The sequence below is a fragment of the Scyliorhinus canicula genome, chromosome 13 (assembly GCF_902713615.1).
Source record: "Scyliorhinus canicula chromosome 13, sScyCan1.1, whole genome shotgun sequence".
Classification (NCBI taxonomy): Eukaryota; Metazoa; Chordata; class Chondrichthyes; order Carcharhiniformes; family Scyliorhinidae; genus Scyliorhinus; species Scyliorhinus canicula.
The window spans coordinates 6789081-6860853 of record NC_052158.1 but is presented as its reverse complement, the minus strand read 5'-3'; the positions used below and the strand labels follow the sequence as shown (position 1 = coordinate 6860853).

The following is a 71773-nucleotide window of genomic DNA, read 5'->3' as shown; positions in this document are numbered from 1 at the left end:
ATTCTCCGTCCGTACCTGCCAGTAAAGCCGGGCGTGGCACGGCAGCTAGCTCCCCACCGGGCGGAGCATTGCTGGGGGAGGCAGCGCCGACGTTTTGGACATGGCCGCAAAATCGGAGAAGTGTTGACACCGGGACTGAAGCAGCGGGCTTCTCTGACAGCAAAATTGGTGCTGGTCTTGGAGCAATTCCGGAATTGTTAATGGGCTAGCACTGGTACCACATGGAACACGAGTGATTCCAACAGGAAACGGTCTGATTCGTCGGGATTGGTACCCGAGCTGCAGCCGCTTATTGTCACTCCACTCCCCACCCACACTCATCCCAGCAAACAAGCTGGCACTGTTTGCCCTGGAATGTGCTTATCCACTTGATAGGACAGCTGGGGCCAGAGGGTACCTTGGGGGGATGGGGGTGGCCTGGGAGGGCACCCGTATGACCTGTAGCCCTCAGTTCACAGTGGGCAGTCCGCAGCGTGTGAAGCTGCATGGCTGCCTTGCAGTCTGCAACAACGGTGTTCCACACCCGTCCACTCCAACCCCATGCCCCATCTCCTGGCTGCCCCCCCCGCTACACTCACCGCGTTCCCCCCCCCCCCCCCCCACACCGCACAACTGCCGGCACACTAAGTTGGCAATGTTGGGCCCTTTTCCCCTCTCACTCCCTCAGCAGCTCTGCCGCTTGTTTCCCGATTTTGGAAGCCACAAGTGCAACCCGCCGTTGGTAATTCCTCCCGTTGGAAGCTGCAATCACGGAGGCCCCGGAGAATACCGGGTTTGACCCGCTAATGATATGCTAATGGGCGTTTACTGTATGCGCGGAATAGATCGTACTGAGGCCGCTGTCGAGGCTCCGGAGCTTGCCATTCTGTTGGGCGCCCAGCACTGGCCACGGTGTCACCTCACGGGTCATTCTCCGTCCAATTCCGTTTCCCTATTCCGGCGTCCAATTCCGTTTCCCTATTCCGATGGGGAATCCAGCCCCTTATTTTTAAAATGTCCCCTCGAGATCACTTCCCCCCCATGAGAGAAACTATCCTCTCAGCTTATACATCTTATATCTTAGATATTTCAAGTATGTATATTGCATATTTAGAGCTTTAGAACAGTACAGCACAGAACAGGCCCTTCGGCCCTCAATGTTGTGCCGAGCCATGATCACCCTACTCAAACCCACGCATCCACCCTATACCCGTAACCCAACAACCCCCCCCTTAACCTTACTTTTATTAGGCCACTACGGGCAATTTATCATGGCCAATCCACCTAACCCGCACATCTTTGGACTGTGGGAGGAAACCGGAGCACCCGGAGGAAACCCACGCACACACGGGGAGGACGTGCAGACTCCACACAGACAGTGACCCAGCCGGGAATCGAACCTGGGACCCTGGAGCTGTGAAGCATTTATGCTAACCAGCATGCTACCCTGCTGCCCCATATCTGTACATCTTATATATTTTATATAGTTCTGATATATCTTATATATTTCTTATACAACATATATATATATTATAAATTTCAATATATTTTAAAGATCTTGGTTGGCATTCTCCGCCCTGTCAGCTGGCGTGCCGAGCCCCCCCCCGCCGGCAGTGAAATCCTCCCTTCCAGCAGCCGGCCATTGGGGTTTCCCATTGTGGCTATCCCACGCCATCGGCAAACCCATGGGGGTGGGTGCGCTGCCGGCGAATCGGAGGATCCCATCGCTGGAGGGTCCCACCAACAGAGAATTCCGCAGCTAATGGGGGCGATTCTCTGAGCCCCGCGCCGGGCCGGAGAATCGCCGCCACGACGCCGCGACGCCGGCGCGCGATTCACCGAGGTGCGGAGAATCGGCGCCAACTGCGAGCCGCTGGAGTCGGTGGGGCCGCCGATTCTCCAGCCCGGATGGGCCGAGCGGCTGCGCGGATGCGACAGAGTCCCGCCGGCACTGTTCACCCCTGAATGCCATGCTCCGGTGCCTCATCGCTGCCGGCGGAACTCTGCGCGAACGGTCGGGATGTGGCCTGTGTGTGTGGGGGGGGGGGGGGGGGGGGGGGGGGGGGGGAGGGGGGGGGGGGGGGCTCCTTCACTGGGGTGGCCCTCCGATGGGGTCTGGCCCGCAATCGGGGCCCACCGATCGGCGGGCCGGCTCTCCCTCCCCCGGGCCTACTTTCCGGCGCGCCCGTCCCCTGAACACCGACGCCATGTTGAGTCGGGGCCGGCGCGCAGAAGTCCCCCGTGCATACGCAGGTTGGCGCGGCGCCCATTTGCCACCGGGAAGGGAGGCGTGAACCGTTCCAGCGCCGTGCTGGCCCCCTGTGGGGGACAGAATCGGTCGTAACCGGGCCCGGTTCGCTGTGTCGTGAAACGCGACGGAATTTACGACGCGCGAACGCTTGGGCTCCATTTTGGAGAATCGCCCCTCCCCCTCCTATATTTCAAGTCCGCTAACCTTTTTTGAAAAATATTCTTCCTTTCTCAGAGTTACAAAGCCAATGTTCAGTGTGAACGGGGTAATCCCTTAATCCATCTCATTGCTGGTTCCAAAAAAAACGATTCAAAATCAAATTGAATCTAATTCCCCACAAGGAGGACGTAACAGATCGGAGCTGACAAGAGGTGTTACACCTGATCTTCGCCTTAATCCTCTGCTTGATCTCAGCCAATTACGCCAACCACTGAATTAAACCTGGATAATCTATCTCTCCACATTGAAACTCTCTAATGTTGCTCAATTTAATTCAAGCCTTAATTAAAGTCACTCTTCAATGTCTGCTCCTGTATATATAAATCTCAATTAGGATGGAGAACCCAAGACATTCCTGGCTGTCTGCCATTCTGGCCGGGATTCTCCATTGCAAGCCCCTCCCCCGCTCCCGCTGCTAGCGAGGACGGAGGATTTTGGCCGCGCCGTTACCTGGCGGCGGGATTCTCTACGGCCACCCCTTGTCAATGGGGTTTCCCATTGAAGACCCCCCGCCAAGCCGTCGGGAAACCCATGGGAGGGGGGGCACTGCCGACAGGCCCAGAGAATCACGCTGTCAGCGAACGGCCAGAGAAACCCGGCCCCTATAACTAAATCATCTGAACCCCTCCAGTCTGTATCTCTGTCCCAGATATCTATAATCCTAGATATTGAATAAATAATCCGACCTCTCATTTGGGAACCCAGATGTAACCCATATCCAGGTATCTGCAATTCTCTATCAAACCCATTGGAATTTTGGGAATTTCCAGATGGAACTCACTCCAAGGTGGTATTTATTAAATGGGCCAGGATTTGCCGATCTCCCCCCGTTGCAGTCCCTCTGCTACAGATACCTGGAAATGTCGTGCTGGCCAAAACCCCATTTACAATCAGTGTCGCTCCACATTAAGCGAGGCTGACCAGGAGTGTCTCCCGCTCTTACCGCCAGCCAATGGCTTGTTTGGAAGGATTTACAGGTTGACACACAGCCTGTAAATCCATCGACACGATTCACTGCAGGAACTCACTGAGGTTCCTCAGGCAGCACCTTCCAAACCCACGGCCACCACCATCTAGAAGGACAAGAGAAGCAGATACCTGGGATCACCCCCCCACCTGGAGGTTCCCCTCCAAGTCACTCCCCATCCTGACTGGAAAATATATCAGCCGTTCCTTCAGTGTCCAAATCCTGGAGCTCCCTCTCTAACAGCACGGTGGGTGTACCTACACCTCAAGGATTGTAGCGATTCTGAAGGGCAACGAAGGATGGGCAGTAAATGCTGGCCTAACCAGCGACGCCCACGCCCCATAAAGAAATTTTAAAAGAACAACATTAAGGCAACATTATGAACGCACCTTCCTTGTCCGTCAAGTCCTGGGGTGGGACTCGAACCTGCAGCTTCTGGTTCAGGGGCATAGAAGCTACCCTGAGCCACGAGAGACCAGCTTACTCCAGTTGGATTGCAGTCTGTTAATTGCTCCTGGGTATCCATTATTCAAAACATTATATTTAACATTCCAACTGATGAACCCCATTTTCATTATTCCGAATTCTAACCAAACCAACAATTCCAAATCGCTCCGTATCTGTGGACTGACTGGACCCATTCGCTCTCATTGTATAAACCATTGAACTGTCATGGTGCAGAAAGAGGCCATTCTGTCCACCATAGAACATAGAACATAGAACATTACAGCGCAGTACAGGCCCTTCGGCCCTCGATGTTGTGCCGACCTGTGAAACCCCTCTAAAGCCCATCTACACTATTCCCTTATCGTCCATATGCCTATCCAATGACCATTTGAATGCGTTTAGTGTTGGCGAGTCCACTACTGTTGCAGGCAGGGCATTCCACGCCCGTACTACTCTCTGAGTAAAGAACCTACCTCTGACATCTGTCCTATATCTATCTCCCCTCAATTTAAAGCTATGTCCCCTCGTGCTGGACATCACCATCCGAGGAAAAAGGCTCTCACTGTCCACCCTATCTAATCCTCTGTGCCAACACACGTCTGTGCCAACAAAAAAAAAGAGAAGAAATAAACTGTTTAATTTCATCTTGCTTGCCAATACCCGCAGGTTACAGCATTTCAGGTGCAGATCTTTTAAATGAGTTCAGTGTTGCAACCTCAACCAGCAACTCCGGCAGTGAGTTCCAGACTCCCATCACCCTCAGGGTGAGAAAACTTTCCCTCACGTCCCGGACCTCTAACCCTTCTACCGTTCACTTTAAATCAATGCTCCCGGAAGATGACCCACTCAGCGGGGCGAGAACACGTCTTTCCTGTCTACCCTGGCTCGGCCCCTCATAAACCCCCCCCCCCCACAGGGTGAACTCACTCCCACTCCACAGGATCCACTTCAACAGCTCACGTCTGCACACGTTTGCTCCTGCGCGTTCATTCCGTGGAAATTTGGAGCCTGGCCGGGACTGTCACATCTTCTTTCGTTTGCAAACACACAAACCCGCCCACCGTGGAGGGCACCTTTATTGGGAGGGCCACTCCAGCGGTCGCCGGGCAAGAAGCTCACGCCGGCTGACGGCGAAGTGAGGATGTCACCAACGTCTGGAGGAACGGTGAAGCCCACCTCCCACTCTGAAGGAGACAGGGGCAGGACACAGCACTGCACCCCCTGCCCTGCCCCCTATCACCCCCCCACCCCCCATCCCTGCCCCCTATCACCCCCCCCCACCCCCCATCCCCCATCCCTGCCCCCTATCACCCCCCCCCCCCCATCCCTGCCACCAAGCTCACTCCCAGTCAAGGCGTGAGGGAAAATACGGAGCAGTCACTTTGATCTTCCGACAGCACCTCGTGGTCAATGCGCCGTTTCCTAACCTGCCGGTCAGATTTGCATGGCTGTTGAATAGCACAAAGCCCTCCAGTCGTGCCTCACTCACATTCTCCGAGTTATTTACATTTTACACTGGAAGGTTGATGAAGGATTCATAATGCCTGTGTTTCCATGGTGATTCAGTAAATTATAAACAGCTCCAACCCCCACAGGAAACTCTTTGTGACAATAATTACATTTTACTGCTGGTTACCTCACTCAGTGTCATCCCCATTGGGTCACTCAACCCAAGGGTCTGTTAATATTTCCTCATCGAGCCGTTTAATTCATTAAAGCTTACCTAGATTTCCATGCGCAGCATTGCATATTCCACTGGACGTCAAATGGGGTGATTGTTACCGACACTGTTACAGGGGTTCGGTTTTTCAAAGTCAGGGTCGCGACCTGCGGTGGGTCACGGGCCAGTGTTGGGACGGGCCGCGGAGCTATTGGACGCGCCGTTTCTGCGGTGGTCCCGATCGTGAGAGGCGTGCCCCCCCCCGTATTTTACTTTGAGAGTGGCGGGCATGTTTGAAAAGTGTCTGCCGCTCATACGTAGAGGGCGAGAGAGCAATGGGGGCTGGTCAGCAGGGTGGAAAGAGAAACTTAAGCCTCCGTGACTCGGTTCGTGTGGAGACATCCGTGTGCCCGAGAGGTTATGTGTCGAGCGCTCGGGGTGAGTGAGACCCGGCGATTGAGGGGGAGGTGAGGAGGGGAAGGTGAGGCAGCTCCATCCCCACGACCTGGAGAAAGAGCCTCCCCCCCCCCCCCCTCCACGCCCCCACCATGAGTATTTTAATCCAATTCCAGGTGGATCTACGCCCGAGGCTTAGTGTGCAGCAACCCCTGTCCCAGCGCGCCGTCTCTCAGTGATTTATCCAGGAAAATTAGGCTTGTGTAGGCCCGAGAGTTCATCTGCTGAGACAGTTCCTGGTGATTGAGCCCCCCCCCCCGTCCAGCCCTTGGTTTGTGGTTTGGTGTTGGGGGGAGGGAGGGGGAGAGGCTGCTGGGCATCAGGTTTTAGTTGGGGGGGGGGGGGGGGGGCGGAGGTTATGAGGGGCTGGGAGTGTTTGACTCGTAAATGACAGTCAACGTGGTTCTTCTCGGGAGTTGGGTCCACGGCTTTTTTACATTTTATTTCAGCATCTGAGGTTGCATTTTGAACATACGTCCCTGTCTCTACTGAGAAGGACTCCCCTCTCTTGTGACATGAACTGAACTTTGGTGTAAAAGGACACGAACCCTGAAAGGTGTACAGCTTATTTTGATATTCGTGCAGGAGAGCGTAATGTTTGGAGAATGCAGACAATAAATGCTGTACCTCCTTGAGAATGAAACTTCTGTGTCATGAGTTCAAAATTGCTATCTTGAAGAAATTTCTGCATTTTGGCGTGAATTATAATGAAATTGCATTCTGGGAAAATAATGGGTTTTTAAAGCTACATTGCGACGCCAGGGTTAAAGAATGCTCTTTATTATTAGTTATGTTGGGATCTCTGGTGCCTACCTGTCCAAAATAAATTACCTATTGCAATCGAAAATAAAAGAGAATGGCGGCGGCTGCCTTTCAAATTAAAATAAATTAGGCTGTGTGAAGTTTTCCGTAAAGAGAGGCAGCGGAGAGCAGATCATGCACCCTGCATACACACTTGACTTTAAGCACCCTCCAGATATGTGCCTTTGGCGCCAAATCGCGGATGAGTGTTGCTTCCATTTTCCAGCTGTTGGCAATCAGGGCAAGCGGACTGTGACGATGAATAGTTCTCTTCAAGATTGAAGAGAGCAGAGTGTGGTGAACTCAGCCCAACGCATCACACAAGCTTGCCACCCTTCCACTGATTCTGTCCACACCTCCCGCTGCCTCAGGAAGGCAGACAGCATTATCAGAGACCCCTCCCACCCAGGCTTTGCCCTCTTGCAGACCCTTCCATCAGGCAGAAGGTCTGAAGACCCGCACATCCAGACATAGGAACAGCTTCTTCCCCACAGCTACAAGACTCCTCAATGACTCCCCCTCGGACGATCTGTTCCCTGTCAGGAACACTTATTCACGACGCCCTAAGCTGCTCTTGCTCATGTATTTGCTTTATTTGGCCCTTGTTCCGCACTGTAACCAATCACTGTTTGTCAATGTACTTGGTCGATTATTCTTTTTGTCTACTGTGTACATACTGTGTACATTCCCTCGGCCGCAGAAAAATACTTTTCACTGTACTTCGCTACATGTGACAATAAATCAAATCAAAACTGAGAGATGGCCAGAGACTCAAATACGCAGTTTACCTATTGGACAGGATCTCACAATTGAATCTGCTGGAGAGAGCTGCTCAGGAGAGTCCATGGCAGGAAAGAGCGATGCTGGTGTTCACTCTGCACACAGTGCCAGGGCCTCCTGAAAGCAGAAACTTAATTTGGGGGGGGGGGGGGGGGGGGAGAGCAATAAACCACCAGGCCATCTGGTGTTTAAACTCCACTCGAGCTACCTCTCATTTTTTCTCATATAAATCTGTCTTCAGAATCATCCATTCCTTTCTTCCTCACTTTGTCCTGGTTTACCCCAAACAATATCTCTGCCAGGCTTGTCCAACTCCTAGCCCGCAAGACGCAATGCGGCTGGATTCTACCAGCTACACGTGATGGACGGAGGGGGGTGGGACACGGGGTAGCCAGGGAGGGGTACGCGGGAGCAGGAGCAGGATGAGAGGGAGTGGGGGTGGGACGCGGGGGAGCCAGGGCGGGGCGCGAGGGAGCTAGGGTGGAGTGCGAGGGAGCGGCGGGTGGGACAAGAGTTGATTCTAAACCATTTCGTTCACCAAGTCCCCATGTTTGCTGTTGAGAGACGTACCCTGGCAGTGTCAACCACTGAGTAAATCAATATATTTTTGAAAATTCCGTATCTGTCAATCCGTACTGGTTTATAGAACATAGAACACAGTGCAGAAGGAGGCCACTCGGCCCATCGAGTCTACACCAACCTACCCAAGCCCTCACCCACCCTATCCCCGCAACCCAATAACCCACCCCCCCCAACCCCCTTGGTCACTAAGGGAAATTTATCATGGCCAATCCACCTAACCTGCACATCTTTGGACTGTGGGAGGAAACCGGAGCACCCGGAGGAACCCAAGCAGACACGGGGAGAACGTGCAGACTCCACACAGGCAATGACCCAGCGGGGAATCGAACCTGAGACCCTGGCGCTGTGAAGCCACAGTGCTATCCCCTTGTGCTACCGTGCTGCCCAATGTCTGGAAGAAGTCACCTCCTTCGGAGTTATATCCTGTATCTCTTGATCTTTAAGCAGTTGGTCCTTGATTTATGAGAGGTTGGGTTTGCCATTGCTCTACTCTCTTTGTTTAGAACCTTATCTGTTATAACCCTGCAGATGACGCAAAAAACAGGCCGTGGTTGAGAGCGTGGAGGACGCGGTTGCGGGCTCCGGAATGATATCCATGGTTTGGGCCGAGCGTGTGGGAAAAGCGGAAAATGGGATTCAATTCGGGGAAGTGGGAGATAATTAATGAATTGTGGGGGAAGGCAAACAATGTGGGATTGGAGTGGGCGGACAGTTTTTTAAAATCATTTTCCACCAGCAGAGACAGGATGGGCTGAATGGCCACTTTCCATGCTGTCACGCCTCTGTAGTTCCCGGCTTGTACCTGTTCACATACTGCAGCTCTGTCAGAGCCGTGTCTCGGTCGGCGATCTTGCCTCACTTCATTGTTCCTATTGATAGAGGAGCCCTTTCTACCATGGTTTCAGTAAGAAGTCTGACACCAGGTTAAAGGCCAACAGGTTTGTTTCAAACACGAGCTTTTTGAGCACTGCTCCTTCCTCAGGTGAATGTTTACTGTGGTTTACCGCAGCAAAAAATGTTTCTGTGCTTTCCGCGGATGACTGCACGAATATTTATATGGCTGAACCGGCTCAGCAGAGATTATCTGTCACGATATCGAGTCCGCCACTTGCGTAACATTTCCTCGTGACTCGGTGGGTCAGACCTTCACTCTCGCAGTTGGAAGATCAAGAGGTGAGGCCCCCCCCCCCCCCACCCCCCACCCCATTTGGTTGTTGAGGGAGTGTTGCGGGTTGATGCTAGTGATTCCAGAGCTGCTGTTTTGAAGAGAAGCGGGCCAGTTCCCCTCTCAATCGTATTTTCATGTTAAACAAGTAGATGTGAAAAGCCTTTTCTGAAGGCCTGAGATTGTGAAGGGTGGTGTACAGGCTGAACGGGACTGGTCCCTTTGCACACTTGCACCCCACCTATAATCACATTTCACACGAGCCAGTGAAGTACAACATGGACAGAATGAAAAACAGTCATTCTGTACAGTCCTCACCGAGTGGGGTGGGTTAATGTCAAGTATTCTGTACCTGGGTGAACTACCGTACAGCCAGAATCCTAATACCAGGAACAGATTACTCTGGGTTTCTACTTCCGATATATATTTTTTAATTAATTCATGGGATATGCCCTTCCCTAATTGCCCTTGAACTGGGTGGATGGTTTCAGCAATTTCAGGGGACAGTAAGAGTCAACCACATTGCTGTGGGTCTGGAATCACATGTAGGCCAGACCAGGTAAGGACGGCAGATTTCCTTCCGTAAAGGTCATTAGCGAACCAGATGGGTTTTTACAACAATCTACAATGGTTTCTTGGTCATCATTAGACTTTTAATTCCAGAACTTGATTGAATTAAAATTTCACCATCGGCCCTGGGTCTTCAGGGAATTTCCTCGAGTCTCTGGATCACTAATCCAGTGATAATACCACGACGTCACTGCCTCGCACGTCTCCCGTGTTGAGGAGCACTCGGGAGGCAGGAGGATGACAGCTCTCTCCACGCATGCGTGCACGGAGAGAGTACCTTTGAGATAACGTTTGTTCAAATGGAACAATTCTGGGCAAGGAAAGAGCAGTGGGGAGGAGGCGACTCCATGGACATCCCTATCCTCAATAATGGGGAAGCCCAGCACATCAGTGTGACACACAAGGGGCTGGATTCTCCGCCGGCGGGATGCTCCATCTTGCCGGCAGCCCGGGGGTTTCCCGATGGCCTGGGTCTGCCCCACAATGGGAAACCCCATTGACCAGCCGGCGAAATGGAGCATCTCGCCGACAGGCTGAACCAAAGATCTGGCGCCTGGACGAAGAATCCCATCCAAGGCTGAAGCATGTTCAACCATGGATAACCCATCTCAGCCTCCGCCGGAGGTCCCCAGCCTCACAGGTCAGGGGGATTGAGTATAAAAATTGCTGCAGCTGAGCAGAACCTTAGTTAGGCCTCATTTGGAATATTGCGCGCAATTCTGGTCGCCACACTACCAGAAGGATATGGATGTTTTGGAGAGGGTGCAGAAGAGGTTTTCCAGGTTGTTGCCTGGTCTGCCTGAGAAGAGGTTGGATAAACGCGGTCTATTCTCACTGGAACAACAGAGGTTGAGGTGGGGGGGGGGGGGGGGGGGCCGACCTGATAGAGGTCTACAAAATTATGAGTGGCATGGACAGATTGGATAGTCAGATGCTTTTTCCCAGGCTGGAAAAGTTAATTACTAGGGGACATAGGTTTAAGGTACCAGGAGATTTGCAAGGCAAGTTTTTTACACAGAGGGTAGTGGGTGCCTGGAACTCGCTGCCGGAGGAGGTGGTGGAAGCAGGGACGATAGTGGCGTTTAAGGGGCATCTTGACAAATACATGAATAGGACGGGAATAGAGGGATACGGACCCCCGGAAATTCAGAAGGTTTTAGTTTAGACAGGCCGCAGGCTTGGAGGGTCGAAGGGCCTGCTCCAGCAATGAGGAAAATTACCCAGGAGTGCCGTGTAAAAAAGAAACAGGAGTAATCCAACCCAGCCAATGATCGCCCGATCAGTCTACGCCCCAACATCAGCCAAGCGATGGAAGGAGTAATCAACAGCGACATCAAGTGACACTAACTCAGCAAAAAGGGCGACACGATGGCACACTGGTTAGCACTGCTGCTTCACAGCGCTGAGGACCCGGGTTCGATCCCGGCCCCGGGTCACTGTCCGTGTGGAATTTGCACATTCTGGGACTGGAAACTAAACTGGGCCAGCCACATAAATAGTGTGGCCACAAGACCAGGTCAGAGGCTGGGAACGGCCTGACTCCCCACCCACCATCAGACACTGTCGCTCGATCACATTCTTGTAACTCTCTTCCCAGCAGTTGACCTGTGCCAGATGGACTTCAGCGGTTCAAGATGGAGGCTCACCGCTACTCAAGGGCAATTCGGATGGTGGGGGGGGGGGGGTGGGGTGGGGGGGGGGGGGGGTAACAAACGATAGCTTTGCCAACGATGCCCACACCCCGGCGAACAAATACAAAAAATACAGGCGCAAATTTTAAAGAGGCTTTGAAATGTTTCGAACGGGTGGAGAGGTCAGTCAGGTCATCTGAGACAATCAGTTCCGAGGAGGGGAAACCCATTCTACTGAAGAAAGAACAGCCCCCAGAGGAGAAACTGGAATTTTCAGATGGTGATGTGATCACACAATGGTACTCACTTCCTTAACTCGCCACATGAACCAGAACAAGGTTTGAATCTTCTCAGATCTACAATTAACATCGGCTGACACCCTACTGATGACCATGTTCGCCCCCCCCTGTGACAATAAGGAGATCCGGCTCGGAATTCTCCAGCGTTGCGATTTTCTTTTTCCACTGGTAGCGGATACCGGCTTGTCGGTTTCCCGGCAAAATAGGGCGGCTTCAAAGGCAAATCCCGGTTGGTTCAGCCACGGCTAGTGTCCCTGAGGCGAAACTATAAGAATCTTTATTGTCACCAGTAGGCTTACATTAACACTTCAATGAAGTTACTGGGAAAAGCTCCTAGTCGCCACATTCCGGCGCCTGTTCGGGTACACCGAGGAAGAATTAAGAATGTCCAATTCACCGAACAAGTACGTCTTTCAGGACTTATGGGAGGAAACCGGAGCACCCGGAGGAAACCCACGCAGACACGGGGAGAACGTGCAGACTCCGCACAGTGACCCAAGCCGGGAATCGAACCTGGGACCCTGGAGCTGTGAAGCAACAGTGCTAACCACTGTGTTACCGCGCCCCCCAGGTGCTACCATGCCACCCATAGTGATAGGACATGTCAACCATCGCTCATCCCATGCGTCTACGCGTGTGTATGAAACGCCCCAGATGACCAAAAGCAGCTTTGCGCGATCCAAGCGAGTCAGCTGCTGAGAAGAAGTGAGCTGTCATTTTACCTCAGCGAACGCTGCCTCCTGTGACTCTCCCCGTGCCCATATCTGGTTCTTGGGGAGGAAAATGTGCAGGGGGAGGGGGGGGCGGGCAACATAGTTGCAAGGCCCAGATCGAATTACAGTAATTGACAAGCCCCAGGAACGAACGGAGTTCCGTCACTCCTTACGGCACGGGGGCTCCACACTTGTCTTCAGCCAGATGGAGGTCCTCCCAATCCACGCGGTAGCCCAGATAGTTCCCCTCGTGGGCGGTCCTCCCAATCCACACGGTAGCCCAGATAGTTCCCCTCATGGGCGGTCCTCCCAATCCACGCGGTAGCCCAGATAGTTTCCCTCGTGGGCATGAATAACACATTTCTCTCTACGAAGGCGAATGCCAGACTTCCCAAAGTGATGGAGTTCCTCATCCAGGTCATGCAGTTGGTCCTGTTCAGACCTTCTCTTGATCAACACGTCATCCAGATAAACCGCTACGCACGGTAAGCCCTGCAAAATGTCCTCCATCACGCGGTGGAAAATAGTGCAGGCCAATGACACACCGAAAGGTAATCTGGTGTACTCATATAACTCGAGCGTGTTCACTGCGACGTATTTACAAGACTCCGGGTCCAATACCAACTGGAGGTACGCGTGAGTCATGTCAAGTTTGGAGAACGACTGACACCCGGCCAACTTGGCGTAAAGTTCCTCGATCCATGGCATCGGATGCTGATTCAGCTTGGCGGCCCTATTCATCATCATTTTATAGTCGCCGCAGAGGTGGACAGTGTCATCGGGTTTCATTACGGGGACAACTGGTGCTGCCCAATCTGCAAACTTCTGATCCTCAAGCCTTCGAGCCGACTGAGCACCGCTTCCACCTTAGGCCATAGTGCGTAATGAATTTGATGAGCACCAGAAGATCTCGGTTGTGCCATTTGGGCTATGTGGATCTTTGCCATGGTGCTGCCGATCGTCCCCAGCCCCGTCTTAAAAACTTTCGGGTACTTTGCCAATACCAAGTTGAGGCCGCCCAAGTTCATTCAGAAAACCTGTTGCCAGTCAATGCGAGGTGTTGTAGCCAGTGACGGCCGTGCAAGCTGGGGCCTTCAGCTCTCAGTAAGACCAGGCAAGTGAACTGTTGCCTGTCGACCATGGTGGTCCCAGCTATGGCCAGTGGCTCTCGGGTGTACATGGTCAAACTAGCCTCAGTGTCCCGCAAGGACAGAGGTTGCACTCCCGACCGGAGTTTCTCAAGAGTGCGCCGACCGACAACCGAGACGGCAGCACCCATGCCCAACTCCATTAGTAATGAGTGACCATTGACTCGAACCATGACCTTAATGGGGCTGAGCTTGGGTGGAGAAACGGGACTGGAGTAGGCGGCCAGCCCTCTGGACCACACTGACCACATATCCCACAATGCCCGGGAGTTTCCTAATCTGGATCGGGGGAGGGGTGCTGCCTGGTTGCCAGGGTCCCAGACCACAGGCCCGTCCGGGTGGAGACAGAGTTTACCTGGCCAAAGTGGCACCGTGCCCCGGGGAGAGATACGGCTTGAGCTGAGGATTTCCATCCCCAGTAATTCTTGCACACCCTGTTCTGCGCTTTCTCACGACAGGGCAATTTCCGTGGCCCTCTTGAGGTCCAGCTGAGGTTCAGCGAGCAAATTCCACTGGGTCGCCACGGTGTGGAAGCCGCAGACCAACCTGTCTCGCAACATTTCACAGAGGATGGCGCCAAATTCACGGAATTCTGCAAAGTTCCAGAGATGCACCACAAATTCTGTTATGGATTCACCAGGAGTCTACGCGGCGGCATTGAAACAATAGCGTTGGACTATGACCAATTGTTTGGGGTTGAGGCAATCTGTGTCAAACGCCACCAGGTCTGCGAATGGCTTTAAGTCCGGGCGGTGGGATACGTTAAGTTCTTTATCACACACAAGGTGGGTGCTCCATAAGCCATCAAGAGAATCACGGGCTAGCGCTCATTTCCGATAATAGCATTGAACAAATAAAATACCACATCTGGCTCGGCATATTGTGACCAATCTTCAATCACTGCATCAGATGTTTTCTGCTTCCCGAGATGTGGCATCGCTACGCCAGGTGAGACGGCTTTGGAGGAGCGGCTGGGTACAGCGAAAATGGCACCGTCTGCAGCTCCACTTGTTCCTCGTCGCCAGTGTGGAGTGCGCAGAAGCAGCCGCACAGGAAGCACGAGGAACAAAAGATTTATTTGCAGAAGAACAAAGACTCAGTGCACACTGCTCCCAAAAGGGCTGCCCGCACCCAGGCCACATCCGGGCCAGCGTTTGTCTACTCCGGTTTACTCTCCTGCTGGTGAGAGGGCAGAGCACCCCCCCCCCCCCCCCCCCCTCAGTGGGAAAATCTTATTCCATGAGACTCACTGGGAGCCTAATCGGCCCGGCCCCGTGGGACTCGTGTGGTTACAGCAGTCACAATCTCATTGAATAGCGGAGCAGATTCGATGGGCCGAATGGCCTACTTCTGCTCCTACGTCTTATCTCAGAGAGCAGTTAAGAGTCAGGGTCTGGAGTCACATGTGAGCAAGGCTGGGTAAGGGCGGCAGATTTCCTTCACTAAAGGACAGCAGTGAACCTACAGGGTTTGTACAGCAATCGATGATAGTTTAGTCATCACCAGATATTAATCAATTACTAATTGAATTTAAATTCCATTGGGTGTCTTAGTTGTGCCTCTGGATTACCAGTCCATGGTCACATCGCACCCATGCCACTATCCCTCCTCAATTGTGACGTGTCAGTGTTATATTTCTCTCTTTCAGACCCCGCGTATGCTCTGCGCCCTTACTGCTGAGTCCGCCCCCCCCCCACCTTGGCCACAGTTTCAGGTTGTAGTGGTCTGTACCCTATCCCGGAATGTGCAGCCTAACTCTGAGCTGGGTTTCTGACACCGTATTCTCGCCCAGACCCCAAGAAACATCTTCCACTTCCATAAGACCATAAGACATAGGAGCAGAATTAGGCCCATCGAGTCTGCTCCGCCATTCAATCATGGCTGATATTTTTCTCATCCCTACTCTCCTGCCTTCTCCCCATAACCCCTGATCCCCTCATTAATCCAGAACCTATCTATCTCTGTCTTAAAGACACTCAGTGATTTGGCCTCCACAGCCTTCTGCGGCAAAGTGTTCCACAGATTCACCAGCCTCTGGCTGAAGAAATTCCTCCTCATCTCTGTTTTACAGGATCGTCCCTTTAGTCTGAGATTGTGTCCTGTGGTTCTAGTTTCTCCGACAAGTGGAAACATCCTCTCCACGCCCTCTGCTGTTGAAGCTCTCATTCTGCCGCTGTCGGCTTGACTATTCCGGTGCCAGCCATCTTCCGTACCTAACTTGACGTCATCCAAAGGCTCTGCTGCCCCCATCGTACCAGGTGTCAATTCCCATTCTCCCATCATCCCAGGTCATGGCTGACCTTTGCTCTCCGCCCTCCGAGACTTCATATTTGAAAATCCCCACCTTCGTGTTTAAAAGGGGTTGGCACCCTGATGGGAATTTCACATGTTTCCCGATGTTGGGTGAGGAGAGGATCGGTCTCCTTGACGCTGGTTAATCGAGCAATGCTGTGCTCGACCGCACACAGGAAAATGTTAATAATAATCGCTTATTGTCACAAGTAGGCTTCAATGAAGTTACTGTGAAAAGTCCTCATCGCCACATTCCGGCTCCAGTTCGGGGAGGCCGGTACGGGAATTGAACCCGCGCTGCTGGCCTGGTTCTGCATTACAGGCCAGCTGTTTAGCCCACTGTGCTAAACCAGCCCCTCCTTGGCTCCTTTGTAACTGTTCAAGCGAGAGTGATTGGAATGAAATTGGATATTGGCCAAGGGCTTGGGGACAAATTAGCCAGTTGGGCTAATTCTCGGCCTGTGAGACGAATCTGCCTGTCACTGGATGACAAATGGGATGGAGAGTAGAATGAGTGTGTCAGGCAGACAAGTTGTTCATACAAGTGAGAACCAGGATGAATACAGTTTGCCCAGAGGGAAGCTAAAAACAAAATAAATAACACCCATTTATCCCAGAGTAATGCCGAGCTCATTGTAAGGAGGAGATAGTGTTGTGGTAATCTCACAATAGTCCAGAGACCCAGGTTAACACTCTGGGATAAATCCCACACGGCAGCTCTCAACTATTTAAATCTAACCTCAGTAATGACGGTGACCATCAAACTATCATTGATTGTTGCAAAAACCCATCAGCTTGACGAACGCTCTGCAGTAAAAGAATTCTGCTGCCCGAACCTGGTCTGGTCTCCGTGTTACTCGAGGCTGCAAATGATGGTCGGGTAAGACACTCAGTTCAAGGTGATTAGGGACGGGCAGCATAGAATTCCTCCAGTGCGGTAGGAGGACATTCGGCCCATCTAGTCTGCACCGACCCTCTGAAAGTGCGCCCTACCCAGGCACACTTCCTCGCCCTATCTCAATAACTCCGAAACCCCACCTCCCCTGCGCAGGAAGGGGCATCTTATCCATGGCCGAGCCCCCTAATCCGCACATCTTTGGACTATGGGAGGACCCAGAGGAAACCCTCGCAGACGCGGGGAGGAATTGCAAACTCTACACAGTCACCCGAGGCTGGAATCGTACCCTGGCCCAGGGCGCGGTGAGGCAGCAGTGCGAACCACTGTGCCAAGGTTCCCACATTCCCCCCTTCTCTCCCGCCCCGGCCTTTTGAGCATCGAAGAGTTTTACAAAAGCAGCTGAGACCCTTGAGTTTAAAATTGATAAGGACGAGATATTCAATCGGTTGGCTACACTTAAAACAGAAATGGCAGCTCACTGGGTGGGATGCTGTGGTGGCTCGAGGCACACACTGGAGGTTTCTCGTTGTTAACAAGGGGCTTTATTGATGAAGGCCAAAGGCAGTTCAGTAACAGGCACAGAACACTTAACACTTCTGCTCCCTGGCTCACACTGCTCTGGGTCCTTCTCCCAGGACCCCATTGCAAATGCTCTATTGGGGTTCATATTCTCCCGCACGATTGGCCCAAAGCCAGTCAGGTGACATGTGGAGCCCGCCCCCCCCTCTTAAAGGGGCCACGCTACCATAGATGCTTCCAAGGAGCCTGAGAGAAATAGGGTTGGGAATAGTGGTGGCAATACCCATAACCTTCCAATCTTCTTCAGATACACTGGTGACTGGATTGGACTTCATTTATTGTCACGTGTACCGAATGTACAGTGAAAAGTATTTTTCTGTGAGCCGCTCAAACAGATCATTAAGTACATGAAAATTGATGCTAGATCAATGACTCCAGAAGCGAGATTGAATGACAATTGAAGGCTTTATTGGACTCGATGTTTCCCCCAGCAGCACAGGTACAGAATGCAGCTGCTGGGGAGACACAGACTCTTATACTCTGCCTTACTGGGCGGAACCAGCAGGCAGGCTTCACCAATGATATTGCTGTCTCAGGTACCTCCCATACCAATGGTCTTACAGCATTGTCCAGGGTACCGTAATACCCCTAATACTGACTACCACAAAAATAAAAGAAAATAAAAGAAAATACATAATAGGGCAACACAAGGTACACAATGTAACTGCATAAACACCGGCATCGGATGAAGCATACAGGGGTGTAGTGTTAATGAGGTCAGTCCATAAGAGGGTCATTTAGGAGTTTGGTAACAGCGGGGAAGAAGTTGCTTTTGAAGCTGTTCGTGAATGTTCTCAGACTTCTGTATCTCCTGCCCGATGGAAGAAGTTGGAAAAGTGAGTAAGCCGGGTTGAAGGGTCTTTGATTATGCCGCCCGTTTTCCCCTGGCAGCGGGAGGTGTAGATGGAGTCAATGGATGAGAGGCAGGTTCGCGTGATGGACTGGGCTGTGTTCACGACTCTCTGAAGTTTCCTGCGGTCTTGGGACGAGTATTTGCAGAACTGGAGAATTGCGCAAAATTCAACCCTTGTTAAAAATGGAAAATGCGTTTATGGCTAAACCGAGCAACTAAAAGTCAGTTAGTTTAACCTCAGTGGGGGGCAACACGGTGGTGCAGTGGTTAGCATTGGGACGACGGCGCTGAGGACCCGGGTTCGAATCCCGGCCCTGGATCAAGGTCTGTGTGGAGTTTGCACATTCTCCCCGTGTCTGCGTGGGTTTAACCCCCACAACCCAATGATGTGCAGGGTAGGTGGATTGGCCATGCTAAATTGCCCCTTAATTGGAAAAATAAAATAATTGGGTAATCTAACTTTTAAAAATATGTTTAGTCTCAGTGATGTGCAAGGCGGGGGGGGGAGATAAAAATGCTAAATCATGGAACAAATTTAACAGTGACTTGGACAAATGTGGGTTAATGAAGGAAAGCCAGCACAGACTTGTTAAAGGGAAATCAGGTTTAACTGCCTTGCTGGAGATTCTTGAAGAAGTGACAGGGTTAATGAGGGTGAATTTTTAAAAATTCCCTCACAGGATGTGGCCATCGCTGACTCGGCGAGCATTTATTGCCCATCCTGCCGATGTGGTGTACCTGGACGTCCAGAAGGAATTTGATCCAGTCTGACTCGTGAGCGAGATGATAGTTCATGAAATCTAAGAGACAGCAGCTGGCTGGATGCCAGGAAGCAGATTGGACGCTTGTTGATCGGGACGGGGAGAGGTGTACTGTGGGGTTCCCCAGGGACTCTTTTTAGGCGTCCTGCTCTTGTTATTGTCGCTGCGTGACGTAGACTTGGATGTGCAGGTTGCAATTTCAAAATGCATGAATGGCACTGCACACTCGGACGAGAGGATTAGTACAAGAGCAGGGGTGTCTTGTTGCAATTATACCGGGCCTTGTTGAAGGGCGCGATTTAACGGCCTCCTCACATCCTATTTGATGTCGGGACGAAGCCATTCAATCTCTCGAGATTCCCATAATAAATTAGAATGGACCAAGACGGGGGGCGGGGGGCCGGGGGGGGGGGGGGGGGGGAATTCCAGAGATTTGAGACCTCACCCCCACCCCCTATCAGGAACAGGCCCTGGAAATCGCGGGGTCTGCCGAGGAAAGAGCAGTCACCATCTGATGAGGCCGGGTCATCCGGAGCTGTAACCCCCTCTCCGCCACCCAAGAGAAGAGCTCGGAGGAGAGCTCCGAGGAGAGCATTGGCGAGGCATCACAGCTATCACCCGCACCTTCCCCCAGCGCAGAGACACACACCTCCGTGGGCGACATTAGTGGACAGGCTTTGGGAAGAGAGGATAGTTATTCATGCACACCGGGAAGAGGCAGGAACATCCAAGGCAGACAGCAGTCAGAGGTCTGCTGGATCCCGGGATACAGCTGGATCCCGGCCAGGTGCCGATCCTCTGAACCAGCTTCTCCCAGAGTTGATGCAGATGGTAGGACGCAGTCGTGGGATTCAGAACGGGGTGTCGGCAACATTCCAGAGACTGGAAGGCCGATTGGAGGAGTCCCCAAGGCTTCAGGTGCAGGAGATGATGCTGACAATGTGTGGCACTGAGGCCAACACTGGTAGGGTGGTGACTGCACTGGAAATCCTAGAACACAATGTCTGCAGATTGCGTAGTGATGTCCAAGGCAGGGCCCAGCCTGTGACGACCATGGCTGAGGGCCTTGACATCATGTCCCAGTCGCTGAGGGTCATGTCCAGATGCAGGTGGGCATTGCCGAGGCACTTCAGAGCACGGCCCAGTCACTGAGGAGTATCACTGAGGGGGTTGACATCACGGTGTAGACAACGAGAGGTCTCCAGAACTAGCACAGCCAAATGACTCAGAGGCCTCTGGTGCTCACTCCAGCTGCCTCTCTGTCCCATGGAGTCACCCAGGGCCCTACGGGCACCGTCACGGAGGAGTAAATGGTGGAGGCCAACCCTGGGCCTACTACCAAGGAGACAACAGGAGCGGGTTTCTCCTGCAGCTGGCTGGATGGCCCGACGCCAGTGCCAAGAGCGGTGCGAACCACTCCGGCGTCAGGCCGACCAGAGGGTGCCGAATCCCCGGCACTTCCCGGGGGCTAGATCAGCGGCAGCGGGGTTGGCACTGCGCCAACCGGCGCCGAAGGGCTGTCGCGAGTTGGTGCGTGCGCAGGACTGCCGGCATATTTCCTGCGCATGCGCGGGGTGGGGCGGGGGGCTCTTCTCCACGCCGGCCATGGGGCAGCCAGCGTGGAAGGAAAGAGTGCCCTCGCGGCACGAGCCCGCCCGCAGATCGGTGGGCCCCGATCGTGGGCCCCCTTCCCCCCCAACCCCCCCCCCCCCCGGGGCCGGATCTGCCCGCGCCCCCTGAGGATTCACCGAGCCGGCCTCCATGCCAGGTCCCGCCGTGATGGGCCAAGTCCATTTCACACCGGCGGGACTGGCCAGGAAACGATGGGCGCTGTGCCGAGCGGGGCCCGGAGAATTGCTGGGGGGGGGGGGGGGGGGGGAGGGGGCCGCTGCCAACGGCCCCCGACCGGCGCGGTGTAAACCCCGCCCACACCCGAAAACCAGCGCCGGCGAATACGGCAGCCGGCGTCAGAGCGGCAGGGCGGGATTCATGCCACCTCCCGGTGGGGGGGGGGGGTCGGAGAATCCCGCTCCAGCCCCCTCCTGACACCAAGCAGGGCAGAACAGAGTGGCATGGTGAAGCCAGTGACATCGATCAGTCGGTTATGGTGCCGCCCGCTAAAGCTCGGACAGAGAGCCGTGCCAAGTACACCGGGACCAATGACCTCCTTCATTTTCCTGGTGAATTAATAATTCCATGATTAATAACTTGGTTCTCTATTTCTAGAAACATTGGCTTGGAGGAAGGAAGTTTCAGCGAGGCGGATAGGGCGAGAGTTAAGGAGAAGTGTCTTTGAAAACCCCTGGGAAATACTGTACAAGTTGAAAATAGATAAACTCCCTCAGACACTGGTCCATCAAGCTCAATTTAGTCAGCTGGAACAGAGCTTAGATGCAAAGTAAGATTGCCAGGTGCCTTAAAGGGACACATGAACGAAGGGAGGCTATTCAACACCTCTAGCCTCGTACATAGAACATACAGTGCAGAAGGAGGTCATTCGGCCCATTAAGTCTGCACCGACCCACTTCAGCCCTCACTTCCACCCTATCCCCGCAATCCAATCACCCTTCCTAACCTTTTTGGTAACTAAGAGCAATTTATCATGGCCAATGTACCTAACCTGCACAACTTTGGACTGTGGGAGGAAACCGGAGCACCCGGAGGAAACCCACGCAGACACGGGGAGAACATGCAGACTCCGCACAGACAGTGACCCAGCGGGGAATCGAACCTGGGACCCTGGCGCTGTGAAGACACAGTGCTATCCATTTGTGCTACCGTGCTGTCCCAAGATCGTAGATCACGGCTGACCTGTGTCCTGTCTCCATGTCCCTTGGTACCCCAACCTAATAAAAAAATCTACCGCCTTCAGTCTTGAGAGCTGCAACTGGACCCCCTGGATGTCGCCCCACCACCTCCCCAGCACCCCCGCACCTCTCAACGCCCCTCCCACCCCTGTTTCCTCATCGCCACTTGACGCCTTTTGGGGGGGAGAGAGTCGAATATTGAGTCATAGAGTCTTGCAGCACAAAACGAGGCCCTTTGGCCCATCGTGTCTAAATCCGTCACCGAGCGCCTATCTCTTCTGAAGCTATTTTCCAGCACGAGGCCCTCAGCCTTGTTTGCTGTGGGGTTTCAAGTGCTCTCAATGTTTCAGAAATGTGCTGAGCGTTTCCCCGGCAGCGGCAGAGGGCACGAACAACAGGAAGCTCCAATGTCAGCGGCGGAACCGGGAGACCCCGCTGCCCATCAATGGAGGGGGGGGGGGGCCTCCGCTGCCAGAATAACAGCCGCGGGAGGTGGGGGGGGGGGCTGGAGTGAATCCCACCCCCTACGTCTGGCAATCAGCAATGCAATAAAATGAAGGCCAGGCGAAAAGATGAAGCTGTTTATTATGAGGGACATAGACAGAATGGATCGTCAGAGGCTTTCCCCCAGGGTAAAGTTGTCAATTACTCGGGGGCACAGGTTTAAGGTGCGAGGGGCAAGGTTTCGAGGAGATGTACAAGGCAAGTTTTTTACACAGAGGGTAGTGGGTGCCTGGAACTCGCTGCCGGAGGAGGTGGTGGAAGCAGGGACGATAGTGACGTTTAAGGGGCATCTTGACAAATACATGAATAGGATGGGAATAGAGGGATAAGGACCCAGGAAGTGTAGAAGATTTTAGTTTAGACGGGCAGCATGGTCGGCACAGGCTTGGAGGGCCGAAGGGCCTGTTCCTGTGCTGTACTTTTCTTTGTTCTTTATTTGTTCTTTGAAAAAAAGGGGAGTTTGTCACCTTACTTGGAAAAGCTTGAAGTATTAAATAGTGGACACCCATCAAAAGTAGGAGCAAGGAAAGATCATGGATTATCTCAACACTTGCTGATTTTGGCTTGGATTGGATTGGATTTGTTTATTGTCACGTGTTCCGAGGTACAGTGAGAAGTACTTTTCTGCGAACAGCTCAACAGATCGTTAAGTACATGGTATGAAAAGGGAATAAAAGAAAATACATAATAGGGCAACACAAGGTATCCAATGTAACTACATAAGCACCAGCATCAGATGAAGCATACAGGGTGTAGTGTTAATGAGGTCAGTCCATAAGAGGGTCATTTAGGAGACTGGTAACAGCAGGGAAGAAGCTGTTTTTGAGTCTGTTCGTGCGTGTTCTCAGACTTCTGTATCTCCTGCCCGAAGGAAGAAGTTGGAAGAGTGAGTAAGCCGGGTTGGAGGGGGCTTTGATTATGCTGCCCAAGTTGTGGAGATACCTGCTCCACCATTCAATGTGATAATGGCTAATCCTCTATCTCAACACCATACGCTCTCCCCATAACCTGTAAGGGAATTTGTACTGGATATTGTATGAGTTAGATACGAAGTTTAGAATCATAGGTTTTAGTGAAATGATAAAGTAGATTTAGGTGAGTATTGAGATGAGTGTGTAACCCAGGGTAACTTTGTGTGACCTAATGTAATCAAGTATAGCTAATGTAATCAAGTATAGCTAATGTAATCAAGTATAGTTAATATGATTAAAGCAGAAGACCCAGAAAAAGAGTATAGCTTTACTTAACATTTAAAATACAACAGTCACTTGGGAAAACAATGAACACGGCTCAGGGCTTAACTAAAATGGTTGGCCATAAATAAGGGCCATAAAAAGACAGGAATGAAGGAAGCCTGTTTTTGTATACATTCGGCCTTGGTCAGCAAAAACCACGACACAAGCAGGAAAGTTTACAGAGACGAGATAAGGACTGACTTATGGCTACCATGGTTGACGAAGCAGAGAGAGAAACGACCAGTCTTGACTGAGACAGATAGAGGCTCACTATAAACAGTGGTGGCCAAAGTAAGGAAAGCAAGATAAGAGGGCTGTAAATTAAGATAAGAGTTTGAATCATGGAGTTAAAATGTATATAAAAGGCGGTAAGCCCTGAAGCTTTTTAGATTGCTCCGGACAATCTCAGCTCTGTTTTTCTCATGCTAAGAAAAATAAAGTTCACTGCTTGGAAGATCGCTCCTCAGACTCTCTGTGTTTTAATATTTGAATAGGTACAAACAAATTGTCGTCCTGGGGAACCACGACAAAATTGGCGCTGCGAAGCAGGGTTGGTGAGAGATCGCCCAGAAAAGCATCTGGAAGGAGTGGCGGAGGCGAAGGTCCGACCGGGGCTGGACATCCCAAAGCCGGCATTCTGACAGCAAGGTAAGCAGATTTGTATTGCACGTAAATCCTTGTTGTCAGAAAAGGGATCTCGAGGCCCGGCGCACTCAGCTCTTTGCTGGTCTTGAATCTCCCCAACCACAAAGATATCCTGCGTGATTAAAACCAAATTGGGTAAAATAGTTTTGAGAGACTGAAACTGATCTGAAGAGTAGAGTTTTGCATGCAAAGCGCACTGTGAATACTGTATTGTCTGTGAGTGGGTAAAAAGGGAGACGAGGAAAAAGATCCGAACGCTAAGGTAATGCAATTAGGTTAAGTCAACCGGTTTGGAGCGGGTTTTTCCAGGATACGACTTGCCCAGAAGAGAGTAAGTGTGGGGAAAATCTGCCAGTCCAAACCTACCCAGGACCTCGGGTAAGAGACGTCAACCGAGAGGGAGAGAGATCAGTGAGAGATCACTCTCTGACCTAATACAGTAGTCAAAAGCATAGGAGGGGAACCTAACCCCGGAGGGGGGGATTAACAGCTAGAATAGAGAAAGTAAAAGACCAATTTGAACAAACTGGTCTGAGACAGCAGCGTGGAGGACAGAAATAAGAAGGAGAGTCGGAACACAGGTAGGGTAATAACTAACAACGTGGAAAGGTCACACTGACAAAACCGCCTAGCGGAAAGAGTGGTATAATCGATTGGGAAGGAAGATTAGTTAGGGGATTAAGACGGGATAATAATAAAAACGGAAGCAACACTGGATTGGGGAAAAATTACACATATAACTAACTTAAAAGAGGTAGAGAACGAGTGGCCGTATGTAAAGTGGGAAAGAATAGCTGATAGGAATTGGATAGACGAAATAAACTTGGAAACTCTAGGGAAATTAATAAAGGAATCTGATCGATATAGGGTTTCTATAGACATAGACGAGCACGTAAAAACCTACTACCCTCTAGCCCGGGAAAGGAAGATAGAGCCGGGACAGGGGACTACGGGGAAGTGGATATCGAGACCCCGGTTAGAATTACAGATATTGTCAAGAGAAACCCAAGAGAAAGGTAAACAGGGGACTGAACACGGAAAAACGACACAGCAAGTAATAATCACTGTAACACCCAACTCTGACGGATTAAGTGATAAAAATTGTGACAGTAATCCGAAAAGACAAGTAATGGCACACCAAGTTAAAACACCAGTGGAAACATTAGGGGATAAATTCCCAGCCCTCAGGGGAGACATAGAACACGTTTCTAAAAATGGGCCAAAAGAACAAGTAAAACTAATACACCGTGGCCGGAGGAAGGCACATGGTGCGTAGAGAGATGTGAGGACCAGAAGGGAATGATAAAGAACTACAAAATAAAAGATAAATCTAAGAAAAGAAAGGAGAAGCGAGAAAAGGAACTAGAGATACTGGCATTGTTTGAAAAGGAAAAGGAACGAGAAGAGGAGGGAAAGAATGATAGAAGAAAAGATGAGGGAAAAACAAGTCCTGATCCTTGCGAGGGTGAAAGTGAGGCGTCACAGGGAAAAATAGAAGGAAAGAGGGTCAAAGCCAGCAGAAAGGAAAGAGAAAGAAGAAGAAGCATAGAGGAAACATGTGGGAAAAGGCGCAAAGAGGCAGAAAGACGAGAAAAGGGGGATGTATGGACGTGGAAGCACCCAGTAAGAGTCGAGGAAGAGACGGAAGGAGAGACAGGAGAAAGTAGTGACAGCGAAGGGGGACAATCAGTGTTAGGAGAACAAAGAAAATCGACGCGGGTAAGACACCAAACTGTAAAGTTTCCAGAGGTGGAAAAAAGAAAGAAAAAGGTGTTCCCGGTGATTCTGAAAGGTGGCAGAGCACAGTATATCCCTTGGTCAGGTCAGGATTTGCCTAATCTAATTAATGAATTACCCAATATTTTGGATGGGGCTGGAAGGTGGATTGGACAGTTGGAAGCAGGAATGGTGGGAAAAAGGATGGCACTGGGTGACATCAAAGCTCTCCTGACAAAAGTGCTAGGAATGGACCAAATGGCAGAAGTAATGAGACGTGCCGGCATCCAGACCGCAGCTCATGACCCAAACGTAGACGGGACACTAATGGACCCGTACCGACAAGACATCTGGCAGGCACTGAGGAATATGTACCCCAATCGAATGGATGTAAAAACCCTAAGGGGAGAGCCACTGGGAGAGGAGGAGAATGCAGCTGTGTATGTGGAAAATCAATTAAAAAGGTGGAAAAGGGACACGGAGAGGGACATTCTAACAGACCCGCTGACCAACTCCATGTTCCGGGCTGCAATTCTAGAGGGCCTGCCAGTCTCAGCTAAAACAAAACTGGAGGATGTAGTGGGCTTGGACTCAAAAAGTTACCGGGAGTTTGTGGATTATGTTGCCCATGCAGTAGAAAGACATCGCAAAGATGAAAAGAATGCAGACAAACAGCTGAAGGAGATACAACGTAAACTCCTTCAGGCACAATTGGAGGAGATCAAAAACAAAGATAAGCTAAAGGCAAAAGAAGATCTCACGCCCAGAAAAATAGCACCGATGATGGTGGAACAGAAGCCAGGGGAAATACCTGCACTAACAATAGGGGGAAGCGGAGATGGAGGCCAGCCCATCGTAACCTATAACATTTCTGCCTTCCCACTGCCCATAAACCCAGAAGCCCACAGCCTAAATTATCAAAACCAATACGCCCTACAAAATCAGACTGACTGGAATAAAAATGGGAAAAGACAGGGAAGTGGTAGGCCACCCTTTCAGAATCAGAGAGGACAGGGACAGGTTAATTATCAGACTCCGAGACAGGGACCACTGCCTGGCCCTCCAGGTGTGTGCCGGGGGTGCGGGGAGACAGGTCACATAAAAAGGAATTGCCTGCGGAATTCCACCAGACAGGGAGAAAACCAGCAACAGGCAGGCCAACAGCTGATCCAAGGGTCGCCGAACAGCGTCCCGATGTTTCAAGGGCCGGGGAACCATCAGAGTTTCGCATAGAGAGGCCCAGAGAACCCCGAAATGGTAGGACAGTACGTACAAATAACAGAAACCGCAGAGCAGGAACCTATAGTTAATGCTAGAGTAGGCGGGATCGAGGTCCCCATGATGATAGACACCGGTGCCACCTGTACGTGCATACAAACGAAATATGCGGATCACCTACCATTGTCAAACCGGTTTGTAAAAACTGTGGGGTTCTCGGGGAAAATAACACTAGCTCAAATGACGATGCCGGTGCCTATTACCATTGGAAATAAAACTACCCATGTACCTATTTTAGTATATGATAAAACTCCTTTAAATCTATTGGGAAGGGACGCAATCCTAGGTCTGGGACTGAAATTAGAATGTACCGAACAAGGAATTGATTTGATGGGAATGTATTCACTTGAGGTACCAGGAAAGGAAGGGGTTAATGTATATTGGCTGGGAGATATAGAGGAACAAATTAAAAGACAGATCTGGACAGTCTGGGGAAAACTTATAGACACTTGGGTTCCACAAGCCAAGTGGCCGAGAACAGAATTACACAGTACAATGATATTTGATGAAGGACAGGCACCTGAAATACAAGAGAAATGGGAAAAGGAGGCAGGACGAGAACAGGAAATAAAGTCAGGAAGTATTTTAATTGGACTAGAGGGAGTGGCCCTCGCAATCGTTAGGAATGAATGGATTGACAAATGGTTCTCTGTACCTGGGGCGGAGCCACATGTCACATTGAAAGTTAATCCGGGATATAGATCAAAGGACCTAGGACCCATGGTGTTAAGAGCGCAAGACTTAGAATTTGTACAGACAGACAGTGCGGATATTTGGACGTCCAGCGATGGACAAATGACAAAAATAATTTTGGATGTTAGGATGCTTGGGACACCAAAGCAGATAACAATAGGAGTGCAAAGTGAGAAACAGGAGCGGGAATGGAGAGAGAGCTTAGAGCAGGATTTGAACTCCCTCCCACAGGAGTTGTGGTCCAGACAGGACACGGATGTAGGGAGGGTTAAAAACGCTAATCCAGTTGAAGTCAGATTAAAGACAGGACGCCAGGGGCCCTATAGACCACAATACCCAATCAAGACAGAAGCAATTGAAGGAATTAGAGAAACGATTAAGGGATTGATAGAAGCAGGGGTATTAAAGGAAACCCGGAGTAGGTGTAATACCCCGCTCCTACCAGTAAAGAAGGCGGACGGAGAAAAATGGAGATTGGTGCATGACCTAAGGGCAATTAATGAGGTAGTGGAAGATATGCCCGTAGAAGTTCCAAACCCTTACACCTTGCTGACAAATATACCACCTGAAAGTAGATGGTTTACGGTAATCGACCTATGTTCAGCATTTTTTAGTGTGCCACTAGCTCCAGAAAGTCAGTATCTCTTTGCATTTACGTACGAGGGGAAACAATACACATACAATAGAATGCCCCAAGGATTTAAACATTCCCCACATGTATTCAATCAGGTGTTGAAAGCAGATTTAGAAGGAATACAGTTGGAAGGAACACTGCTACAATATGTGGATGATTTATTATTATGCACAGAGACACAAGAACAATGCAGGAAGGATAGTTTAAAACTTTTGAAAAGACTAGCAGAGGGGGGTCATAAAGTATCCTGGAAGAAGCTGCAGCTGTGCCAGAGACAGGTAGAATACTTGGGGAGAGAAATATCAGCAGGACAGAAGGGGATAGCTCCACAGCAAATAGAAGCAGTACTGAAAATTCCAAAACCACAGACGGTGGGACAAATGATGACATTTTTGGGAATGACAGGATTCAGTTCAGAATGGGTGGAAAACTATGCAGAAAAAACGCAGGCACTACGAAAGATAATGAAGGAGGCAGGGTGTGACGAATTAAAAGCCAAACTAAAATGGGACAAAGATGCGCTAGAAGCATTTGAGAATATAAAGAGTGAAATGGCACGGGCACCAGCATTGGCTTTACCGACCTATGACAAGCCCTTTGATTTATTTGTGAGTAACAGAGAAGCCGGATTTGCTACAGCAGTGTTAACACAGGAAAGTTGCAAGGGAAGGCGAAGGCAGACTGTAGCATATTATAGTACCAAGCTAGATGACGTAGCAATGGGATACCCGCCGTGTTATCAAGGCCTGGCAGCAGCTTGGTGGGCGTACGAAAAGGCAGCTACGGTCACAATGGGATATCCGATAAACTTACATGTATACCATAAAATAGCTGAATTGATTGAAAAAGGGAAGTTTGTTCTGACGCCGGCTAGAATTCATCATTTTCAAATGCTGACCACATTCCCGGACATTACGATAGTAAAGTGCAATAGGGCCAACCCAGCTGACTATATGCCATTGCCACATGAGGGAGAGGAGCATGAGTGTGTGAGAGAGACAAGAGTGTTTATGAAACTGAGGAAAGATCTGCAGGCTGATAAGTTAAACACAGAAGAAAAGAGAACGTTGTATGTTGACGGCTCGTGCCATAGGGATCATAGGGGAAATCATGCTGGCTATGCAGTAGTTGAACAGAAAGGGAAAACATTTGAGGTAGTGGAGGCAAACGAATGTGAGCAGCCATGCTCAGCCCAGTTAGCGGAGCTTGAAGCACTGACAAGAGCATGTGAATTAGCAAACGGGGAAGCAGTGGAAATTTATACTGATTCAGCCTATGCCCACGGGGTTTGTCACCTTTTTGGGGCAATATGGAAGCAAAGGGGATTTATGAAAAGCGGAGGAGGACCAATTCAACACGAAGTTCAAATCAGGGCTTTAATAAGGGCTATGATGGGCCCAAGGGAATTAGCCATAATTAAGTGTCAGGCGCATAAAAAGGGAACGGATAACATCACACAGGGAAATACCAAAGCTGACAAGGCGGCTAAAGAAGCATCAGGATACATTGAGGCTACGATAGCCCCAGTAGAAATAGCAAGGCCGCACCCAGGGCCAGGTGTGGGGAATATCGAACCTCAAATCACATTAGAAGATGTGGCACAATTACAGGAAGAAGCCCCTGTAGCAGAAAAAACAATGTGGAGAGAGAGAGGAGCATTACAGGGACAACATGACAAAATATGGAGAAATGGGGAAGGGTTGATCATAGCACCCACATCGTTACTAACCGTACTAATTAGTGAAGCACATGGGGTGGATCACTGTGCGAGAGGAGAAGTGGCTAGGAAGATTAAGAAAGAAGGATTCTGGTCACCATACCTGCAAAACTCAATTGACTACATACTAGGTCTGTGTGAGGTGTGTGCTCAGAATAATATCAGGAAAGGCATTACTGCCCCAATAGGGCACATACCCATTCCAGAAGGGCCGTTTAAACATCTATGCATGGACTATGTGGATATGGGAAAGGTGGTAAGAGGAAAAAGATACATGTTAGTGATTATTGATAGATTCAGCAGATGGATAGAAGCAACGCCATCCAAAGATCAAGGATCTGGAACGGTAATTAACTTCCTGTCAGAAGAAATTATCCCAAGATTTGGCATACCCATGCAATTAAGTTCAGACAATGGATCTGCTTTTATAGGGAGGGCACTGAGAGAGACACTCTCAGCACTCCGTATAAAGCAGAGGTTTGGATGTGTGTATCATCCTCAATCCCAAGGAATGGTGGAGAGAGCAAACGGAACCCTCAAGGCGAAAATAAGCAAAATTTGTAGTGAGACAGGAAAAAACTGGATAGATGCTCTGCCATTGGCTTTAATGCAGTACAGGAGTCAGGAAAACAGAATCACACATTTAAGCCCGCATGAGATGATGACAGGAAGAGTAATGCCGGTGCCAAAGATCGGGGGAGCAGGGGGCCCCACATTGGAGTGTTTAGATCAGGATGCAAGAGAGTATGTACGACAATTAACTTTTATACATAGAACTATTTTTGAACAGGAAAAGGCCAAGGAGGAGGAGAGCCCTGCCACGGAACACCAGATCACACCGGGAGATCAAGTATACATCAGAAAGTTCCGGAGACGTTGGCATGAACCCAGACGAGAAGGGCCGTTTGAAGTCACCAGAGTATCTCCCACGGCGTTGCAAGTAGAAGGCAGTACACTGTGGTATCACTTGAACCATTGTACCAGAACGGTACCCGGGGTAGGGGAGAGAAGGGAGACTGAAGTTAGAGGTAGGGCGGATAGAAGTAGCAGCGAGGAAGAGATAGCACTACACGAGGAGAATCGTGAGGAGGAGGAGCAGAGCCAAAGTACAGCAGAAATAATAAATGATGATGAGAGTGGTTCTGTGCATGAGCTGGCTGATGATACAAATGCCCAGCTTCAGCCTGTTAGTCACGGTGCCGAGGGAGGTGAGGACGGTGAGAGGGCCTCGTTCCCCACATGGGACTTGGAAACTGTTTCCCTGGGGGACTTCCTTGACCCGTAACAAGGGAAAGTGGGATGCAGATGATATAGGGGTGCGGAATCAGGAAGGTAGAGTATTAAGACAAACAAGACGTAGGCGATCAGTGAGTACGGATACTATTTGGGAGAAAGCAACAAGGAACAGATGGTGGAAATGGGCTGAGTATACAGGTCAGAAAAACAGTGAGGGGAAAGATTGTGTGGTATGTGCATCAGAGAACCCTTATACCCAAGAAAGGAGGGGTCTGTGTTATGTTTGGAGATCAGTGTTGCACATTTATCCCTAACAACACTGATCCAGAGGGGTCATTTACACGGGCCATGAATAAGTTGAAGAATCTTAGGGCAGAAGTGAAAGAAAATGCTGGGTTTGGGCATGAAGCCTGGAATTGGTTGGATAGGATGTTCGGAAGATGGGGGGCATGGTTCGCCAAAGCTGGAGCTGTAGCAATCACAATCATAACCGTTCTAGGACTCATATTTTGTTGTTTTCTACCCGCCCTGAGATCCTTCCTTACCAGAGTTGCAACACGGCAGATGATGGTTACAAGCAGCTCACGCTCGCGAGGAAAAACAGAGGAACGGGAAAACCTTGAGCTGCCTCCGATGAGCGGATTCACCATGACCCTGGTCGAGATGGAAACTCGTCACTCTGTGAAAGGACTATAATAATGGACGATTGCTTTGTACCAACAACAGCACCTGACTGAAATTCGCAAGAGACTTGGAGAACTTAGTCTGTACACAGGAATCAGTCTTTTTTCCTTCCCTTGACAAGGGTGGGAAGGTTTTTGGCTGATGACTGTCAGGAGCAAGCAATCTGGGGGAGCGACCCGAGAATTAGAACCTGGATAGATGAATTATGATAAAGAAGAATTAGGGACATTGTTCCCTGACCAAAGTATTCGGCTCCTCCACATTGCCTGCAAAAAGTGTTTAAAATAAATTGTAAATGGGATCCAGTAAGGGGATTATTTGAGCTTGGTAATTTGTGTGAGGCTAGGGAATAGCCTCAAAGGGGGGACATGTAAGGGAATTTGTACTGGATATTGTATGAGTTAGATACGAAGTTTAGAATCATAGGTTTTAGTGAAATGATAAAGTAGATTTAGGTGAGTATTGAGATGAGTGTGTAACCCAGGGTAACTTTGTGTGACCTAATGTAATCAAGTATAGCTAATGTAATCAAGTATAGCTAATGTAATCAAGTATAGTTAATATGATTAAAGCAGAAGACCCAGAAAAAGAGTATAGCTTTACTTAACATTTAAAATACAACAGTCACTTGGGAAAACAATGAACACGGCTCAGGGCTTAACTAAAATGGTTGGCCATAAATAAGGGCCATAAAAAGACAGGAATGAAGGAAGCCTGTTTTTGTATACATTCGGCCTTGGTCAGCAAAAACCACGACACAAGCAGGAAAGTTTACAGAGACGAGATAAGGACTGACTTATGGCTACCATGGTTGACGAAGCAGAGAGAGAAACGACCAGTCTTGACTGAGACAGATAGAGGCTCACTATAAACAGTGGTGGCCAAAGTAAGGAAAGCAAGATAAGAGGGCTGTAAATTAAGATAAGAGTTTGAATCATGGAGTTAAAATGTATATAAAAGGCGGTAAGCCCTGAAGCTTTTTAGATTGCTCCGGACAATCTCAGCTCTGTTTTTCTCATGCTAAGAAAAATAAAGTTCACTGCTTGGAAGATCGCTCCTCAGACTCTCTGTGTTTTAATATTTGAATAGGTACAAACAAATTGTCGTCCTGGGGAACCACGACAAAATCTCGCTGCCTTCACAGTACAAAAATCTATCTATTTCTTTCTTAAATATATTCAGTGACTTGGCCTCCGGAGTGAAGAAATTTCTCCTCACCTCAGTCCAAAATGGACCACACCTTATCCTGAAATTGTGACACCTTGTTGTGGACCCTCCCCAGCCAGTCTGCCCAGCCTGGTCAGACTTCTATACTTTTCAGTGAGATTCCCTCTCATTCTTCTAAACTCCAGTGAACACAGTCCCCGTCGACCCAGGGCGGGATTCTCCGGCTCTTCAACCGTGTGTTTCTCGGAGGCCTGCCGTTCGCTGGTGGCAGGATTCTATCTTCCCGCTGCTTATCAATGGAATGTCCCATTGAAACCACCCCTCACCGTCGGAAAACTCATGGGCAGCGGTGCGCCGCCCTCAGGAAAGATGAATCTCAACGGCCGGAAAACTCCCACCCCAATTTCTCCTTATTCGACAAACCTGCCACCTCAGGAACAACCATGTCCTTTCTTAGTTAAGGGGACCAAAGGTTTGTGGACGTAAGTACCCAGAAGACTTTGCAATGATGGCCAAAATCTGTTTCATTGGATAGGATAGAATATTTCACACTAAGTAAATTGAAAAACATTGGCAGCATGGAAAATTTGAGATGAGTGTGACGTTGAAGGCAGAAAGCAATTTAGAGGTCGCCATAATTAACATGTTCTGAGGGCGAAGATAAATGGGGTGTGGTGGAATGACTAGGAGCGTTACCTGCCATTGGTGCAGAGCACTCGCTGCCCATTGGCTCAGGCCGGTCATGTGCCTCCTGGCTGATTGGTTGAGACTAGTCATGTGACTGCTCGCCAATTGGTTAAGAGGCAAGTAGCCCCGCCTACGAGGCGGGGTATAAGAACCCGAAGGACCCGGCGGTCGGCCTTTTCTCTGTAGTCGACCACCGGGCTAACATCTAGCTGATTAAAGCCTACATTTGGATCTTCATCGTGCCTCGAGTTCAATTGACGGTACATCACGGGGTGACAGAAATGAGAAATTGGTTGATTTTTTTTAAGAAACCACGAAGGCAGTTCTACTGTTACGTTTGCAAATTATTCCCTGGCTCGAGTGAAGGGAAACAAACATTTGCCAACGGGCTTTCAAACTGGAGGAATGTTGGAAGGGATTGTGCTGATCATGAAACTTCCAAAGCTCATGTTAATGTCATGTGCAAGTCCATTCAAAGATGTTCAAATAATATATTAATAATTTGGGCGAGGGAACTTAATATAGTGTTTCCAAATTTACAGATGACACAGAGTTGGGTGGGAGGGTGAGCTGTGAGGACGATGCAGAGAAGCTTCAGCGTGATTTGGACAGGCTGAGTGGGTGGGCACATGCATGACAGATGAGTATAGCATGGGTAAATGTGAGGTTATCCACTTTGGTAGCAAAAATAGGAAGGCAAATTATTATTTGAGTGGGTGTAAATTGAGAGAGGTGGACACTCAGCGAGACCTTGGTGTCCTCGTGCATCAATGGCTGAAAGTAAATGAAAGTAAACACGCAGGTACAGCAGGCGATGAAGAAGGCAAATGGTATGTGGGCCTTCATAGCGAGAGGATTTAAGTACAGGAGCAGGGTTGTTGGAGTACAATTGTGAGGCTACACCTGGAGTATTGTGTGCAGTTTTGTTGTCCTTGTGTTCTTGCTGTGGAGGGAGTGCAGCAAAGTTTTTAAAAAATAAATTTAGAGTACCCAATTATTTTTTCCAATTAAGGGGCAATTTAGTGTGGCCAATCCACCTACTCTGCACATCTTTGGGTTGTGGGGGCGAAACCCAAGCAGACACGGGGAGAATGTGCAAACTCCATTCGGACAGTCACCCAGGGCCGGGATCGAACCTGGGACCTCTGCACCGTGAGGCAGCTGTGCTAACCACTAGGCCACTGTGCTGCCCTCAGAGAAGATTTACCAGGCTGGTTCCTGGGTTAATGGGACTGTCTTATGAGGAGAGACTAAGTCGGTTAGGAATATCTTCATTGTTGTTTCAAAGAGTGAGAGGGGATCTTATAGAAACTTATAAAAATTCTAACAGGATTAGACAGGGTAGATTCGGAAAGAACGTTCCCGATGGTGGGGGAGTCCAGAACTAGGGGTCACAGTTTGAGGATAAGGGGTAAACCTTTTAGGGCTGAGGTAAGGAGAAATTTCTGCACCCAGAGAGTGGTGAAGCCGTGGAATTAACTACCATAAAAAGTAGTTGAGGTGAATTATTGTGTAATTACAAGAAGGAATTAGATATAGCTCTTGGGGCTAAAAGGACCAAATGAAATGGGAGGACGGTGGGATCAGAGTATTGAACTTGATGTTGCCTGGAATGGAGAGTAAGTCTTACGAGGAAAGATTGAGGGTGCTAGGCCTTTTCTCATTAGAACGGAGAAGGATGAGGGGCGACTTGATAGAGGTGTATAAGATGATCAGGGGAATAGATAGAGTAGACAGTCAGAGACTTTTTCCCCGGGTGGAACAAACCATTACAAGAGGACATAAATTTAAGGTGAATGGTGGAAGATATAGAGGGGATGTCAGAGGTAGGTTCTTTACCCAGAGAGTAGTGGGGGCATGGAATGCACTGCCTGGGGAAGTAGTTGAGTCAGAAACATTAGGGAACTTCAAGCAGCTATTGGATAGGTACATGGATTATGGTAGAATGCTGGGGTGCAGATTGATTTGCTCTTAATCTAGGACAAAAGTTCGGCACAACATCGTGGGACAAAGGGCCTGTTCTGTGCTGTATTTTCTATGTTCTATGTTCTATCAGCCATCATCATAATGAATGGCAGAGCAGGCTTGAAGGGCTGAATGGCTTCCTCTTGGTTCTATTTTCTTTAATTAAAAAAATATTGTTAAAATGTTCCAATGAAAAAGTAATTTAGTGTGGCCGATGCACCTACCCGGCACATCTTTGGGTTGTAGGGGTGAGACCCACGCAGATACAGGGAGAATGTGCAAACACCATACGCACAGTGACCCGGGGCCGGGATCAATACCGGGTCCGCGGTGCGTGAGGCAGCCGTGCTAACCACTGCGCCGCCGAGTCGCCCTGCTGCTTCTATTTTCTCAGTATCTGTGAGAATTTATTCCGCGTTATGGGGGCAGCACGGTAGCATGGTGGTTAGCATAAATGCTTCACAGCTCCAGGGTCCCAGGTTCGATTCCTGGCTGGGTCACTGTCTGTGCGGAGTCTGCACGTCCTCCCCGTGTGTGCGTCGGTTTCCTCCGGGTGCTCCGGTTTCCTCCCACAGTCCAAAGATGTGCGGGTTAGGTGGATTGGCCATGCTAAATTGCCCGTAGTGTCCTAAAAAGTAGGGGTTAAGGTGGGGGTTTGTTAGGTTACGGGTATAGGGTGGATACGTGGGTTTGAGTAGGGTGATCATTGCTCGGCACAACATCGAGGGCCGAAGGGCCTGTTCGGTGCTGTACTGTTCTATGTTCTATGTTATCGGCTCAGTTTAAAAAGGAGTCTTCTTGTTGGAGGAAAGTGCTGAGGCCTACTGCTAACACAATCAAACTACCAAGGAAGGTCTATTCCTTGGGACTACCTTCAGGGCCCATCATTGTCAAATCAAAATAAGTTTTTTTTAAGCTGCCTTGAAAGTTTTAATGAATTTGTTGATTTTCTCAAAGCTAACCATGGTGGCACAGTGGTTAGCACTGCTGCCTCACAGCGCCACGGTCCAAAGATGGGCATGTTAGGCTAAATTTCCCCTTCGCGTCCAAAGAAATGCTAGTTAGGTGGAATTATCGGGATGGGGAGGGGGAATGGGCCAAAGCATGGTGCTCTTGCCAGAGGGTCAGTACAGACTCGATGGTCCGAATGGCCTCCTTCTGCACTGCCGGAATTCTATGATTCTATATTGTGACTCAGGGAAGACCAGCTTTTTAACCATGATGACCTCAGAGCAGAACAGCTGAGAAATCAATTGACAGACGATATCAAAGATACCAAATACTATTTTGTAATTGTCGATTCAACACGAGATGTGAGTCATGTGGACCCATTAACAATCATTTCAAGAGACGTGGCCAGCAATGGTGAAGTCGTCGAGCTATTTCTTTGTTCCCTCCAGCTAACATCCTGCATTTCGGAGTGCCTGGAGACATCTGTTTTGGAAATCATTGCAAATTTAGGTTTGGACATCAAAACATTGTTGTGGGTAGAGCTTTGATAATACGGCAAATATGGGAGGGAAGTATTCAGGTCTGAACAATTCAAGCCCCTGTGCGTTATCCATCCCATGTTCCAGTTACTCCTTAAAGTTAACTTGTAGTCCTGCAGCTGAATCTTGTGAGGGAGTGATGTGCGATCAATGAACACAGAACGAAGGAGTAGTCCGAATCGAAGGCTTTAATCTACAAGAAGTGCGCCCAGCAGCAGGAGTACAGAAAGAACGATGGCTGCTGGGAAAACACGGGTCCTTATACTCCGCCTCATAGGCGGAGCTACCTTCCTCTCGACCAATCAGAAGACAGCACTTGGGCCAATGGGCAGCGAGCCTTCTACACCAATACCAGCTCACACACCCCAGTACCGTAGTACCTCGAGTCATACTACCACAGGGAGCTACACACATTCTTGACTTAATTCAAAGCGTGTATGCCTTTTATTGTTTCCCATAAATCAGCGGAGAATGCTGCACTTGGAGCACACATTATACAGGCAAAAAGAATTTCTGATGTTGGGTGGGTCTGTAGATCGCTTTAAAAATGAGCTCTGATAACATAAAGAAAACTTTATCAGGTAGCTGCATCAAATTCAGAAAAAACATGCGTGAAAGCTCAAGCACAACCCTTCGCAGATAAGTTTGAAAATAATGTTTTTTGCTGTTTTTATAATTTAGTGGGACCATTTACTTTAAGGAATCAATAGCATTAGCAAGTGGCTGCAAAAGATTGATACAAATTGATTGAATGCTGCACCATTGTTCGCCTCAGTTCAAAGTTGTGCCACGGATGTTCGATATGACTCGCTCAGTGGAAGCAGAGTCGCTGACGTGAACAGAAAATTAAGTTCCTCTGTTGCATCAGATGAGAAGTGTAAAAAAAAGCAGCAAGTTATTTTTTAATGAAACTAGAGGCAATATAAAAGGGAAAGAACAGTTCATTGTCGAGACTGTCGATATTATTGTGGTGCAATTGCGGATTGGGCCAAATCTCTAAGAATCTAATTTTGACTAAACGTATGAATGAAAATGTGAAAAGCCACTGCACAAGAAATTAAATGAATTCCACCAAGAGAGCATAGACACAAATCCTTCTGAAGATGACACTTTCCACTTGCCTGAATGAGTTCAGCTCCAACAACACTGAAGGAGCTCAACACCATCCAGGACAAAGCAGCCCCGCTTGATTGGCGTCCCTTCCACAAACATTCCCTCCCTCCACCTCCGATGGACAGTGTCAGCCGTGTGCACCATCGACAAGATTCACTGCAGGACTCACCGAGGTACCTCAGGCAGCACCTTCCAAACCCACGGCCACCTCCATCGAGAAGGACAAGAGCAGCAGATACCTGGGATCACCCCCCACCTGGAGGTTTCCCTCCAAGTCACTCCCCATCCTGACTGGGAAATATATCGGCCGTTCCTTCACTGTCGCTGGGTCCAAATCCTGGAGCTCCCACCCTAACAGCACGGTGGGTGTACCTACACCTCAGGGAGTGCAGCGGCTTCAAAAATGCAGCTCAGCACCACCTTGTCAAGGGGCAATTAGGGATGGACAATAAATGCTGGTCTAGTCAGCGACGCCCACATCCCGTAAATGTAATTTTTAAGACGGGAAACATTTTATTCATCGAAAATGATGAGGTCTGTGCTTTGAGGTCACCAGTTGATTTGGCAAGACTCTCTTGAGATGCTTTGCAAGCAGCCTTTCCAAATGTAGAAAGCATTCTGAAAATGTTTGGAGCAATACCTGTCACACAGGCTTCTGGTGAATGCCCTTTTTCCATATTGAAACGGGTTTTAAATTGTTTGCGAAATAGGGCGAGTCAGGGGCATTTGACAATATTGACATTTTTAAGTGCCTCTTTACAAAATATCACTTAGCACGACTTAATTGACGATTTTGTAAAGAAAAAAAATGTTTAAAAGAAATGAACCTAATTTTTAAAAAAGTTCAAATCGAATAGGTTTCTTCGGAGGAAATTATTTTTTATTTTTCCATCCATGTGTCATCTGGAATTATTATTATTTTTATTTTTTACACATTTTTCACCTCAGTGTGATGAGATACAACCTTTTCTCCAGACCGGAACTGTGGTCCAAGAACTCTGTTCAGACAACAGTGAGCTAACGGTACCGACAACATTTGGGAAGATGATTAAGTTCCCTCCCCCTCCCTGACCCACAGCAACTTCCAAGTGGTCGACGGGAAAAAAAAGTTAGAATTCAAAAACAACCAAGGTTCCTCATTTTATTTTTATTTAATTTAATGATAAAACTTTCTCATGAGGCAATGAAGAATGTAAAAGTGGGGGAGGGGCTCTTTTTCTTGGCTGTGTCCCAAGGAAAGGGGCTAGTAAAAGTGAAAGTGGACCCCACCAGCTCCAAATCGCCACTGCATTTGAAATGAAATGAAATGAAAATCGCTTATTGTCACCAGTAGGCTTCAATGAAGTTACTGTGAAAAGCCCCTAGTCGCCACATTCCGGCGCCTGTCCGGGGAGGCCGGTACGGGGAGGCTGTGTGAGCGGATTTACTTTCTGTTGGCCAAATCACCCCCATGCACCAAACAAAAAAAAAAGGAGGGCTCCATTACCTCTAAAAACGCTTTGGGATGCCAGGAGGCGCTACATCAATGCACGTTATTTGGTGAGATTGGTTCTCTCTCTGCATGTGGCTCCACATCCTCTCTCGCTGCAATGAGAGATTTCATTGGGGACACATTTGGCTGCGTTCGAGTCTCAGCAGGTGAGTGAAAGTTAGGCAGGCAACATTCGTTATCAGCAAGGTTTCCAAACGCTACTTTCGACTTGGGGCATTCCCCGACTCCCATTACATCAGAGCCGGCGATGATGTGGCCCAGCCCATTTATATAGAGCTGCTGGGGAGCTGCTGAACTCAGAAAGCACTTGAGAGAGAGTCAGAGAGAGAGAGAATCAGTGGATCAGAGACACACACACACAGCTCTCACTGACCATGAACAGCGAAAACAAGTTACTGGACCTTGAGAGTGGAGCAGTGATGGTGCTCAGGGAGTCAGAGCCCAAGAGAAGCTGCTTCTGGCAGTCTATCTGTGCGGTGGCTGTACTCGGCTTGCTGGCTGTGTCTTCTTACCTCCTCCTGTGTCAGCTCGGAGTTCTCCCTTCAATGCAGGTGAGTGATTTGGATAATAGTGATCAGGTTGTGCCTTGTCTATCCCCTTCCCCGTCCCTTGCATCCCTACTTTAGTTGTTAAGGGGGGTGTATTTATTTGAGTGCATGTCTGCTCCTGTCAGTGATTGTTTAGCTCACTCACAGCCGATTTGCCGTGTCTCTAACGCCTGTATTGAGTAGCAGACACTTCCAATTATCCAGCTTTTACCTGCAGGCGAGTTGGTTAATGGGAGTGGCTTCTCTGCTGGATAAGGATCTAGATCTAGAACATACAGGGCAGAAGGAGGCCATTTGGCCCATCGAGTCTGCACCGACCCACTTAAGCCCTCACTTCCACCCTGTCCCCCCTCCTAACCTTTTTGGACACTAAGGGGCAATTTAGTATGGCCAATCCACCTACCCTGCGCGTCTTTGGACTGTGGGAGAAACCGGAGCACCCGGAGGAAACCCACGCAGACAGGGGGAGAACGTGCAGACTCCGCACAGACAGTGACCCAGCGGGGAATCGAACCTGGGACCCTGGCACTGTGAAGCCACAGTGCTCGCCCTATCTGTGATGTGGACACGAGTGACACAGAAACAGGAACAGTTCCCTCCCAATCTTGTCAGGCAGCCCAGTCGGAATGTACCGGCCGGGCTTTCCGAAGATGCAATAATACAACCCATTACACATCTCAAAATCATTCTCCCTTATTACACCTATATTGTTCCTGCTGGTGTCAATTACACCTCAATTATAACTGTCTGGGAGAACGAGTTTTTTTTTAAAGCACATCAGAACAATAGAATAAAAAGTTTGGAATGAGGGAACTATACTTGTAGGTTGAGTTTCATGAGAATTCGAGTGAATTTCACATCTTAATCTCTTTCCTTCTTCAATTTTTCCAGGATAGAGAAGTAAAGTTTGACACCTCCAACACGGCAACCAGTCAGAGCAGAGGTGAGTGCTCTCTCTCTCTCTCTCTTTATCAATCTTCTTTTGTCTGTCTCCCTCCCTATCTCCATCAGCATTTCTCTCTCTCAGCCTGTTATTCCTTTGCCCAGCATCGATCTCCTTGTCAAACTCTCCTTTGAGCTTATCCCTCAACCATTTTTCACAACTTCTCCTTTGCTACCTGTGTGTGGCAGTCAATATTAACCTCTCGCTGTCTCGTTCACTGACTTTTCCCTCGCCTCTCTCTCAATGGCTTCCCCCCCCCCCCCCCCCCCCCCTCTCTCTCTCTCTCTCTCTCTCTAACAGTTGATTTTCGCTCCGTGTGCACGGCAATAGTGACTGAGAATTCGTCTTTTCCATTTCTAGGTTTGCCTCATCTCTTGAAGCAAGTGGGAAATGACCGAACGGGGAGAATTGCAGCTCACCTGACAGGTACAGAACTCTTCTCAACCTTCTAGGATAACCCCTGGTGGCCACCGCAGGGGAGGGGGGGGGGGGGGGGGGGGAAGGGAGGTGGAATCTTCACCAAGAATCTTCACCAAGTCACTGCCCAACCCCTCCCATGATGTGTCTGTCTCTCAGTTCCCTGGTGGTACGAGACCTGACACTTCACTGAAGTGAGTATTATCGATGTGTCACCCCAGCCTCCGAACGAGGGTGAACTTCACACAACTGGGAATTAAATCCAAACCCAGTCTTGTTCTGACTTCTGGTTGCCGCCAGCAACGAGGAGTCAAATCCTGACTTCCATGGGGTTTTTTTCCTAACATGTTTCCTTCAGTGTCCAATGAATAGGGCTTGTGCTGTTTAATATTTAACACAAGTAGGTACACTCTGATTTGGGGGTCAGAGACCTCTCTGTTGTCCTGGCAACCTCCATCCCTCACCTAATATATTTGAACAACAGAAGACCTGTTTGTTATCACATGGGAGGTTGCTTTGAGCGAATTGGTTGCCCCCATTGCCTTCAAAACCAGGATGGAGACTTCAAAAGTGCTCAACTGGTTGTAAAATGCTTTGATTGAGGTCTTGAATGGAGCTTTGTAAATTCAGGCCGTCTTTATCCCATCCTTATGTTGCCTCCTCTCTCTCCCCTCGCAGCTTCACCAATTAACAAAGGAAAGAATGTGATCTGGCAGAACGAGACAGATTCCACCTTCACCCATGGCGTGGAGTTCAGGGACAACCGTCTGATTATCAAGACCCCTGGTCAGTACTTTGTCTACACCCAGGTGGTCTTCTACAGCAGGGGCTGTCAGGATCAGGCCATCTACCTGAGCCACGAAGTGGCCAAGCTGTCACCGAGTTATCCGGAGGAAGAGTTGCTCCTGAAAGCCACCAAGTCCGCCTGTCACTATGGCAACCATGGAGATCCCTGGTACAAGACTTCCTACCAGGGAGCCATATTCGAGTTCGAGGAGGGAGACGAGATCTTCTCCAGGGTTAACGAGGATGTGGTGGAGTATGTCGACACAACTACAGGAAAGAGTTTCTTTGGAATATTTGCTGTGTAAGGATTCCGAGTCACTCCCAGTGATTAGCGACGATGGACTGAGAATTTCAAATTGGAATACAGCAAAGACTGTTTGGGACATATTGTCCTATCCGGCACTAATTCAATTCCCTCTGATTTTATTTCTCGCAAAGCGAGGCTTTTAATTTAATGTGTTGGGGTTTTAAGATTGGGTAATGTGATGGGTTATCACAGTATTGTCAAGGCAGGTTCATGCACAGCAGAGCACGGAGAAGGGGTGGGCTGGGATCCACCTGGAAGAATAGGCTAGAGGCGATCAATGGCCGACAGCTTCTCTCTGATATTCTTATTCTCCCACCCACCCTGGGAACAAGTGTAGGCATTTCACTGCTGGGCAGGCAGTCCTCCTGTTTGATGAAGTGAATTATGTTGTAAACATATGAGGAGACAGTTGTGGAATAATTGTTCTCTACATAAGCTGATTTTTGTTCATTTAAGTTATTGCTAAACAAGGGGTTATTTAATTTATCACATATTTAAATGATATTTAATGTTTTTCACGTTATTTCAACTGGTGCTGCTCAAGGAGAGAGTAGTTCGATAGTCGAACTCGCTCTGGTCTGATATTCAGACTGGTTAGGTCCATGGGATCAGTTGTTGGTCCTTGAAGAATATGGTCTATATTTTACCGTCTATTTGTGTTATGATATATCTCGGACTTCATTGTGAAAGTTGAGTCATGTTTGTTACACAAAGTCGCTGAAGATTTCAGTGGGGCATCAACTGACTTTCCACCTTTCAAGGCGAATGGGCACAGGACATTACCTTGCGAGAATGTGGATGGCCAACACTCAACCAATTAAGTTAAGAAAAGAATCCTCACCAAACACTACCAAAATCACTCAAAAATATATGATGTTGAATAATTTGAAGAAACTGTTCATGGATTATTTCTGTTTTGGCAGTCATTCTTTGAATTTTGGGGTTATCTTTGCTATGCGGAAGCCACTTTTCCATTGTATCATATAACTTCCATTGGCCATTGTACTGACTGGGTAACACACAGCGAGAAATCTAATCGGTTCCACATACTGAGATTTTTTTTGTGGATCTGGGAATATTAGATTGCTGATGTTAAGTGTGCTTCATTGCTCAAAATCTGTGTTTTATTATAATTGTAACATCTGTTTTAAAAATAGATTTCCATGGTGTAGTTTTGCAGAGTTTAGAATGCTCCAGATTGATTTAATTTATTATTTAAGTGTATTTATCAATTGTTGTATTTAAGTTATTTATTATATAAATTATTCATTATTGCTGTGTGGATGGACAGGAATTAATAAACATATATTTGAAGAAAATGAACTCTTTCCCTCGGATTACTGCACTTTGATTTGCTTTTGTAGCTTTTTGCATGGGCAATGGGTCCAGGTAAGGGAGGGAAGTTTGCCAATTTACGGCTGGGAATTCAAATCCAGGATCATCCGACTGGGAGTCCAAGCAGGGATCGGGACTTTGGGGATCTCATGGGTTTCAGAAATTGGGAACCTGACAGAGGGGGGGGATGAAAATTTGGGAATAAAAACGTAGTAACAGCAGCAGGAGCTTGCCACAATTCCTCAGATCTGCTGCACCACTCATAGAATAATGTTCCAACAGTGCTGAAGGAGGTCAGTCAGCCCATCGAGTCTGCACCAACTCTCTGAACGAGCCCCCTACCCAGGCCCATGCCCCCGCCCTATCCCTGCAACCCCACCTGACCTTTTGGATACTTTTGGGGCAATTTTGCACGGCCAATCCACCTAACCTGCAAATCTTTGGACTGTGGGAGGAAATCTGAGCACCCGGAAGAAACCAACACAGTCACGGGGAGAACATGTAAACTCCACACAGGCATCACCCAAGGCCGGAATCGAACCCGGGTCCCTGGTGCTAACCACTGTGCCGCCTTTTCGCCATGGCTGACCCTTGACCTCCAATCCACTCTCACACCCATAATCCCTTGATTCCCTGAGAGGCGGGAAAGCTGTCGATCTTTGCCTCAATGCTTGAGCATTGGCAACCATCTGGAGAAGTAGAATTTCCCAGTTCCTCAACTCCCTGCGCTGAGATCTTTCTGGTCACCTGGGCCTGAAATGGCCAACCGCTGATTTTGCGACCTTGGCTTCAAATACTACATACACTCCCCTGCAAAGGGCAAATGCAGAATTTCAATAGCGTTCCTGCCGAACCTTCAGAATCTTCGTTCCACAGAGATCACACATCTCAATTCTTTAACGCTCTGGTGAGCATCATCCCGTCCTCCTCAGCCTTAACTCAAAGGGCATCCGTCTCATTTCAAGAGCCAACTGAATGAAACTTTGCCGCATTGCCTTTGAGGCAAGTACATCCTTAGGCACTGGCATCAAAGCTGTACCCAATATGCCAGGTCTGGTCTTTCTGCTTGTTGTAGCAAACTGCTACAATTCTGTGGCTTTCTTTCTACAGATACATCTAGATCCACTTGAAAAGGGAGTTCTACCCATTGGAGACCAGTGGAGAATCCCGCCCCTTATTTCAGGAGGGACTCTATTTGTCTGACACACATTAAAGAGGGAGTCAGACCATCGACCATAACTTTCAGGAGGTGTCCAACTATCTTGAAACCTACTTTAATGAGTGAGTCCACCATCCAAGACCCATTTTACAAAGATCACAAAGATTACAAAGAACAATACAGCCCAGGAACAGGCCCTTCGGTCCTCCAGGCCTGTACTGGTCATGATATCAACCTTTGCCAAAACCCTCAGCACTTCCTTGTGCCGTGTCCCTCCATACCCATCCTATCCATGTGTTTGTCAAGATGCCTTTTGAACGGCGCTAATGTATCTACTTCCACAACCTCCCCTGGCAACACGTTCCAGGCATTCACCACCCTCTGCGTAAAAAGCCTGCCTCGCACATCTCTAAACTTTGCCCCACGGACCTTAACCTATGCTCCCTGGTGTCCCTGCACCATGGGAAAGAGTGCCTGCCCATCCACTCTATCCATGCCCCCCATAATCTTGTAGACCTGTATCAGGTCACCCCTCAACCTCTGTCTTTCTAATGAAAACAGTCTGAGTCTATTCAGCCTCTCCACATCGCTAACACCCTCCATACCAGCAACATCCTGGTAAATCTCCTCTGCACCCTCTCCACATCCTTCTGGTAGTGTGGTGACCAGAATTATGCGCAATATTCCAAGTGCGGCCTTACCAATGTTCTTTACAACTGGTGTGGAGATGCCGGCGTTGGACTGGGGTGAGCACAGTAAGAAGTCTTACAACACCAGGTTAAAGTCCAACAGGTTTGTTTCAAACACGAGCTTTCGGATTCACCTGAAGAAGGAGCCGTGCTCCGAAAGCTCGTGTTTGAAACAAACCTGTTGGACTTTAACCTGGTGTTGTAAGACTTCTTACTTTACAACTGGAGCATGACTTGCCAGTTTTTATACTCGATGCCCCGTCCAATGAAGGCAAGCACTTCGCTTTCTTGACTACCTTGTCCATTTGTGTTGCCACCTTCAAAGATCTGTGGACCTGCATGCCCAGATCTCTCTGACTTTCTATATTCCGAAGGGGGTGGCCATTTTCGGTATATTTCCCCTCAATGTTTGACCTCCCAAAATGAATTACCTCACATTTGTTCATTTTAAAGAAGGAATCTAATGATCATGGACATCTTTTAAAGACGGGGGGGGTCTCGGCGTAGCGGAGTGGCACCAACCACTCTGCACCTTTAGGGGCTAGGCCCGCGCTGGAGTGGTTGGCGCCACGCCGACTGGCGGCAAACGGCCAAGGGCCTTTGACGCCCGACACCCGGCATCGGGGCTGGCTGAAAGGCCTTCGCCGCTGACGTCACCACCGGCGCATGTGCGGTAAGGGGGGGTCTCTTCCGCCTCCGCCGTGGTGGAGGCTGTGGTGGCGGCGGATGAAAAAGAGTGCCCCCACGGCACTGGCCCTCCCGCCGATCAGTGGGCCCCGATCGACGGCCTGGCCAGCGTGGGGGCACCCCCCGGGGTCCGATCGCCCCATGCCCCCTCCCAGGACCCCGGGGGCCCGCTCGCGCCGCCAATCCCGCCACCACCAGAGGTGGTTGAAACCACGGCGGCGGGATTGGCCTCTTAGTGGCGGGACTTAGGCCCATCGCGGGCTGGAGAATCGCCGCAGGGGGCTCGTCGATCAGCGCGGAGGGCACGCCGATCGGCGCGGCGTGATTCCCGCCCCCTCCAATTCCCGGGTGGCGGAGAATTCCGGCCACGGCGGGGGCGGGATTTTCGACGGCCCCGGGCGATTCTCCGAACCTGCGGGGGGCTCGGAGAATTTCGCCCCATATTTCTGAATCTACGGTCACAATATTCCCCTTTATTTCTGAAAATATCAACTGTTAATTTTGCAACTTGAACTGAGACAGAACAAAATACTTTAAAAAAAAGACCACCTTTCAGATTGAAGGGGAAAAATCAGATCCCCATCAGGGGAGTGTTACGGGAGAGACATTTTGATAATTCAGAGAGCCACCCCTAAGCTTGCCTCTGTTTAATGAAAGTGCTGGGTATGGAAATATTGGCTGCCACAGACAGACCCACCCCTTGCAAATACACAATGGGTGAAGTATTTCAGGGGACGTCCACCAGTCACTGCAGCAAGAGATTACAAGATGGTTTTCAGCAGAGGAAAGAAGCTGAAAACTGGTCTCTCTCCCCCGTCTCTCTTTTGGAACAAAAGTCCGGAAGCCTTTTTCTTCACAAATTTAGAGCACCCGATTATTTTTTTCAATTAAGGGGCAATTTAGCATGGCCAATCCACCTTCCCTGCACATGCTTTTTTTTGGGTTGTGGGGGTGAGACCCATGCAGACATGGACAAACTCCACAAGGACAGTGACCCGGGGCTGGGATTGAACCCAAGTCCTTGGTCGGTCCGGAAGCCAACTTTATGAGTGAACGACCAGCGAACCGAGATCTCATAATAATTGCAATTTCAATCTGATTGTATTCGCAAAACCAGCTCATGCAAATCGCCCACAACATTTAACAATCTCGGTCTCCAAGACGATCACATAACCGTATATTCTTTGAACTGTCTTTTAGTTCGGATAACTTGTGTATGTCTTTGAAATCACAACGTTATTATTTTGTTCCTTAGGCCTGTGGTTGACAATTTCCCGCAGAGAGAAAGGAAATTTAAATGAAAACAGCTCGAGCTGGGAAGGAAGGATCCGAAGGTGCCTATTGAAAAACACCCTGAGCTCAGCCTTTAAGGCTGAGGTTTACCTGAAGAGATGTGCACCTCCTTTATCTCTTTCGAAAGAGAAGCACAGCAGTCAAAGTGGGCGGCCCAACAGGTAAGCCGGCTGCCGGATTCTCTGCCCTGCGATGGGCCGAGTGGCCATCCGTTCGCGGCGGGTCCCGTCGGCGTATGTTGCAACAGGTACTTACCGGCGGGACCTGGCTCCGCGGGCAGCCTCCGGAATCCTCGGGTGGCGTGGGGGGATCTGGCCCCGGTGGCCTAGCCCGCAATTGGAGCCCACCGATCCGCGGGCGGGCCTGTGCCGTGGGGGCACTCTATTCCTCGGCGCCGGCCGGTGCAACAGTCCGCGATGGCTGGCGCGGAGATGAAACCTCCCCCCCTCTGCTGGGATACGCCAGCACACGCTGGCGCTCCCGCACATGCGCCAACTCGCGCCGGCCGGCGGAGGTCCTTCTGGCCGGCCAGTTGGCATGACGCCAAGCCCCTTCCGTCCCGGCCGGTGTGGCACAAACCACTCCGCTGCCGGCCTTGCCCCTGAAGGTGCGGAGGATTCCGCACCTTCGGGGCAGCCTGACGCCGAAGTGGTTCACGCCACTCCTTCAGGCCGGACGTGCCCGCCCCGCCGGTTTCTGTAGAATCCTGCCCAAAGTTTCAGAACCCTTCTTCAGAACTAAAGAGTGGGGAAGATGTGATTCTATATGAGAGGGGGTGGAACAGAGATTAGTGAGAGCTGGGAGAGATTGCAGCAAAGATGCAGCAAAACGTAAGAACCAGTGACAGATGGCCCAGTGGGGGTGGGGGGGAAGGGAGTCCTTTGACATGGGGACAGAAGAATGTTTGGGAAATTAAAAAAAGGTAAAGATGGAGGAGAATGGTCACAGTCTGAAGTTGTTGAACTCAGTATTGAGCCCTGAAGATGGTGACGTGCCCAATCGGAAGATGGGATTCTCCGGGTTCCCAGTCGTGCGTTTCTCAATGGCGGGAGATGGTGCGCTGTTCATTGGTGAGGGGATTCCCTGCTCCCGCTGCCTGTCAGTTCCCATTGAAGCCACCCCACGCCGTCGGGAAATCGGCGGTCCGGGATGCCGGGCCGGCAAGACCGGAGAATCCCGTCGCCAGCGAGGAGCCGAAGAATTCCGGCCACGCTTCTGCTTCTCCGGTTTGTGTCGGGATTCACTGGAGAATTGCAGAAGGCCCAGGCTGGACAGATGGGCATGAGGGCAAGGTGCTGAGTTCAAATCACAAGAAACAGGAGCTTTCCTGAGGCAAGTCCGACAGACGGTCAAAAGCAACATTTTAAGCACATTCCAGTTAGTGTCAGATACATAACGTCAGCAATTCCATACCCTCAGGAAACAGCCTGATCAGACGTACCTGGAATTTAAACAGCTTGCTTTTGACCGGTGGGTATGGGTATTTGAAATTGAGGCTACTTCCAAAACCCTTCATGAAACAATTTCTTTTGAGTACAAAATCGCCATGCCCTTCCCGGTAAAAACCCGCACGCAGGAACAGAGAGTAACAGTGCCCAGGCAAGCAGAACGTTTTGCGATTGTGAGTTGACCCGTGAACCCTCATCCCAAAGGAAACCCTTCCCTCATCACCCCCAACCAACGGAGAAAGCCAGAAGATAGGATAGTGGATGGAAACTGTGTGTTCTGGGAAGAAGGGACATTCTGAAACACAGCGGGGCCTAGTCTAGCCAGACATTATCGTACTAAGAAGAGGAGTGAGGCCATGAGGCCAGTGTGTTTGAATTGCTGTAAGGTAGGACACATTCATACTGATTGATGGAGTTTACAAGGAAAACCCATGGGATTTGTTGGAGCACACAAACCACACGCAGTAAATGGGAGTCAGACAGAATGCATAGTAGACTTGGGTATGGCTCTGACTGTGGCAGCAAATCACTGTAGCCACACTACTGTGATTGCGGGTGAGTTTTTGAAAAATCTCCCGTGTGTTCCAAGGATTCTGTGTCAAAGGGAAGAATGGCCACTATTCGCCGGAGTTAGGCGAGTAAGCCTATAGTGGGTGAGGGGTACAGGGGAAAGAAATTTGGGAAAAGGCATTATCTCCAGTAGTGGGTGCAGTAAGTGCCGAGGTGTTGATAAAGGGGATTGAAGGAGGATTCATGTTCATCCCCTTATACCGGGCGCACAGGTAGTCACCGCCAGTTTGCCTGTTGGATGGGATCGACCTGCTCCTTGGCAATGATTTGACAGATTCAAAAGTGAGATCATCCCCAATAACCTCACCGAAACCTATGCCAGCGAGACAGAACAGGTACAGGGGAGAAAGTGCCGGCCTTTTCCCCTGGCTGTGTGGTAACCGCGTCTATGGCCAGACAAGCTCCGTCAGGGGAGGCTGAATTGGCGCTGCAGACAGAAGACTCCTGCGCTCTGGTTATATGAGATCTTGTTGGGTCTAGAGGATCCTGAGGAGGTAATAAGTAAGTCTTCCTTTGTTGCTGTTCTGCTGAAAATGAGGTGAAGCTGAGGAGGTGGAGACTCGCCTTTCCCTCACAGGCCTGCAGTGGCCCACCAGGTAATGGCACAGCCGACGTGGGCACACAAAGAATGAAGGGCCAGGCATAATGGGATATGTAAAACCCAAACCCACATCATCCGCATTTCTACTGGGCAAAACCACCACAGGGATGTAGCAAGGTTTTACAGAACCAGATTGTGGGGAAACCCCAGTCTGCAATGAAACCTGCTGCTTCGATTCCCACGCTGGCTTTTGGGGAACCATTCAGCAAGGTGTGAGTGGACTGTTTGGGGCCCTGCCCAAAGTAAGAGGGGACGACCAAGATGTCGTGACCGTCAAGGATGTGGCTATCCGTTTCCCAGAGGCTGGTCCCCTTGAGAACCCAATGGTGGGTGGACTGACCCAACACTTCATCTCTGGTCTGCCCGCCAAGATCCAGTCGGACCACCATCTCAAATTGCATGTCTGAAATATTCCCAAAGGTCAGGGGTAACCTGGGTGTGACCCAGCTGACATCTTCAGAGAATCTCCCCCAGTCGTAGGGGACGGGGGGGACAGGGGACGGGGGGGGGGGGGGTCTTTAACAGAAGACCCTGCTCCCATGCCCACCTGTCTGTTCTTGGCCTGCTGCAATGTTCCAGTGAAGCTCAATGCAAACTGGAGGAACAACATCTTATCTTCCGGTTAGGGACGCTACAGCCTTCCGGCTCAACATCGAATTCAACACTTCAGATGATTTGCTCTACCCCACCTCGACCCATTTGATTTCATTCCATTTCATTTCAACTGTCTTTTACCTTTTATTTATTTCTTATCTTTCTTTATATATATATATATATATATATATATATTCCCCTCTATCTTATCCACCCCTCCTTACCTTTTCAACCCTTTACTTCTCCCTTCCCCCTACATCTGTCACAGTTTACCCTCTAATGTTAGTTTCTCTGCAGCCTTTCACACCTTTTGTTCTCTCTGGGGACTGCCATTAGCACTCTGTTTCCCTGGGTTTCTGTGGCCATTAGCACCCCATTTCCCTGGGTTTCTGTGGCCATTAGCACCCTGTTTCCCTGGGTTTCTGTGGCTATTAGCACCCTGTTTCCCTGGGTTTCTGTGGCCATTAGCACCCTGTTTCCCTGGGTTTCTGTGGCCATTAGCACCCTGTTTCCCTTGGTTTCTGTGGCATTAGCACCCTGTTTCCCTGGGTTTCTGTGGCTATTAGCACCCTGTTTCCCTGGGTTTCTGTGGCCATTAGCACCCTGTTTCCCTGGGTTTCTGTGGCCATTAGCACCCTGTTTCCGTGGGTTTCTGTGGCTATTAGCACCCTGTTTCCCTGGGTTTCTGTGGCCATTAGCACCCTGTTTCCCTGGGTTACTGTGGCTATTAGCACCCTGTTTCCCTGGGTTTCTGTGGCTATTAGCACCCTGTTTCCCTGGGTTTCTATGGCCATTAGCACCCTGTTTCCCTGGGTTTCTATGGCCATTAGCACCCTGTTTCCCTGGGTTTCTGTGGCCATTAGCACCCTGTTTCCCTGGGTTTCTGTGGCCATTAGCACCCTGTTTCCCTGGGTTTCTGTGGCCATTAGCACCCTGTTTCCCTGGGTTTCTGTGGCCATTAGCACCCTGTTTTCCGTTTCCCTGGGTTTCTTGTGGCTATTGAGCACCCTGTTCCCTGGGTTTCTGTGGCCATTAGCACCCTGTTTCCCTGGTTTCTGTGGCCATTAGCACCCTGTTTCCCTGGGTTTTCTGTGGCTATAGCACCCTGTTTCCCTGGGTTCTGTGGCTATTAGCACCCTGTTCCCTGGGTTTCTGTGGCTATTAGCACCCTGTTTCCCTGGTTTCCTGTGGCTATTAGCACCCTGTTTCCCTGGGTTTCTGTGGCCATTAGCACCCTGTTTCCCTGGTTTCTGTGGCAATTAGCACCCTGTTTCCCTGGGTTTCTGTGGCTATTAGCACCCTGTTTTCCCTGGGTTTCTGTGGCCATTAGCACCCTGTTTCCCTGGTTTTCTGTGGCTATTAGAACCCTGTTTCCCTGGGTTTCTGTGGCCATTAGCACCCTGTTTCCCTGGGTTTCTGTGGCCATTAGCACCCTGTTTCCCTGGGTTTCTGTGGCTATTAGCACCCTGTTTCCCTGGGTTTCTGTGGCCATTAGCACCCTGTTTCCCTGGGTTTCTGTGGCCATTAGCACCCTGTTTCCCTGGGTTTCTGTGGCTATTAGCACCCTGTTTCCCTGGGTTTCTGTGGCTATTAGCACCCTGTTTCCCTGGGTTTCTGTGGCTATTAGCACCCTGTTTCCCTGGGTTTCTGTGGCCATTAGCACCCTGTTTCCCTGGGTTTCTGTGGCTATTAGCACCCTGTTTCCCTGGGTTTCTGTGGCTATTAGCACCCTGTTTCCCTGGGTTTCTGTGGCTATTAGCACCCTGTTTCCCTGGGTTTCTGTGGCTATTAGCACCCTGTTTCCCTGGGTTTTCTGTGGCTATTAGCACCCTGTTTCCCTGGTTTCTGTGGCTATTAGCACCCTGTTTCCCTGGGTTTCTGTGGCTATTAGCACCCTGTTTCCCTGGGTTTCTGTGGCTATTAGCACCCTGTTTCCCTGGGTTTCTGTGGCCATTAGCACCCTGTTTCCCTGGGTTTCTGTGGCCATTAGCACCCTGTTTCCCTGGGTTTCTGTGGCTATTAGCACCCTGTTTCCCTGGGTTTCTGTGGCTATTAGCACCCTGTTTCCCTGGGTTTCTGTGGCTATTAGCACCCTGTTTCCCTGGGTTTCTGTGGCCATTAGCACCCTGTTTCCCTGGGTTTCTGTGGCTATTAGCACCCTGTTTCCCTGGGTTTCTGTGGCTATTAGCACCCTGTTTCCCTGGGTTTCTGTGGCCATTAGCACCCTGTTTCCCTGGGTTTCTGTGGCCATTAGCACCCTGTTTCCCTGGGTTTCTGTGGCTATTAGCACCCTGTTTCCCTGGGTTTCTGTGGCTATTAGCACCCTGTTTCCCTGGGTTCTGTGGCCATTAGCACCCTGTTTCCCTGGGTTTCTGTGGCCATTAGCACCCTGTTTCCCTGGGTTTTCTGTGGCTATTAGCACCCTGTTTCCCTGGGGTTTCTGTGGCCATTAGCACCCTGTTTCCCTGGGTTTCTGTGGCCATTAGCACCCTGTTTCCCTGGGTTTCTGTGGCCTATTAGCACCCTGTTTCCCTGGGTTTCTGTGGCTATTAGCACCCTGTTTCCCTGGGTTTCTGTGGCTATTAGCACCCTGTTTCCCTGGGTTTCTGTGGCCATTAGCACCCTGTTTCCCTGGGTTTCTGTGGCCATTAGCACCCTGTTTCCCTGGGTTTCTGTGGCCATTAGCACCCTGTTTCCCTGGGTTTCTGTGGCCATTAGCACCCTGTTTCCCTGGGTTTCTGTGGCTATTAGCACCCTGTTTCCCTGGGTTTCTGTGGCCATTAGCACCCTGTTTCCCTGGGTTTCTGTGGCCATTAGCACCCTGTTTCCCTGGGTTTCTGTGGCCATTAGCACCCTGTTTCCCTGGGTTTCTGTGGCCATTAGCACCCTGTTTTCCCTGGGTTTCTGTGGCCATTAGCACCCTGTTTCCCTGGGTTTCTGTGGCCTATTAGCACCCTGTTTCCCTGGGTTTCTGTGGCCATTAGCACCCTGTTTCCCTGGGTTTCTGTGGCCATTAGCACCCTGTTTCCCTGGGTTTCTGTGGCTATTAGCACCCTGTTTCCCTGGGTTTCTGTGGCCATTAGCACCCTGTTTCCCTGGGGTTTCTGTGGCTATTAGCACCCTGTTTCCCTGGGTTTCTGTGGCCATTAGCACCCTGTTTTCCCTGGGTTTCTGTGGCCATTAGCACCCTGTTTCCCTGGGTTTCTGTGGCCATTAGCACCCTGTTCCCTGGGTTTCTGTGGCCATTAGCACCCTGTTTCCCTGGGTTTCTGTGGCCATTAGCACCCTGTTTCCCTGGGTTTCTGTGCCATTAGCACCCTGTTTCCCTGGGTTTCTGTGGCCATTAGCACCCTGTTTCCCTGGGTTTCTGTGGCCATTAGCACCCTGTTTCCCTGGGTTTCTGTGGCTATTAGCACCCTGTTTCCCTGGGTTTCTGTGGCCTATTAGCACCCTGTTTCCCTGGGTTTCTGTGGCCATTAGCACCCTGTTTCCCTGGGTTTCTGTGGCCATTAGCACCCTGTTTCCCTGGGTTTCTGTGGCCATTAGCACCCTGTTTCCCTGGGTTTCTGTGGCCATTAGCACCCTGTTTCCCTGGGTTCTGTGGCCATTAGCACCCTGTTCCCTGGGTTTCTGTGGCCATTAGCACCCTGTTTCCCTGGGTTTCTGTGGCCATTAGCACCCTGTTTCCCTGCGTTTCTGTGGCCATTAGCACCCTGTTTCCCTGGGTTTCTGTGGCTATTAGCACCCTGTTTCCCTGGGTTTCTGTGGCCATTAGCACCCTGTTTCCCTGGGTTTCTGTGGCCATTAGCTGATTCCCTGCCGTTGCCTGTGGCTATTAGCCCCCGTTGGTTTCTGTGGCCATTAGCACCCTGTTTCCCTGGGTTTCTGTGGCTATTAGCACCCTGTTTCCCTTGGTTTCTGTGGCCATTAGCACCCTGTTTCCCTGGGTTTCTGTGGCTATTAGCACCCTGTTTCCCTGGGTTTCTGTGGCCATTAGCACCCTGTTTCCCTTGGTTTCTGTGGCCATTAGCACCCTGTTTCCCTGGGTTTCTGTGGCTATTAGCACCCTGTTTCCCTGGGTTTCTGTGGCCATTAGCACCCTGTTTCCCTGGGTTTCTGTGGCCATTAGCACCCTGATTCCCTGGGTTTCTGTGGCCATTAGCACCCTGTTTCCCTTGGTTTCTGTGGCCATTAGCACCCTGTTTCCCTGGGTTTCTGTGGCTATTAGCACCCCATTTCCCTCGGTTTCTGTGGCCATTAGCACCCTGTTTCCGTGGGTTTCTGTGGCCATTAGCACCCTGTTTCCCTGTGTTTCTGTGGCTATTAGCACCCTGTTTCCCTGGGTTTCTGTGGCCATTAGCACCCTGTTTCCCTGGGTTTCTGTGGCCATTAGCACCCTGTTTCCCTGGGTTTCTGTGGCTATTAGCACCCTGTTTCCCTGGGTTTCTGTGGCCATTAGCACCCTGTTTCCCTTTGTTTCTGTGGCTATTAGCACCCTGTTTCCCTTGGTTTCTGTGGCCATTAGCACCCTGTTTCCCTGGGTTTCTGTGGCTATTAGCACCCTGTTTCCCTGGGTTTCTGTGGCTATTAGCACCCTGTTTCCCTGGGTTTCTGTGGCCATTAGCACCCTGTTTCCCTGGGTTTCTGTGGCCATTAGCACCCTGTTTCCCTGGGTTTCTGTGGCTATTAGCACCCTGTTTCCCTGGGTTTCTGTGGCTATTAGCACCCTGTTTCCCTGGGTTTCTGTGGCTATTAGCACCCTGTTTCCCTGGGTTTCTGTGGCCATTAGCACCCTGTTTCCCTGGGTTTCTGTGGCCATTAGCACCCTGTTTCCCTGGGTTTCTGTGGCCATTAGCACCCTGTTTCCCTTGGTTTCTGTGGCCATTAGCACCCTGTTTCCCTGGGTTTCTGTGGCTATTAGCACCCTGTTTCCCTGGGTTTCTGTGGCCATTAGCACCCTGTTTCCCTGGGTTTCTGTGGCCATTAGCACCCTGTTTCCCTGGGTTTCTGTGGCCATTAGCACCCTGTTTCCCTTGGTTTCTGTGGCCATTAGCACCCTGTTTTCCTGGGTTTCTGTGGCTATTAGCACCCTGTTTCCCTGGGTTTCTGTGGCCATTAGCACCCCATTTCCCTGGGTTTCTGTGGCCATTAGCACCCTGTTTCCCTTGGTTTCTGTGGCCATTAGCACCCTGTTTCCCTGGGTTTCTGTGGCTATTAGCACCCCATTTCCCTGGGTTTCTGTGGCTATTAGCACCCTGTTTCCCTGGGTTTCTGTGGCCATTAGCACCCTGTTTCCCTGGGTTTCTGTGGCCATTAGCACCCTGTTTCCCTGGGTTTCTGTGGCCATTAGCACCCTGTTTCCCTGGGTTTCTGTGGCCATTAGCACCCTGTTTCCCTGGGTTTCTGTGGCCATTAGCACCCTGTTTCCCTGGGTTTCTGTGGCCATTAGCACCCTGTTTCCCTGGGTTTCTGTGGCTATTAGCACCCTGTTTCCCTTGGTTTCTGTGGCCATTAGCACCCTGTTTCCCTGGGTTTCTGTGGCCATTAGCACCCTGTTTCCCTGGGTTTCTGTGGCTATTAGCACCCTGTTTCCCTTGGTTTCTGTGGCCATTAGCACCCTGTTTCCCTGGGTTTCTGTGGCCATTAGCACCCTGTTTCCCTTGGTTTCTGTGGCCATTAGCACCCTGTTTCCCTGGGTTTCTGTGGCTATTAGCACCCTGTTTCCCTGGGTTTCTGTGGCCATTAGCACCCTGTTTCCCTTGGTTTCTGTGGCCATTAGCACCCTGTTTCCCTGGGTTTCTGTGGCTATTAGCACCCCATTTCCCTTGCTTTCTGTAGCTATGACTCATCTTTCATTCCCTCACTCTACAGTATAAATATTTCCCATTTTCTCTGCCCAGCTTTGACAAAGAGTCATCTGGGCCCGAAACGTTAGCTCCTTTCTCTCCCTACAGATGCTGCCAGACCAGCTGAGATTTTCCAGCATTTTCTCTTTTGGATCCCTTGACACTCTTTGGGAAAGGTACATATTGTGACTTCATTTTGGTTTGCAAGAAAGCATTGCCATATGTTCTGTCCATTTAATACCCAGAGATTTAACATCATCCAGGAGAAGGTCACTCAGCCGGAGGGAGATTCACCATTCAATCAGGTCAGGGCTGATCTGGAACGTAGTTTCATTTCTGGCTCCATTTCAGTTCATACCTTCGAAACATCCATCAGTCTAACCAGAGCATAGAACATACAGTGCAGAAGGAGGCCATTCGGCCCATCGAGTCTGCACCGACCCACCGTGGTGGCCGTGGGTTTGGAAGGTGCTGCCTGAGGAACCTCGGTGAGTTCCTGCAGTGAATCTTGTCGATGGTGCACACGGCTGACACTGTCCATCGGAGGTGGAGGGAGGGAATGTTTGTGGAAGGGACGCCAATCAAGCGGGGCTGCTTTGTCCTGGATGGTGTTGAGTTTTTTCAGTGTTGGAGCTGAGCTCATCCAGCCAAGTGGAGAGTTCTCCATCTCACCCCTGACTTGTGCCTTGTAGATGGTGGACAGGCTTTGGGGGGGGGGGGGGGGTCAGGTGAGTTACTCGCCGTAGGATTCCTTGTCTTTGACCTGCCCTGGCAGCCACAGTATTAATGTGGCTAGTCTAGTACTGTTTCTGATCAATGGTCACCCCCAGGGTGTTGATTGGTGAAGCTTGCCTGTTTTGGCAGTCAGTAATGTGAAGGTTTACCCATTGCGAAATCAGGCCTCTCCCGGACCAACCATTGTACTTTAGGTTTTAATGCAAATCGTGTGGAATCCAGTTACCAACGCGAGAGTGTAGGTGTTGCCTATTTCCAATCCCACTATCAGGAATGAGGTGCCAGCAACAAAAGGTCACCCACTATCTCCATAAGATTAGCGTTGAGAACACGTTAGGCTTCATACTAACACTTTCCCTGACAGTGAAATAGATCTTTAAAATTGAAACATGACAAAAGCCCTTACTTCCTGGTTTCTGAAATACAGATTGAAGGGCGTTAGGTTTTGAGGAAGTAAGATTTAGCAAATGGAAACATGCATTCAGTGAGGTCGATCTGATCATGGAATGGGATTGTCTTTCCACTTCCCCATGCAAGTACTTGGTGTGTCAAATACAGATAAACTCCCGCAGACACTATTATTAATTCTGCCCAACTTACTCCGACACAGATCTGGGTCACAGAGTCAGAGAGCTTTTACAGCTGAGAAAGAGGCCATTCAGCCCATCGCATTGCTGGCGGAGGTGGTAGAGGCGGGCACGATAGCCTCATTTAAGATGTATCTAGACAGATACATGAATGGGCAGGGAGCAGAGGGATACAGATCCTTAGAAAATAGGCGACAGTTTTAGATAGAGGATCTGGATCGGTGCAGGCTGGGAGGGCCGAAGGGCCTGTTCCAGTGCTGTCATTTTTCTTTGTTCTTTGTGTCTGTGCCAGCCATCAATCACTGATCGATTCTGATCCCATTTTCCAGCACTTGGTCTTGTATGCTATGGTGTTCCAAATGCTCATCTAAATGTTTCTTAAATGTTGTCTGGATTCCCGCCTCTGCCACCCTTTCAGACAGTGAGTTCCAGATTCTCAACACCCTCTGCGTGAAATAGTTTTCCCCACATCCTCTCGAAGCCTCCTGCCCCCTTCCCTTAAATCTATGACCCCTGGTTATTGACCCCTCCACTAAGGGGAAAAGTTCCTTCCTGTCTACCCTATCTATTTCCCTCATATGTTTCCACACCTCAATCAAGTCCCCCCCTTCCACCTTCTCTGCTCTCAGGAAACCAACCCCAGCTCTAACCAGCCTCTCTTCATAGCTGAAACTCTGCAACCTAGGTAACATCCTGGGGAATCTCCTCTGCAATCACACCCTTACACCCTCACATCAAGTGTAACACAAATAATAACATCACACAATCACAGAAAAATACAGTGTCAAAAAGGCCCATCGAGTCTGCACCGCCGTATGAAAGGCACCTGATTTGCCAATCCTAAGCCCATTCTCCAACCCTTGGCCCATAGCCTTACATGTAAAGACGTGCCAAGTGCCCATCCAGGTACTTTTTAAAGGATGTGAGGCAGCCCACCTCTACCACCCTCCCTGGCAGTGCATTCCAGACCCGTCACCACCCTCTGGGTAAAAAGGTTTTCCCTCAAATCCCACCTGAACCTCCCACCCCTCACCTTGACCTTGTTTCCCCTCGTAACCGACCCTCCAACTGAGGGGAACAGCTGCTCCCTATCCACCCTGTCCATGCCCCTCATAACCTTCTACACCTCGATCAGGTCGCCCCTCAGTCTTCTCTCCTCCAGCGAAACAACCCAGACCTATCCAACCCCTCTTACTAACGTCAATGTTCCATCCCAGGCAACATCCTGGTCAATCCCCTCTGCACCCCCTCCAGTGCGATCACATCCTTCCTACAATGACCTGATCTGGAACGAAAGAACATATGAACGTGAGCAGTCCATTCAGTCCCCACACTCCCCACAACCTGTTCCACCATTCAGTTCGATCAGTGTTGATCTACATCTGAGCTCCATTCACCACCCTTGTTCCATGACTCTTGCCTCATGGAAACCGATCCACCTCAGTCTGCAAAGTTCCAGTTGCTCCTCAGTCACCATCAGCCTCTAGGGGCAGAAAGTCCAAGGTATTTCTGCTGCCCTTTTGATAGGAAAAAGCACTTCCTGCTATCCATCCTGTTGTGCAAATTGGAGAAAGAACCATGGGATTATATGTGGAAATATTGGAATTTTAAAAAGACCCGAGTTTTATATTTTTAAAATGGACACGATGGGATTTTAAAAATCCCATCGCTGGCAGGAATAGCTGCCGGGGTTTCTCTCAGTAAGACCCCCATCGCTGGCAGGAATAGCTGCCGGGGTTTCTCTCAGTAAGACCCCCATCGCTGACAGGAATAGCTGCCGGGGTTTCTCTCAGTAAGACCCCCATCGCTGGCAGGAATAGCTGCCGGGGTTTCTCTCAGTAAGACCCCCATCGCTGACAGGAATAGCTGCTGGGGTTTCTCTCAGTAAGACCCCCATCGCTAGCAGGAATAGCAGCCGGGGTTTCTCTCAGTAAGACCCCCATCGCTGGCAGGAATAGCTGCCGGGGTTTCTCTCAGTAAGACCCCCATCGCTGGCAGGAATAGCTGCCGGGGTTTCTCTCAGTAAGACCCCCATCGCTGGCAGGAATAGCTGCTGGGGTTTCTCTCAGTAAGACCCCCTGTCAATAGAACGCCCTCCCTGTCGGTCCAGACAAGGTCATTCTAAAATAATCGATAGGCTGATTATCATATCTGGCCAAGAAAAAGGGACATAATGGCTTTCTCATCCAAGCACTTTGGGTGTAATTGCCTAGACAGGCTCCAGTTCCATAAAGATCGGGGTTAATAGCCAGTCGAGACTGTCTGTCTGTCTGTCTGTCTGTGGGTGTGTGTGTATTGTGAGAAAAACAGCTGGAGGTATTCCACACTGAAGAGGATACAGGAACTGAGGCAGGGCCCCTGCAAAAATAGCCGGCTTTTTGGGAACCCCAAAAACTCTCACTCTCTGACTGTGAAAGTCAATGGGCCAGGAGATGGATCGCAGCTGGGGGGTTGGGGGGGGGGGGGGGACTGAAATCTCTTCACCAAACTACAGAACATCTGAAACAAAGGGCAACTATTCACCAGCAGAACTACACAGGAATCATTCTGTATCGGCCAAAGCACTCATCACCTTATCCTCCCAACTCAAGCACTGTTCTGTGTAACCATTACTTACTATTGGATTCAATTCTTACTTCCAATCTGTATGGTGAAGATATGGGTGATTTACCATTTGTCCATACCTTTCTAGTAGTTAATAATCTTACTCTATCTTAACTCAAGAATGCCTGGGTAAATTGCCTCCTTCTTAAACCTAATTATTGGCCCTGGGAAATATATCTAAGGGAAAGATAACCCTGTTGGAATAAACCTTGCTGCTACTAGGAGAAGGTGGGCTGTATAAAGTCACAGAGCCAATCAAACTCCTCATCTGGGTTGCTAACAAGCTGGGGGTACCCCAGTCAGACGGTGACCCATCAAGGGGGTCTCGTCCTGATCAATATCTTTCGGGGAAACCTGACCTGGAGTTGGCCATAACGATCCTGTCCAGCCTTTCTGTAATCTGAAACTTCTGTCCACTTGTGCTTTGGTCAGGCAATAGAGATAACAGCTTCTGTTATTGACTCTAAGCATAGACATAGAATCTACAGTGCAGAAGGCGGCCAATCGGCCCATCAAGTCTGCACCAACCCTTGGAAAGAGCAGCCTACTTCAGCCCATGCCTCCACACTATCCCCACACCCCAGTAACTCCACCTAACCCTTTTGGACATGAAGGGGCAATTTAGCACGGCCAATCCAACTAACTTTCATGTCTTTGGACTGTGGGAGGAAACCGGAGCACCCGGCGGAAACCCACGCACACACGGGGAGAACATGCAGACTCCGCACAGACAGTGACCCAGTCGGGAATCGAACCCGGGACCCTGGAGCTGTGGAGCCACAGTGCTAACCACTGTGCTGCCCATCAAATATCTGCATCGTGTATTGAACCTGACCAGACCATGGGGGGGGGGGGGGGGGGGTGGCTGCCTTAATTTGTCTGCTGTCCCCATGTGTATCATGGTAATATCACCATGATGCACATCACCATGATGCACATGGGGACACCAGGCAAATTTAAGCAGCCTTGCCTACTGATTTAACATTGAAATCCTGATTTAATTCGAGTCCATCTGCTTCAGGTCAATATATTATTGTGAACTTTATCCCAACAATGTGAATCGCACTGTCTGCTTCTCCTGTGCACAAGTTGGTGATTCCTAAATCACAACATGGATTGCATTTCAAAAATAACCACAGTTCCCCCCCCCCCCCCCCTATTTGGCCCCTTTCGTTTCAATGACAGGGGAGATACACTGTGGGAGGAAGGGTCGATTTGTAATGGTCCACTTTTGGTTTCGTTCGGATTTGGGAAGCGGCCGATTTGGAGGTTGAGCGAGAGAGAGACGGATGCAGAATCACATCACTATTGAGTGGGACATTCCCCGACTCCCATTACATCAGAGCCGGCGATGATGTGGCCCAGCCCATTTATATAGAGCTGCTGGGGAGCTGCTGAACTCAAAAAGCACTTGAGAGAGAGCCGAGAGAGTCAGAGAGAGAGAGAATCAGTGGATCAGAGACACACACACAGCTCTCACTGACCATGAACAGCCAGAACAAGTTACTGGACCTTGAGAGTGGGGCAGTGATGGTGCTCAGGGAGTCAAAGCCCAAGAGGGGCTGCTTCTGGCAGTCTATCTGTGCGGTGGCTGTACTCGGCTTGCTGGCTGTGTCTTCTTACCTCCTCCTGTGTCAGCTCGGAGTTCTCCCTTCAATGCAGGTGAGTGATTTAGATAATAGTGATCAGGTTCTGCCCTGCCTATCCCCTTCCCCGTCCCTTGCATTCCTGCTTTAGTTGCTGTAGGGGTGTATTTATTTGAGTGCATGTCTACCCCTGACAGTTCACTCACTCACTCAGCGTGTCCTGTGTTCGACACATTCAACTACTTTCAATTATCCAAACTTTAGCCCCAATGGGTTCAAACCTCTGCATTGCAGAAGGAGGCCATTCGGCCCATCAAGTCTGCACCGCCCCCCTCGAGGCCCACTCCCCCCCCCCCACCCTATTCCTGTAACCCCACCTAACTTGCACATCTTCAGGCACTAAGGGGTGATTTATCATGGCCAATCCGCCTAACCATCAAATCTTTGGACTGTGGGAGGAAACCGGAGCACCCGGAGGGAACCCACGCAGACACGGGGAGGACGTGCAGACTCCGCACAGTCACCCGAGGCCGGAATTGAACCCGGGTCCATGGAGATGTGAGGCAACAGTGCTAACCACTGTGCCTCTGTGCTGTTAAAATAACAATATGTCTTTATTGTCACAAGTAGGCTGACATTAACACTGCAATGAAGTTACTGTGAAAAGCCCCTCGTCGCCACATTCCGGCGCCTGTTCGGGTACGCTGAGGGAGAATTCAGAATGTCCAATTCACCCAACAGCACGTCTTTCGGGACTTTTAGTTCGTGTTATTTAATAGGAGCAGGTTCTCTGCTAAACCATCTGTTTCCAAGCTACAGTGTGAGAATAGATGAGAGATTGAGCACCCCCACTGTCGGCAATACACATAACCCACCTATGGATCTGGGCTGGAATTTAGGCACACATGGTCGTGTTAAATTTCACAATGAATTTGGAGTGAATTTCACATCTTAATCTCGTCCTTTGTTTAATTTCTCCAGGAACTAAGAGGGAAATCTGAGAGCACCCATTCATCCCTGGCAACCGGCCCTGAAACAGTGGTGAGTGTTTATCTGCTGATCTCTTTCTCTCGACCAATCTCACACTCTCCCTCTCTGTCTACCTCTCTCTCTATATGTCCAGCTCTCTCCACCACTATTTCTATCAGTCTCTTTCTCTAGTAATATTACCCCATCTCGCTCTTTGCCAATCTCTCTCTCCAGCTATCTGTCCATCACTTCCACAATCTCTCCCTCTCTCTGTCTCAGTCAATATCAATCTGTCCCGCAGTCACATTAACGCACTCACTCCTTCTTCCCATCTCTATGCCTCTTTCTTTTCTCTCTCTCTCTCTCTCTGTCAGTCAGATTCCGCTCCGTGTGTGTGTGACAATAATGACCGTCTTTTCCATTTCCAGGTTTGCCTCATCTCATGAAGCAGGTGGGAAGTGACACCCGAGGCAGAGTCGCAGCTCACCTGACAGGTACAGAACTATTCTAACTATAACCCTATAGCCAACTGCACAGCCAGAGCAACTCGGCAGAGAATTCAACTGCTTGGCTCGTCGTAACAAGAGCAGCGGAAGCAGAAGTCTCTGGACATGTTTAAGGCAGTGCGAGATAGAACATAGAACATAGAACGATACAGCGCAGTACAGGCCCTTCGGCCCTCAATGTTGCACCGACATGGAAAAAAACTAAAGGCCATCTAACCTACACTATGCCCTTATCATCCATATGCTTATCCAATAAACTTTTAAATGCCCTCAATGTTGGCGAGTTCACTACTGTTGCAGGTAGGGCATTCCACGGCCTCACCACTCTTTGCGTAAAAAACCCACCTCTGACCTCTGTCCTATATCTATTACCCTTCAATTTAAGGCTATGTCCCATCGTGATAGCCACCTCCATCCGCGGGAGAAGGCTCTCGCTGTCCACCCTATCTAACCCTCTGATCATTTTGTATGCCTCTATTAAGTCACCTCTTAACCTTCTTCTCTCTAACGAAAACAACCTCAAGTCCATCAGCCTTTCCTCATAAGATTTTCCCTCCATACCAGGCAACATCCTGGTAAATCTCCTCTGCACCCGTTCCAAAGCTTCACGTCCTTCCTATAATGAGGCGACCAGAACTGTACGCAATACTCCAAATGCGGCCGTACTAGAGTTTTGTACAACTGCAACATGACCTCATGGCTCGGAACTCAATCCCTCTACCAATAAAGGCCAACACACCATAGGCCTTCTTCACAACCCTATCAACCTGGGTGGCAACTTTCAGGGATCTATGTACATGGACACCGAGATCCATGTACATAGATCCCTGAAAGTTGCCACCCAGGTTGATTCTGGATTAACAAGGGGGTGAAAGGTTATTGGGGGGGGGGTACAGGCAGGAATGTGGGGGTGAGCTTACAATCGAATCAGCCACGTATCATCGAATCATGGAGGAGGTTCGAGGGGCCGAGTGGCCTACTCCTGCTCCTACTTTGAATATTTAAAAAAAGTAGTTCATGGGTTGTGACATCATTGCCCTTAATGGCCTGTGAGGCCATTTCATTGAGTAGCCGTGGATCAAGCACATTGCCGTGGGTCTGGAGACACATCGAAACTCCGGCAGTGGCTGACGTGGGATTTGAACCCGCCCCCCACGAGATCATTAGTTAATTGTGAGTCGGGATTATTAGTCCAGTGACATTGCCACTACACTGCTACCTTCCTCTCCAAGTTCTAGGACATGAAGCTAGTCTTAGTATTGGTGGCACAGTGGTTAGCACGGCTGTCTCACAGCGCCAGGGTCCTAGGTTCAATTCCCGGCTGGGTCACTGTCTGTACGGAGTCTGCACATCCTCCCCGTGTGTGCGTGGGTTTCCTCCGGGTGCTCCGGTTTCCTCCCACAGTCCAAAGATGTGCAGGTTAGGTGGATTGGCCATGCTAAATTGCCCCTTAGTGTCCGAAAGGTTTGGTGGGGTCACTGTGTTATGGGGATAGGGTGGGGGGGGGGGTAGGGTGCTCTTTCAGAGGGTTGGTGCAGACTTGATGGGCCAAATGGCCTCCTTCTGCACTGTAGCAGGGGGACCGTGAAAATTGATATAAAAACCCATCTGGTTCACTAATGTCTCTTTAGGGAAGGAAATCTGCCGTCCTTACCTGGCGTGGCCTACATGTGACTCCAGACCGTACAGCAATTTGGTTGACGCTTAACTGCCCTCTGTAGTGGCTGAGAAAGCCAGTTATTTGGATAGGGCAGAGTAACAAATGCTGACCTTGCCGGTTGGTGATATGCATATCTTATGAAAGAACAAAGAAAAAATATTATCCTTCAATAGTAATTCATTGGTTGTACAATGTTTTGTAATTCCTTGCCATAGCGAATGATGCTGTATGAATTTACGCTGCTTCTTTGTCTTTCTACCGTACTTATGTTGTTTCTCTCTCTCCGCAGCATCAGCATTTGTCAAAGGCAAAAACGTAGCCTGGCAGAATAAGGCAGACTCGACTTTCATCCGGGGCGTGGAGTTCAGGGACAACCATCTTATCATCAAGAGCCCTGGTCAGTACTTTGTGTACACCCAGGTGGTCTTCCACAGCGTGGGCTGTCAGGATCAGGCCATCTACCTGAGCCACGAGCTCGTCAAGCTGTCACCGAGTTATCCGGAGGAATCGTTGCTCCTGAAAGCCACCAAGTCCGCCTGTCACTGTAGCAAACAGAGAGATCCCTGGACAAGACGTCCTACTACCAGGGAGCCATATTCGAGTTCGAGGAGGGAGATCAGATCTCCTCTAGGGTCAGTGAGGAGTTGGTGGACACCACCCAAGGGAAGAGCTTCTTTGGAATATTTGCTGTGTGAAGATCTCGAGTCGCCCCCAGTGATTTACAATGACTACCAGAGGTTATTCAAATTGAAACGTACCAATTGGGGCACATGTCCTACACGGCACTAATTGAACAGAGAGATTCAGTACCCTTTGATTTTATTTAAACTTGCAGAGTGAGAACTAAAAATGTGTTGGGGTTTAGGATTGGGCCGTGGAATGGGTTATCAGCACTGAACTTTCAGTGCAGTTAACTCAGAGGCAGGAACAGCACAGAATGTTGCTGATAAACATGAACCCACCTGGCGAAATAGGGCTAGAGGGGCTGAAGCCTGCCTCTATGACATTCCTGTCATCCTACATGCCTTTAACACTGGGAATCAGGTGTGGGTGAATCACTGCTGCGTAGCACTATTTATATTTAATTAAATTAATTGTGTTGTCATTAATTGGTGCTCTGAATAAGCTGAGTTTCTCAGTTTCCCCAAGAGCCTCTGACTATTTAATTTATCACCTATTTAAATGATACTTAATATTGTTCATGTTATTTAAACTGTTGCTCCTCAGGGAGAGAGCAATTTGAGAGCGAACTGGCTCAGGTCTGATATTCAGACTGTTTACAGTTATCAATTCTTGAAGAGCCTGGTCTGTGTCTTGCCATCTATTTGCGTTGTAATGCATCTGGAATTTCATTGTGCAAGTTCAGCGATGATGCTCTGAGCTTCCTACTGGATGGTGCTGGCCAGCCAAAGCTCACAGGAGTCAACTGGCGTAGCCCCTTCTCAGTGCAATTGTCAAAATGTTATGGGATGTTCCCTTTCTACAATGTCACTGTTCGACACTTCACCAATTAGATAACGGGGAAAGAATGTTTTGCAAACACTATGAAAATCACCCCAAAAAAACGCTTGACGGTGAATAACCTTGAGAGAATATTGTCTGATTTCTGTTCATTTCGCGGTCATTATTTGATGGAATTTATGGTGCTTTGACCTATTTGGTGTGGCTGCTGTGACAAAGTCGCACTCCCTTAAAATCTTGTCACCTCCATCGGTCATTCTTCCTGTCGAGGGACAGACAGTGACTCCAGGAAGAAATCGGTTTGACGCACAGAGATTGTCTCTCTGGAATATTGGACTAATGAATACGAGTGGTGGTTCTTTGACTAAAATTTGTGTTTAATGAAAAACCGTAACATCTGTTTTAAAGATGTATTTCAGTGACAAAACGTTTGACGTTGTTCCAGTTTGATTGTTACTATTTTAAACCTATTTATTAATTGTTTTATTTGTATATTTATTATTTATATTATTTACTGCTTACTATGAATAAACATATGTTAAAGTGAGTTAAATCTCTCTCTCTCTCTGATCACCAAGCAGTGAGTTGCTTTTAGAGATTGTCATGGGGAATGAGTCCAGGGTGACAGGGGCAGTTTTACACATTTACGGGATTGTCAGATTGAGAATCTGGAAGGGACCAGGAGGTTGGGAATCAAGAGGGATGATCGGCAATCGGAGAAAGGGGATCAGCTGTCTGGGAAAGTGAAAGGGGAATACATGATGGGGAATCTGAGAAAGGACAAGTCAACATTTATTCCTCAGCCAACATGAATTTGAATAAACAGTTCACCTATTTGTGATCAGTGGGGTGCAGGCCACTTGCAATAGATCCCCAGTTGTAAATCAATCAGGTTCGACAAGACTTAACCATCCGACAGGAGTGAACACTTTAAACGGTGAAGTCAAAAGTTAATTAACCATTAAAAGGTGGAAGTTGGGCAGCACGGTGGCCACAGTGGTTAGCATTGCTGGCCTACGGCGCTGAGGACCCGGGTTCGAACCCCGGCCCTGGGTCACTGTCTGTGTGGAGTTTGCACATTCTCCCCGTGTTGCGTGGGTTTCACCCCCACAACCCAAAAGATGTGCAGGATAGGTGGTTGGCCATGCTAAATTGCCCCTTAACGGGAAAAAATTGGGCACTCTAAATTTTTTTTTTTTAAAGAGTGGGAAAGTTAACAAGTCAGAAATATTAAACAGCGAAGCGTCAATTAAGAGTAATCAGCTGCAATTATTGTACTGAACAGACTTCTCAAAATTTCCTCTGTTCATCCGACTGAAAAGACAAGGGGATAAATCCCAAATGTGGATAACGTGCTTACAAAAAATGACCTCTGAATATTTACTTTAGACCAGTGGTTCTCACCGGGGTCCACAGTGGACCCTGGGGGTCCATGTAACATTACTGGGGGTCCACTACAAAAAAAATACCGAATTGGGGGTCCACGGTGATATTTTAGTGGTCCATAGAGCAATTCTACTTCAGAACAATTGTTATTACTGAGAATCAAGTAGAAGAAAAAAATGTTTGTTTTCATGATGAATATCACCTTTCTCTCTCTCTCTCTCTCGCGCACTGACAAAGGTCAAAGAGAGATTATAATCTATCTAATTTACCTTGAGGTAAATACCCACGGTTGACCTGACGTTTATGCCACGTTTCTCCTTGACAAGTTTAATGAATGATTTAACACAGTAATCACTAGAAACTGTGTATATTTGATATGAATTGGTTATTTTTTAGAGTAATTTTAATTCAATTTAGTCAGTAAAAAGTTTTTTTCATTACTTTTCATATTAAATAAGTTTGGCAACGTACGAAATACCGCTAATCTGTTTCCAACCCTCATGGTAAGGTAGATGGACTTTAAGATTAGTTTTAGAACATAGAACAGTACAGCACAGAACAGGCCCTTCGGCCCTCGATGTTGTGCCGAGCAATGACACCCTACTTGAACCCACGTAACCGTATACCCGTAACCCAACAATCCCCCATTAACCTTACACTATGGGCAATTTAGCATGGCCAATCTACCTAACCCGCACATCTTTGGACTGTGGGAGGAAACCAGAGCACCCGGAGGAAACCCACGCACACACGGGGAGGACGTGCAGACTCCACACAGACAGTGACCCAGCCGGGAATCGAACCTGGGACCCTGGAGCTGTGAAGCATTGATGCTAACCACCATGCTACCGTGAGGCCCCATTTACCACGCATATAAGAAGTATTTTTTCTGTGGAATGGCTATGGGGGTCCACAAAAAAAAATTAAGAGGAAAAGGGGTCCATGGGTTAAAAAGGTTGAGAACTCCTGCTTTAGACCAAAAATGTAAGCTCACCTGAACCAAGTTGTCAGAAATAGCCAATTGGTTTAGAACTTGTCAATAATGAGACCGTTGGCTAATTGTGCATGGTGTCTTAACCTTAGGACATTGCCTTTCTTTAAGCTGTATACCTTGGGCTTGATTCCCTGTTGCTGGGATCCTCCGTTTCGCTGGCAGCGCACTCACGCCCATGGATTTACCGTTGCCGTGGGGATGCCCACAATGGGAAGTCCCATTGGCCGGCTGCTGGGACGGAGAATCCCGCTGCTAGTGGGGGTGTGCCGCACCAGAAAATTGGGAATCCCGCCCCTTGTCTTGGGTGAACCTATGTATCGAACAATAATTGGTGACTAAACAGTCTTTATAATCGAGCTGGCCTGAATAAGGCCCCATTCATTCTCCTACTTAATGTAACTTGTCGGGGCCATAAGATCTCCACCTTGTCTTAACGGACTGGCTCGAAATACATCATTTTACTGTTCACATGATTTATGACTTAATCTAGTGTTAATTTTGTGTCGTTATAAAACACCTACTAATGTGGTCAAAGCTGAGATTTCAGGATGAAATGTCGATCACATAAATGTTGAGTACATCAGAACAACCAAATATGGATCACAAACAAAAATCATAGTAACGGATTTAAATTTCATTGACGCAAAATCTCATTCACAAATCAAGATGTTGGGCAGGAATCTCTGGTTCCCCAGCTGCGTGTTTCTCACCAGCGCACCATTCGCTGGAGGCAGGATTTTATCTTCCCGCTGCTTGTGAATGGAACTTCCCATTGAATTTTGTACGTGAAATAGCAAGCAACAGGAAGGTCAGGGTCCTGAATGCGCACGTTGCTTGCCATTTTAACACAATACCCCACTCTCTTGCCCACATGTCTGTTCTTGGCCAGCTGCAATGTTCCAGTGAAGCTCAACGCAAACTGGAGGAACAACATCTCATCTTCCAGTTAGGCACACTACAGCTTTCTGGTCTCAACATCGAATTCAACAACTTCAGTTGAGTAGCTCTACCCTACCTCAACCCCTGTTTTCATTTCATTTCATTTTAACTGTCTTTTGCATTTTATTTCATTCTTGTCTTTCTTTCTATATATATTATTATAGAGGTTATTATAGAATTTACAGTGCAGAAGGAGGCTATTCGGCCCATCGAGTCTGCACCGGCTTTTGGAAAGAGCACCCTACCCAAGGTCAGCAACTCCACCCTATCCCCATAACCCAGTAACCCCACCTAACACTAAGGGCAATTTGGACCCTGAGGGTAATTTATCATGGCCAATCCACCTAACCTGCACATCTTTGGACTGTGGGAGGAAACCAGAGCACCCGGAGGAAACCCACGCAGACATAGAACATAGAACATAGAACAGTACAGCACAGAACAGGCCCTTCGGCCCTCGATGTTGTACCGAGCAATGGTCACCCTACTAAACCCACGTATCCACCTAACCCGTAACCCAACAACCCCCCCCCTTAACCTTACTTTTTAGGACACTACGGGCAATTTAGCATGGCCAATCCACCTAACCCGCACATCTTTGGACTGTGGGAGGAAACCGGAGCACCCGGAGGAAACCCACGCACACACGGGGAGGACGCGCAGACTCCGCACAGACAGTGACCCAGCCGGGAATCGAACCTGGGACCCTGGAGCTGTGAAGCATTTATGCTAACCACCATGCTACCATGCTGCCCAAAAGACACGGGGAGGATGTGCAGACTCTGCACAGACAGTGACCCAAGCCGGGAATCGAACCTGGGACCCTGGAGCTGCGAAGCAATTGTGCTATCCACAATGCTACCGTGCTGCCCTATGAGGAGAGATTGAATAAACTGGGATTCTTCTCCCTGGAGAGACGGAGGCTGAGGGGCGACCTGAGAGAAGTTTATAAAATTATGAAGGGTATGGATAGGGCGAACAGTTGGAGGCTTTTTCCCAGGGCGGAAAT

The 71773-nt window shown here is 49.4% G+C and overlaps 2 protein-coding genes across 2 annotated transcripts; both read left to right on the top strand.

The window, feature by feature from the left end:
* Window positions 1-40410: 40410 nt before the first annotated feature.
* LOC119975413 (lymphotoxin-alpha-like) lies at window positions 40411-44329 on the top strand. Its single transcript, XM_038815029.1, has 4 exons — window positions 40411-40665; window positions 41554-41605; window positions 41966-42031; window positions 42701-44329. Exons 1-4 carry the CDS (start codon window positions 40489-40491, stop codon window positions 43111-43113), a joined length of 708 nt encoding a protein of 235 aa, XP_038670957.1. The 5' UTR covers window positions 40411-40488; the 3' UTR covers window positions 43114-44329.
* Window positions 44330-64154: 19825 nt separating this feature from the next.
* LOC119976440 (tumor necrosis factor-like) lies at window positions 64155-66679 on the top strand. The gene is given in 5 exon segments (XM_038816974.1): window positions 64155-64191; window positions 64247-64312; window positions 64928-64933; window positions 66274-66549; window positions 66552-66679. Coding segments are annotated over 5 exon segments (513 nt in total).
* The last annotated feature ends 5094 nt before the right edge of the window (window positions 66680-71773 follow it).

Excerpts from the sequence above, each read along its gene's own strand:
- LOC119975413 (XM_038815029.1), top strand. The coding sequence starts at position 40,489 with ATGAACAGCGAAAACAAGTTACTGGACCTTGAGAGTGGAGCAGTGATG. Across the intron at positions 40,666-41,553 it reads GAGTTCTCCCTTCAATGCAG|GATAGAGAAGTAAAGTTTGA; the intron begins GTGAGTGATTTG and ends CAATTTTTCCAG. Across the intron at positions 42,032-42,700 it reads AATTGCAGCTCACCTGACAG|CTTCACCAATTAACAAAGGA; the intron begins GTACAGAACTCT and ends CTCCCCTCGCAG.